This window comes from Vulpes lagopus, chromosome 16 (genome assembly GCF_018345385.1).
Source record: "Vulpes lagopus strain Blue_001 chromosome 16, ASM1834538v1, whole genome shotgun sequence".
Classification (NCBI taxonomy): domain Eukaryota; kingdom Metazoa; phylum Chordata; class Mammalia; order Carnivora; family Canidae; genus Vulpes; species Vulpes lagopus.
Window position 1 is genome coordinate 6,971,870 of NC_054839.1, and position 72,089 is coordinate 7,043,958.

Genomic DNA, 72,089 nt, shown 5'->3' on the forward strand with positions numbered 1-72,089 from the left:
AGGGGCCCAACAAGGAATATTTTTATTTGAGGAAGGAGTGATGGAAAAACCATCAGGGCTCCAACCACACACACTTTGACGGCCAACTATGTAGAAGAAAGAGAAAGGAACAGAAGAAGACGGAAGGTCAGTTGTCCAGGTGTTGGTGATGCACATCTCACCCTCTTAGCTCAAGAGTGTGTATCTCTGCCTCTTCCCCCATCTTAAAGGAGAATGTAGAGCATACCAGGCAATTCATAAATGTTTCTATTCTCAGGGCGAAGGGGATGGTGTTTGATTAGGAAAGGATTTCTGTTCCCACAACTGGATATGTTAGAATGTCATTTTCCATGAACTCCCTCCTTCAAATAGTAACTACCAAAATGGTGACTGCAAATTTTGTTTCTCTTGGCTTCAGGGGGAGCTCAGCATTTGGGTTGGGTGAAAACACCCACAGTCAGGCACACATGGAGAGAAGTCTTGGCTCTTGCAATTCTAGCCAAAGCATAATGGCGCCATGCTACCTTTAAAGGATTTGGTAGCTGTTCAGGCTACCCACGTAGGCTGAGGATGGCTTCTACTTAGGGATACCTCCTTTTTTTTAAATTTATTTATACAAAGGCTCTGTAATATCCATTATTTTTCTGCAGACTGTTTGTAAGCTGGTTAGGCTGATACACAGCTTTCATACAAAACTTACTGTTCTTAAGCACAGTAGTTGTATCAGCTAATTTAACCTTACCCACTATAAGTAGTTTCTTTAATTAACCCTTCTAAAGATCAGAAAACTGATGCATAAAATAACATCACAGTAAGTGACCTAGCCAGGATTGGAGATAGTTTTAACAACAACTACTAATTTATAGAGTTTTGATTACTCCAGCATATGCTTTAAGAAGTTTTAAGTCATTTGAGTTATTCATTTACATCTTATATAATAAGTAAATGTGCCATTATTTTAGTAAGATGATGCCATTAGCCTATTGCCCATTGTTGTGAGGAACACATTCTTAGTCATTTTGCTGGCAGTGATGATTTTTCTTTCACTAATCCTTTCATATTTTATCAGGTGTCCTTGTGATCCAATTTGGGATTCATCCATCAATTTGAATTTGGGGACAGATTTCCTCTTTGTAGGAAATTAGTACTTGATCTTGGATTAAATTACATTGTACTTGAAACAATTATATTAGACATTAGACGTAAAGATTGCTATATTTTAATTAGCAAGGCAGAGTTGGAGCACATTTTGCTTTACTGTTTTCTCCTCTGTTTCTGGAACTAATCTTTCCCACACTTTAAATTCTAGTAATTGAAACGCACTAATCTGGGTTGCATGTGAAACCCAGAGCAGTAACCAGCATGACTGAAGGGCTTAGACCAGATAGGTAAATTTCCAATCTCCACTTTAATTGTGGATGAATAGTGCTTCCAGGCATTAATTTCTTCATTTAGCATCTGTCTTTTCTTTCTTCCTATGGACAAAAGTTGCCCACCTTTTTTCCTTATGTATTTCCCAAACCTAATCCTGTAGATGCACTTATATCATTTGAAGAGCTGGGGGAAAAAAAAAAAAGGTAGTTTGTTGGGGAAAACAGGTTGACTTGGAATCAGCAGATTAGAGTGAGAGATAGTCTTCAGGCAAGGGGAAAGAAAAGAGCGCTGAGCAGTGGAGATCCTCATATGGCTTATTGCTCATGGCCAAGGAGGACCGTGACTAGGTAATCGGAGCAGACAGGACCTCACAAAAAGCTTTTGGTCCCAGAAAGAGACAAAACAGGACACCCATGAGTATAGTTCTTCCCTGCCCCCACCACACACGTACTTTTGCACTTTATAAGACTGAAATTAAGAACAGTATTTGACTAACCTCAAAATTACACTGATACCATAGAAAACAGAATAATAGAATATTCTTATACATCTATGATTTGGACTAAGATTCGCAGCCTCCACATGCTATTTTAATATACTAGGTCTTTAGAGGTGATGAATGAGAGCAATTTAGCTATCATTTACCAGCGTTTGGATTATCTGAAGCAAGCCTTTAATTTTAGAGTAGTTGCATAACCTACCACTGATTCTAATCTCCCTAAAAGGTCTTAGGCAGTTTAGCATTAAAATAAATGTAATTTAGCAGTTAGGAGCACCACAATATAATTCCATGATATATTCAAATATAAGTGTCAATGCATGGGAATTAATTGCTTCCCTTCTCATTAATGGTGTGTTGGCTATAGATTCTTGACTTTGATGACTTGAGTCCTGTTGAGAAAGTGTTTTCTTGTTCCCTCCCGAGGGCATCTCTGAGATGATAATAGTGCTAATATGAATCTGGGCAACAAGCTGGTAGAGAAATGCTTTTCCTCTGGGCTCTATTATAGCCAATTCAGGATCAGTATTAAAATTTTAAAAAGTAACTCCAAAATAAAGATGAGATTAAAAGTAAGAAATGGTAAAACTACCAAAATAAAAGGAAAAGAAAACAACAGTGTCATTTGATAATCACCTATTCAACCATAAAAATCCCAGGTCTCAAGGACCTGGAGAAAAGGGAAAGAGGGTCTGAATCCTACCCAAAGAAGAAACCATTGCTTGAAGCCACACAGGGGTCCTGGCAACCAAATCTGCCTTAGCTCATTCTGCAAATACATCCTGTGCATCTTTTAGGTGCTTTAATCAGGGCTAGATCTTGGAGATGTCAACATTAAACGGCATGATATCAAGCCAGAGGTCTTCAAAACAATGGTTAGCATAATACAGGTAATTGATAAACAAATAATGTCAGTATATTTAGCGATACCATGGGTTTGAGTAATTATACAACGTATTCAAATAGAGTGAGTATAGTCAGTGATTGTATATGTAGCAAAATGAGAGAAGAAAGCACGCCTAACTCATTGACTTAGACTGGGCTTAGAGTAGCTTGCTCAGTTTTGAGAAGAGAAATTTCAAAAATTAGTAATTCCCAGGGACACCTGGGTGGCTCAGTAATTGAGCATCTGTCTTCTGCTCAGGGCGTGATTCCAGGGGTCCTGGGATCAAGTCCTGCATCAGGATCCCTGCAGAGAGTCTGCTCTCTCTCTGCCTATGTCTCTGCCTCTGTGTATCTCTCATTAATAAATAAATAAAATCTTTTTAAAAAAAGTAATTCCTAGGTGAATATTCAAAGAAGAACTGAAAGGGAGAGAGAAAGCATAGTGAGTGTTGGGAACCACAGAGTAAGGACTTATGTAGGCACAGTGGGGTTTCCTAAGAGTGCCTGGTTCCCGTGCCCTGCTCTGCTGGTCTCCGTAGCTGCACAGGGATTCTCTTGGAAATTGGGAAGTACTGCTGCAGTAGCATCAACAATATCAAAGAGCAATAACCAGCCTCCCTCATACCTACTGAGAAAACAGGGAAGTTACAGCTGTAACAAGGACAAGGAATATGCCTAAGAAAGTTGGTTAGAAAGCAAGAACATTGTGGCATACTCTGTGCCCTTTCTCCTTCTAACAAGAGAGACTATTCTTTATAAAAGATGATTCCTAAGGCTCAGGTGCCCTGGGCGGGGACTCAGGCAGCCCCTAATGGGCTTCAGTGGAGGAAAGAGGGTGACCAGAAGTCCCTCTCCTTCCTTTGCTTTTCTGTTGGTTTTAGTATGACAGGCGTAATGTAAGCCGTCAAAATGTAAAAGAAACAGACCTTTAGACCTCACACTGCTATGTGGCTACATTTACAGGAAATGGCAATATCCCAAGCTTTAAAAGGTATTTTCTGTGCCTACCTAGGCATCCAGGGAAGAAGCACTTAACAACAAGCTGAAAATAGCAAAATTATTCTATTGGTAAATTCCCAAAGTAATCAACTACAAAACAACAACAAAAGCTTCCTTTTTGTCTTAATTTTTTTGTTGTTTTCTTTAAAAGTCAACTCAAATTAATGCATTACCTATTGTCTGATAGTTTTTGCCTCCAACAGCTACGGAATTAATTAGACTGTGTTGTCTAATCTCCCTTTGAGAGGTATGGCCCTGGGAACTATGATTCATGGAAAAAGTGAATATTCTTTATGTACATATTATAAAAATAATAATTTAAGGTTAAGGCTATTTGTTCACTGCTTAGACTGGTCTTGTTTTTTTTTTTCAAGTTTCCCCTTTAGCTTGATTTTATCATTTGAATTTGTAATCTGATTAGCACTTAGCACAAATTTTGGGAAAATAGAGTGAAACTATTCTTGCTAACACTCTACAGCTGTTCAAGAAAAAAAAATGATAGTCGTTACTATTTAAAGGAAATTCCTCTATGCAAGAGTTTCCAATTAGGTTAGAGGCCACCTTTTAGATGCTGGAGGAGATGCATGATTACATCTGCTTCCAAAACAGTGTGGAAATTCTCACAATCCCTTTATTTAAAAAACCTGGCAATCGGATAGGAAACAGCTATGAATTAAGAAAGCCAAGTAATACCCTCTAAGATCAGAATAGTTTGATCTCTAAGAGTAGAGAGATCCGGGGTAGGTGAGTAATTGAACTCATTAAAATGGGCGTCTCATAACACACTTTTCTGTCGTTCATTAGAAAATGCTCTCTGCTTTATTATTTTCCTCCATACGGGAAGGCTTATTTGCATGTGTATTCTAGAGGTTATTTACAAAGCTATAAATACAGTTTAGGCTTTCTTCTTAAGCATTGTGGTTTCTTAAAGTCTTGATTATAAACTTTAAGGTACCCCTCATAAAGATTAAATAAAATCTTACTGTATTTGGTCAAAATCTCTGCAAGCTATATGCTACAATACTTTGTGGGATACATGTTAAATAGCCCGAAAACAAGAAAGTTTAGGTCTTCAATTTCTTTCTCCTCTTTTTATTTCTCTTCCATTTTTCTCTTTCCTTTTATTGTCTTAATGAGAAAACACAGAAAAGAAAATCAGGATGGGATGAATAAGTTGCATTTTAAAATAGTGAGGTAGAGAAAAATGTCAAACCATTGGTCTGAAATAATAAGGCAAAAGGTATTATTAAAAGGCAAGAATGTGGGATCCCTGGGTGGCGCAGTGGTTTGGCGCTTGCCTTTGGCCCAGGGCGCGATCCTGGAGACCCAGGATCGAATCCCACATCAGGCTCCCGGTGCATGGAGCCTGCTTCTCCCTCTGCCTGTGTCTCTGCCTCTCTTTCTCTCTCTCTCTCTCTCTGTGACTATCATAAATAAATAAAAATTTAAAAAAAAAATTAAAAAAAATAAAAGGCAAGAATGTATATGTCTGTATATTTCATGTAAATCTGAGAATGGGAATATAGATGTATGCATTTTTACTTGGCTCACAGCATATGAATATATATGTATGCATATATATTTTTCTGCTTGATTTAGAGCATAAGAATATTAAGTTCTCTACTGCAGACCTCTAGAAATTCTAAGAATCACAGTAACCCACATTATAAATTGAATTCTTCAGTAAAGTAGAGTATCTAGTATGATTCAGAATGCATTTTTAACATAGATGTGCAGTTGGCATTGACACGGGAAGGAGAAAAGGTAACAGCAATGAGCAAAGCTTATTTTCTTCTTATACCTCATATTAACTTCTTTTAACTTTCCTTTTCTCCAGAAGCTACACTTCACAACCTTCTCTCAGGTAATTGTTCCCTTTACCGACTGTCACTTAAATGTTACTGATTCCAAGGATTGGTTTTCATTCCCATAATGTGGAGCCTAAGAACATGTGACTAGGTAAGCTGACTCTGGACAAGGCTCTGAAGCGAGAGAACCAGCTCTGTGCTCCTCTCACCCACCTGAAGGCCTGTGCTTTCTGGCCATGACCTCTGCCTCCAGTGGTACAGAGTGTGTTTTTGAGAAGATAACACATGTGACATCACAACAAACATTCTCTTTATGGGAATATTTCTTCCCGGTTTCTTCTTTTGCTCTCTTGATTTGGGGTCACTGCTACACAATGTGAATAATGACCCATAAGAACCCCGTTTATTTAAAAGGTATCCTGGGGCAGCCCTGGTAGCTCAGCAGTTTAGCGCTGTCTTCAGCCTAGGATGAGATCCTGGAGTCCTGGAATCGAGTCCCATGTCAGGTTCCCTGCATGGAGCCTGCTTCTCCCTCTGCCTGTGTCTCTGCCTCTGTCTCTGTCTCTGTGTCTCTCATGAAAGAATAAATAAAATCTTTAAACAAAACAAAAATAAAAAAAAATAAAAGGTATCCTGTGCTTAAGTACATGATCTGTGATAGGGAACTAAGCAATTCTCTCTAGAATCGATTTGTGCAGCCCTCTGAGAGAAATCAGCCCACACTCTAGCATGAGCTGCCATAGATACCTTTGTTTATACTGCCCACACCAGTCCATGTAAGTGCATTATTAATAGTTTATGTGATTCTTTGATGTTTGGTATTAATGTTTTCATACAATGAAAGATGATAAAGTAATGCTGTTTTTATTGTGCACTGGGATTGCTAATTGTTAAAATTACATCGTGTTTCCTTCCGTTTCAATTCCTTTATGACTTAATAATGTCATGGCCATCACTCAACAGGTCAGATTACTCTCCCACTGTGTTATCCTTCCCCTTGTCTTTTTCTCTCTTTCCTTATTTAAAGGAGGTACATTCCTGTTCCTTGATCATTTGTCCTTGAGTTTTTCATAGTTTTCTATGACACTTAATTCTTTCTTTTTTAAGTCTTTATTTCTTAAGAGCAATTTTTAGGTTTCCAACACAATTAAGAAAGTGCAGAGATTTCCCATGTGCATGGTCTCCTCCATTATCAACATTATTCACTGGGGTGGGAGGTACATCTTTTACTAAAGATGACCCTGCACTGCTGCTTCACAGCTATCCACAGCTGACAGCGTAGCGTCGGATGCACCCTTGCTGTTGTACTTTCTGTGGGTTTGGCTATCCCTCACTGGGATATCTTACAGAGTACTGTCACTGCCTAAAACTCTGTGTTCTGCCTGGCTATTCCCCCCTGCTCTCCTGAAACCCTTGATCTTTTTCTTCTCCTCAGACTTTTGCCTTTTCCAGAATGTCATACCATCAAATAATGCACAAAGCTAAGGAAGAGTCTTGCTTCTTCATTTTGAGGAATTAACGGGATTTTAAGTTGAAGTCCAAGATAAGTACGTACTATTCCACTTCTATGATTTCCTAAGAAGCTTATCAAAATATTGATTCAGTATAGATTTTGTGCCAAATATTTTAATATCTATTTAGTAGAGACAGGGACTTAGGCATTCTTAAACTTGCTTTTTTTTATTGCTGTTGTTAGTTTAAAAGACCTGCAACAGCTCAATAGCTTCTGTCTAATAAATTGAGGACCACTTTCAGGTGATGTTGAAGACTGTGTCCTTAACATATTGAAATTTTAAAATCCTGAAGAGTGGGAGTTAACCGGTCCTGGTCTTGTCTTCTTAGAGGATGGGGGCTGCTTCCAGGTGGGGAGAAGTGCTCTTGAGAAACATAGGGTGCATAGCTAATTTGGAAACCTCTGCATTTTCCTGATGCTATGGAATCCCTGGGGAAGTTCTTGACAGCTTCCCTTACCAGAGGGCTGATTGCTACGATATTTTCGGTATTTTCATTTTTTGAAAAATACTTAGTTCATTTTTAAACTGGCTTGGTAACATCTTGGTAACATCTAAAACTAGACGGTAAAGTTTTTTTCTTGAAGGTAAAGTTACTCCTATCATAACAAGAACCCATTTTTAGATAGATGCAGGTTGGAATGGTCCCACCTACTAAAGATTCTTTTCTCCATTATTTATTAGGGTAATAATTACCTCTGTTGTGAAGCTCAACTTCTGAGTTGATCCTACTTCAGATCTCCTAGTTTTGTTTTGTTTAAACAAGCAAGTATATATTTCAAAGAATTTGGAATTAAAAACTTGATTCTGTTTTTTCTCCTTGAGATTTTTCAAGCTTTCCAAATGTGAAATTTCCAGTTTTCGTTGATTTTTTTTTTATCTAAGGAAATACAGGATTTGAAACAGAAACAAAATATCATTTTCTGCAAAGTTACAATCTTGACATATTCTTTCTTTTACCTATCTTTCAGGAACATGATAAATGCTTCCAAAATGTGAGAGACAACATTTAAGAAAATGCCATTGCCTTAACCAAGGCTGATATTTTGAAATAATCCTTGACGTTATCTGTCCATTGTGCCTTCTCTTCCCTTCAGAACCTCCTCAGTCTCTACCCCTGTGATAATTCCCACACTGTTTCCCTTAGCAATGCCTGTCTCTGTTTTAAATATTTTTGGCAAGCCTTTAAATCTTTTCTTCTTTGGTTTTGGTTGTATAAGATAGAGAAGATCTTGATTTCCACACGTCTATAGTCACTAATGGTAACTGTTTGCTATCGACTTGCTTCACAATCTCAGAGACATCTCAAATGTACATAATCAAGAGTTAAAGAGGAGTAATAGAAAATTTTGTGTCAAAATGTTATGGCTAAGGGATCGAAAAATCACTCCAAGTATTTGTCATAAATGTAAAAGGAAGACAAGAATCACTCCAAACGTAAAGCAAAAGCTGTCTTCCAGACTTGGCCGTGATGGTGAGATCCATTTGGCGTTCCCTCTGACATGTGTGCATGTGAAGATCATATGCCAGGCAGATGGACGTCATCCTTGCTTGATGCTTAATGGACCGTGGCCCACATGTGATGTATTAGCGTATTCACCTGTACCAGTTTTACATGCACAAACATGTGTAGAGCTAAATTGTAAAGAAAGACCACTGCAGAGTTACAACTTTGCTAATAAATGACACATTTGCTAGCAGTTCAGATATTTGCATAGAGATGACAGGAGGAATGTTCTGAGGTGCACATAAAAACTAATTAACCTGGCAGCATAAAGTATGGCCATGTTGGCGGTCTTAAACATCTCAATATACATATTATCTTGTAATTTTAGTTTGAAAACAGATAAAATCTGATTCAAATATCATTTTTAAATACAATATTTGGAAAGCCTATGAAACACTCTTGTTACCACTACCTTAACTGTGGTCTTACCAGTAATTTAAAAATGCTAAAAAAAAAGAATGCTTAAGAAGGCCAACTGAGTTTTATTTATGTGAAAAAGGGAAACTACACAGAAAAAAAAATGCATACCTTGCAGGGAGCGGGGGGTGGGGGGGGGGGGAAGCACTATTAAGGGCATAGCTAGAATGAATATGCCAAATCAAATTATGTCTATTTTTTTCTTTTTACAAACCATCAAACCCAAAATGTTTTTTTCCCTTAATATCAGCAAGATTCTGCTACCATGAGACAGCTCCCAGATATTCATTGCTATTTTTAATAAATGAAGGAATATTGTGGACACAGTGTGTGTGCTCATTGTAAACCATTCTTGCTGGACTCATTCTGAACATATAGAAGAATGACACCGAGCAGACCGGGAGACATCTGAAGTGCATATCAGCCAGGCAGTGATTGCTGGTACTTGCCAAGTATTTAAATTCAATTTGGATATCTATCTCCATGTGTGCTTAGCACATACATAGTTTCTTTAGACCACAAACTTCTAGTTGCTGATAAGTAAAAACAGTCTCCTGTGTTTCCAGATAAGATGCAACATGTTTTCTTTAGCTATTTCAGCTTTATTATTAGATGTTAAAATATAAAATAGTCCAATAGCAATCTAAAACAAAGATCGAGAGATCGGTCTTTAATGCAGAGTATGACTATGTAATTGCACAATTATAACTGAAATTCTAAATCTGCTTATTTTCCATCAATGTACAGATAACGGGTTTCAAGTTTAATTCCCACAGGTGTTTTGCACCTTTTAAAATATTTTAATATTTTTTTAATACTAGGGGAGTCAACTACCCTAGTTTTTTATTCCTGTTCTCAGGCAACTTAATCTTCACAAGTGTCCAAAGAGGAATTTGGACCTCTTCCCAGTCCTGAAGTGAACGCAGGAGAAATGGAAGTATGGTAGTTAGGTAGGTAGAGCTAATAGCCACAAACTCTTCCCAAAGCTGATGTGGAAGAAAGAGAGGTATTTCAGAGGTAGCTGCTCCAATCTGTTTTGTGATTATTGAAATAACTAAGTGTTGAGTCATCCCTAAGAAAGAAGCAGAAAGGAGAATACAGCTGTATGACCACCAGTGGCACTTATACTCAAATGATCTTAAAAAAAAAAAATCAGCACCTAATAATAATGCCCAGAATGGGAAGTTTAATGACTATTTTATTTCCTTTTAGTTAGTTTCCTTCTTGCAAACAATTCAGATACGGTTCACTTTGGCCACATGCTCCTAGAAATATTAGAGCACATGTGGAAACCATGAACTTAAAAAATAGTGAGATAGTCCATATCTTACACATCTTATATTCAACTGTGTATGTTGGTGTTTGCTTTCCTGTCCTTTCTTTTTTTTCCTTTCTCTACTTTCTTTTATTATTATTTCTCAAAGCAAGAGATTTTCATTTAACAATGTGAATGACCAGTGTACCTGTTCCTTAAAACAGACATGTATGGAGGTAATATTCCTTCTAAAGCACCCTCTAGCTCTACTGGCATCTTCATTTTCATCAGTTGCTTAAAGTTGACATCCTATTTCTAAAGTGTTCCCCATCAGTTCATATCCACATATGCAGTTAACTTCACCAGTGATTATATATATAATATATAAATATATAATATATATAAGTATTATATATTTTATATATAGATTTCAGGGTAAAGCCCAGGTATATAAAAAATAAGATAAATGAGATATGGTCTTGGCCTATGATTTCTGTCTAAAAAATTAGACAGAATTTAAAAATTAACTGATTTTGGCCAGTGGTCAAAGAAAGAGGCAAATTTCTCTGGGTTACCACAACTTCATGGCAATGTGAACAAATACAGATTACTCCACATGTGATTTGATAAGCAGCCTATGATGTAATTTTTATTAATCAATAGCTGAGACACTTATTGAATGACAAACAACTGTTCAGATTTGCTCCAAAAACTCAATTAGTCAGAATGGCTGAATAGGGTTGTGGTTGTCTTAAAGAATTTGTATTAAGCCATTTGTCCACTTGCTTGGAGATCATTCAGTAATTCACCAGAAAAATAACAGAAAGAAACAGAAAAAAATACTGTGAAACAGTTTAATTGGTGATGCTGTGAAATCATTTCTTTGACTAGTTATTTCATAATGGTAGAAACATGAGCTAGATTCAAGGTAACACTGGGAACGTGGCCTGTTGGCTTTGCCTCTCTGACTCAGGTATTCTCTTTTATAACATAGATAGGACAGTCTTGCAGGGCCCCTGTGACTATTGGAAATGAGACAATGCAAGTCAGGACAGATACTAGGGAACTAAGAAGAGAGAGCCATCATTTTGCTGGTACTACAAATGTCAGACTTTTTATTAGTATTACCGTTAGTACTGAGAGTACTTCATCCCTTGCCATCATTTATGTGGGATTTGATATGAACAGTAGAGGAAGAAAGGGTTTGTGATTAGACCTCCCTGAGTCCAACTGCATCATTCTTTAGCTTTTAGAAGTTAGGAAGTTTTCTTCATCTTTCTTGAAATCTCGATTTTCTCATCTGTAAAACTAACCTTAATATATTTTAATTCACACACCAATGTTCAGAGGGTTTTGGCATTCTGTGTACAGAAGGAAGAAAGGCCATTCATATTTTGCACTCTTATGCAAGCAGACAATGCTAGAAAAAATAAAATATATGTGGGGTTGGGTAAGGTGACATTTGGAAATAATATTAGAGCATTATGAGAATCTTCTCTGTTCCCTGACTACTCCAGTCTATGAAAAACATGTTTAATGAAAATCAATCCATTCTTCTTTGAATGAGATAGTTAATTATCATTGACCTGTATTGATACTTTATCACCATGAACCAATTATTGAAGGGTGGCTCCAATGAAGCACTTATTTATATTATACTACTACATAAATCAAATAAGACATTGCTCACTAACACACATGTCTAAATTAATTAAGCCAAAAACTAATATCGCCAGAGTGATAGTCAAGTATGAATTTACAAACAACATAAATTCCAAGTTCCCTACAGTGATCTCCAGCATGTTCACTGTCCCTGATGTCCAAGGAATGCAGAGTTTTGAGTTTTCTCTGTTTCCAAATTCAGTTTAGATCCTACGTTAGAATTTGTTCCTGAATTACTTTTTCCCCACTACATTTTATTTCTCTGCCATTAGGGAAAATTTAATTAATTTTTTTTTTTTACTTCTTGGGGCTCCTGGGTCAGTTATGGGTTCGACTTTCAACTCTTGATTTCAGGTCAAGTCATGATATCAGAGTCTTGAAATTGAGCCCCTCGTGGGGCTTCTCCATCAGCAGGGACTTTGCTTTTCTTTCTCTTCTCCTTCTACTCCTACCTGAGTTGTTCATATTTTAGAAACAAGTGCATCACAATGAGAATTATGGGAATACTTAGGAATCACTTAAAAACAGTGGTTGCAAAATTTATTTTCTTTATTGCAAATTATGAAAGTTTTTTTGTTAAATGCTGCTGATTGAATTTCATAAATTATCAAAACCAAGTCATGAGAATTTCCCCTCCAAAGGCAACACTTGCCATGACATTGAATTTCTCCCTTCTTGTGCTCCCTTGTGAGTAATTCCAGCACTTGTTTTGGCTACCATTTATGGCATATATCAGAACTGCTAGGACTTGATAAATGATGTTGGTACCATAAGAACACAACTTGCTCCGCTCTATGACCGTTCAGTGAGTTCCTTAATGTTACTTTTAATGGAGTTAAAAAAATACATTGCTTTATTTTTTAAGACAATACTGCCCTCTTAACAAGTGATGTACTATTTTGTAAAACATCTTTTTAGTTGAGCTGACAAGTTATGTACAGCGAGTGTAGATTCCATTTGTGACTTAAATAACTGTAAAGACAAATCAACCCTGGGAAATTGGGTCTATAACAAAAAACCCACGTAAACCCCACAGTAGCAGTGTTTGCCACTACCAGCAAAAGAAGTAATGAAGTCTTGTTGGTATTAAGCTGGAGAAGTGCTTTAAAGTGAGCGGCTGCCTTCTTACGAGGTAGAATAATCCATAACTCAGCTCTCTAGGGGCAGCTTCTGTATTACAGCATATTTCTATATTCAGCAGTAATAAAAGATGTCATTTGGATGACCTGAGGTCTACAATTTCATGCTATGGAAAGAAAAAGTTATCCCCTTCCCTCCACGAGGATCTTCTTCATGGCTAATTAGGGAGCCCTGTCTTTCCATCACAGTTAGCTGCCTGGTCTGACCTCTCTGGAACATTGTCAGAACTTGAATGAACATGGAACTTTAGACTAAAAGAAAACTTTGAAATTGATTTATTTTATCCTCTTTTTTCTTTTCCAAAATCATCTTGGAAATGATTTGTGTAAATATTCATTTGTAGGTCCCTGTTCCTGGAGCCTATTATGATTTCACTTGGATGCTCTGTGTTTATTTAGTGAAAAGTAGGAAGCTAGATTTTCTGGTGTTTTCAATATGAATTCCATTATTCATGGATCTGTTTAGATTTTTTAAATTCATCTACGGTAAATCTTATATTTTTAAATGAACTAAGGTTGGAGTATTAATTTATTTTCCTTTTAGTTCAAAGTGCACTCTATTTTTTTCCCCTAATGTGTACCTTGAAATTCTGAATATATTTAAAGAATAGTTTTTTTTTTCCCCCTGTCCTGGTGATACACAGCTTATCAGATTAAATATATGGGAAGAAATATGTTTTTTAGAAAAATGAATATTTTTAGTATGGCCATCAAAAAAGTTTTATTTTTTTTAATTTTTTGAAATATTTTAAAAAGATTTTATGTATTTATTCATCAGAGACACAGAGAGAGAGGCAGAGATAGGAGTAGTCTTCCTGCGGGGATCCTGATATGGGACTTGATCCCAGACCCCGGGATCATGACCTGAGCTAAAGGCATATGTACAACCACTGAGCCACCCAGGGGTCCCTCAAAAAAGTTTTTAAAAACTGAATGAAGCACTCCTGGGTGGCTCAGTCAGCTAAGTGTCTACCATCAGCTCAAGTCATGATCTCAGGGTCCTAGGATTGAGCTCTAAGTCAGGCTCCTTGCTCAGCAGGGAATCTGCTTCTCCCCCTCCCGCTGCCCCTCCCCCAGCTTCTGCTCTCTGTCTCAAATAAATAAATAAAATATTTTTTTAAAAATTAGAAAAAAAATAAGCAAAAATAAATTTAAAAAAATTAAAAGGGATTAAAAAAAATTAAGGGATCCCTGGGTGGTGCAGTGGTTTAGCACCTGCCTTTGGCCCAGGTCGCGATCCTGGAGACCCGGGATCGAATCCCACATCGGGCTCCCGGTGCATGGAGCCTGCTTCTCCCTCTGCCTGTGTCTCTGCCTCTCTCTCTCTCTCTATCTCTGTGCGACTATCATAAATAAATTAAAATTTAAAAAAAATTAAAAAATAAAAGGATAAAAACTGAATGAGTGACAAACCAGTTGGAAATACTAATTTAATCAATCCAGTGGTTCAGGGAACATTGTGAAGGAATTTTCATCACAGTGAAACAATTGTGTTTACAATTTTCAAGAGCAGCTCTGAACTCTATGAACTGATGAAAACTCTACTTGAGCATAATTTATAAAGTTTCATCTTGTTCAACTTCTCATAACAGTTTACTGTGCACTGTGAAAGTCACTTTTTACTTTAATTCTGGGTCAACAAATGATAATCTTAACATTTTTGTTATTATTCATACTCTAATACTTGGTGAATCAGTTTCTCTTTGGACCTCCTTGGTACAGACACATTTACGGGATTCCCTTGAACAATGGCTGCCGAGACCAAAGACTGAGGAACTTGGGTGTGTATTTTTCCACCAAATCCATCCAATCACAGTTTTTCATCAATGGGAGCATTAGGAATATTTGTATTATCTGAGTTTTTCTTTAAAGGTGATATATTAAGACCTGCTGGGGTGCCTGGGTGGCTTAGTCAGTTAAGTGTCTGCCTTTGGCTCAGGTCATGATCTTATGATCTTGGGATTGAACCCCAAATTGGGCTTCCTGCTCCGCTGGGAGTCTGTTTCTCCCTCTGCCTCAGCCCCTCCCCACTACTGGTGCACTGAAGCCCTCTCTCTTGCCCTCTCTCAAGTAAATAAAATCTTAAAACATATATTAATTCCTTTATTTATTGGCAATATTCTTAAAATAATTATTCTACGACACTTGCACCATAGAATCCTGAGTTATTGCATTATACTTTATTCATCTAACATGAATTATGAGGTACACCCAGGTGGCTCAGTGGTTGAGCATATGCCTTCGGCCCAGGGTGTGATCCTGGGGTCTGGGATGGAGTCCCACATCGGGCTCCCTGTGAGGAACCTGCTTCTCCCTCTGCCTGTGTCTCTGCCTCTCTCTGTGTCTCTCGTGAATAAATAAATAAAATCTTTTAAAAAATAATATGAATTATGAGTTTAGTACATCTATTCATTCAATAATTCATTGTTCCACTAAATCTACAAATGCTCATTGAATATTTATTTACTCTCTGTCAGGCATTGGTCTAACTTATAGGGATGCAGCTATGAATTAGAAAAAGCTCCCTGCCCTCATACAGCTAACATACAAGTAGATGACAAATAAACACATCAATAAAATAGCAGCTTCTTGAGACAAGCTATAAAACAAAGTGCCAAAGGTGAATAAAGATTCACTGCCCTAGTTTGTAAGAGAAAACACAAGGTTTGATGTTATCCCATGACTAGCACATAGTACAGCAGATTGATAATTTTTGAGGAATAATCAAATGTGGTCATATTGTCTTGGAAATAAAGATTGTCGAGATGGGATTAAGGCAGGATTATCTGCTTTCCAGTCTGGTATGAGGAATGGAGTATGGACTGAGAAGTATTTCTTTCATTTATTCATAAAGTAAAATGTGGCAAAAAAAATAAAAAAGACCAGATTTGGGTATCTTTTACACTAAAGTTGCTTGCAATTTCAAAGAAGAATGCCAACAGAGAAAAGTGACATTCTCTAAACCCTGAATGGTTTTTCTCGCACCTAGTGAAAGGGAACTGGCTGTCAGACAGCAGGGTCACTGTCACACACAGATGGACAAAGTAGAGTTGGAGAGATCAGCCCTGAAAGGGAATAATACTGCTCAGCCAGCTTTCCTCCTACACTGCTCCCTTCCTTTGCATTTCCATCATAAAGGGGCAGTTGAAAGCTATTTGCATAGTTTCCAGTCCTTGAAAAGACATATTGTTTCCTTTTCTTCCCTTATTTTGATAAAATAATCTGCTATGCCAATGGGGACTGTGATTGGCAAGCTCAACTCATCTTGGTTTTGGTCTAGAGAGCAGGATAAAGTGCAATCCAATTTTGAGACCTATGTACAATTTTGCTTAATATTCCCACTGCGAGAAGTCAGGAGATTTAGGAAGGACTATAATTGCCCCATATTTAAGATATTATTGAGAATGCAATGGACTGATTTTAAACTGCACTTTGAGATCCAGCCTACTCATTTGGGGAAAAAAGTAATACCTTCTTTAAATTCATTTGCAAAGTTCCAATGATTTTTTTTTCTAGGTTTTATCTAAGTTAAAAAAAAAAAGTTAATAAGAAGGTTTGTGGTATAAGAGGTTATCGGTGGCGTTTCCCATTATTCCTTTTATATTTAAATGCACTTTCCAGGGTATTTATTAGTTTATAAAGAACTTGATAAAAGAGAATGAAAGAAATCTAATGTATTGTTGCAGGGGTAAGACTTGGCAAAACTTAATAGTACAGGCTAGGAATTAACTCTCCACCTGTTCTGACAGTTCATTTTTATTTCTGATCTATCCTGGAGTCATCTCCTATCATCTCACGAAATTCATTTTGCATTTTCAGAGTCAAATGATTCCAGAACAGCACAAACTGACAAAAGAGTAATAGGTGTTAAATGAGCACTACCTTTTCTTTTCCCAAGTCAGAAAAATGTCTATAAAAGACATTCTTGTTCTTGTTCTATCTTTTTTTACTAATAAGGTTTGCTTTTTTTTTTCTAAAACATTTATTGGCTGGTATATTTTGTCAGCATGTTTGATAGGAAGGCTCTCAGTTTTTGTTTGTTGAGTTGTTTGCTTAACAGGAACAGAATCATGACTATTCACACCCTCTATAATTCAAGCCCTGTTAGGTTCTTTGATTCTTGACAATTTTGTTTGTGTTGCTATTATTTCATTGATTATTATTATTATTATTATTGGCTTTTTGAATGATAAACATGTTAGTTGTTAAACACGTTATTGTTTCAGTTAATAACTTCCCTTACAAGATGTATTACAAAGGAGGTCTGGGCTGTTACAAGAGTTAACACAGTTGAGGCTCTCCATATCATGGGGCATTAACTCCTGATCTCTGATAGCTTTTCAAGCTGATAACAATTAAAAGCCTGCTGAAGGTAGGTGTATTTTGATTGTAACAAAGAGGATAAAATGTTGCCAGAATTATAGCCATATTCTACTGGGGGGAAAGGAAAGAAAAAGGAAAAAAAAGGAAGAAAAGACTGCCTCTGTGATGAACCCCAAGGGAAGTGAAATGAGATTTAAAAAACAAACAAACAAACAAACAAACAAAAAAACCACTAAGATATGTGTGTGACATGCTATATAGCAAGTCTTTAATTGTATTCTTTGCGACTTGATAGGATAAAAGTGTAGACACTTAATAGAAATTAAAAAGCCATTTTTCTTAAGTTTACTCTGTGCCAGGCCTGGTGGATAAAACCATACTGCCAAAGACCTTGGACTAGAGCCATTATTTGTATAGCTACTTCTTGTTCAGAAATCAGAAAGTCATTTAAGCCTGGGGTAGACAGCTGTGTGAAGTGTTATCAAGTAAGTGATGTCTGCAGATTAGTAAGGCAGAAAAGTATGCAGCTGGCAGAATGATCTAAAATGCAACAATTTTTGGAACTGTTTGGAAGCTGAAAGAATGGGTGAAGAGAAAGGGAAAAAAAAAGAAACAATTTGACACCCAAAATGAAAACATGATATATATATGAAATAATGTTATATTACATATATTATATGTATGTGTGCTTAAATATACATACATATATATGGAATATATGTTTCTTTTAGAGATTATACTACTTATACTTTGGGTTTCTACCATTTATTTTTAAATATATGTTTTGACATTAATTCTCTCAGGGAAAAATGATTTAAAACTAACTATACAAAGTCTTCTGGGCTAGATTTTGTATGGAGGTAAAGGTTATATATGGCAAATAAAGACCTTACCTCTAGCGTAAGCATTTCCAAATGACACTCAATGATATGATTGTATAAAAAGGCCAATAGGACAAATTTGAGTACACTCTACGCTTGAGGATCATGTTGTACACATGTGTGCTTTTTTGGAATCTGTCTTCATATAATAGGTTTTCTAGATTAGATAGAATGAACCAATGGGCTCATGTGTGCCCATATCCCAACACACCATTTTTATTTTTACTTAAATTAATTGCTTTGGGTTTAAAGTTGCCAATCCTGCTACTGGAGATTGTGAAACAATAGTCTACTTAATCAAAATATACCAGATAATGATATCGATAGGAATTCAAGAGTTTCAAGTCAATGGGAGGATGTGAGGAAACCCCTTTGTTAAAAACAGCAGTTTATTTGTATTAGCTGACACATCCTGTTCTAGCCGTGTAGCACAGCAGAACAGCACACCGCAAAGCTCAAGGGTATGAAAGCAACAATGATTAGTTTGCTTGGAATTCTGCAGTGTGGTCAGGGCTCCGTGTAGACAGCTCAGCATCAGCTGGGCTACCCCAAGGGCCAGAGTTATTGGACAGCTGGGACTAGAATCAGTGTACGGATCACTTGGCCTGACAGTAGGGGCTGGCTATCAGCTGGGATTTCAGCTGGGTCTGACTGCTGGAACAGATACAATGTTCTTATCATGTGACTACTTGGCTTCCTGACAGCACATTTGCCAGCTTCCCAAGTGAGTATCCCAAAGAGGAAAAGGGGGTGAGTAAGACCTCCCTATGACCTAGCGTTGGAAGTCACTAGTACCTCCTTTGCCCTACCTAAAAAGTTTCACCCAGGTTCAAGAAGTGACAGAGAATCCACCGCTTGATGGGAGGAATACCAATGAACATGTTAAACAAAGCATGTGAGGTGGGATATCTTGCGGAGGACATCTCTGAAAAATACAATTGGTCACAGGCTGTCCTAGGACCACATTTGGATGTGAAATGTGGAACTATCCATTTCCTTCTCACCTGCAAAATACTTTCCCCAAGGACCCACAGGCTCATGTCCTCCTGAAAACATTCCACTATCTAAGACCTCTCCAGGTGTGGAAGATGCTCCTCAGGTATAACTCCTATTCATACTGCAATAGAGGATGTCCTTCCAGTCTGATGGCCTGTGAACTAACAAGACAAATTACCTACCCAGGTCCCCCACCACCCGCCCAGTATTCAGTGATGACCCAGGCACAGAATAAGGACTTTCAACACTCCTATTCTGGAAGGGGAAGAAGAGGCAGTATACAGTGGCCTTTAGCCCATAGAAATCCCGAAATCCTATAAGACACATGTTGCTACTTCCATGATTTTTTTCTTTCTATATTTATTTATTTTTCAAGATAAATTAAAGCTCTACATTAAAGAGACAGTGTCTTTATATTTGTGGAAGATAGTTTTTTCTTAGAAATTCTCAGGCTGTGCTGGGGTTTATCATTTCCCATTACAGGTAAAAGGGGACCTCAGCAACTGTGGTAGATTGTATCTTCCAAAGCGGGCACCATAATGGGCCCCACTTCAAATTCCTTTCTGTGTAGTGTTGCCCTGTTATCTTTGAATGAGTGTATCCCATTCCTCTGGACTGGAGTGGCATCCAAGGTGCCCCGAATGAGACAGCTTGGCGAAAGTGATACAGAGTCCATCAGAGTAGAGCTGGGCCTAGCCCTTCTGCTGTGTTTTCTCAAGATGCTCATTTTGAAAGCCCAGTCATCATGCTGGGAGAAAACCAAGCAGCAGCTCAGAGAGAGACTACACATGAGTGTTCTGGCTGCCAGCCTGTTGTGGACTAAATGATTGTATTTTCCCAAATACACATGCTGAAGCCCTAATCAATATGATACTATTTGGAGGTGGGACTTTGGAAGCTAATTAGATTTCCTGGAGATCATGAACCGGGGAGGGGGGGGGGGCGGGGGGGGGCGGGGGGGGCATGGTGAGATTAGAGCCCTTGTAGGAAGAAGGAGAGGCACCAGAGTCTCCCCTCTCTATCATGAAGGAGCACAGTGACAAGGCAGCTGTCTGCAAGCCTGGAGGAGGATTCACACCGGAAGCCAGATCTGCTGGCACCTTGATCTTGAACTTCTCGGCATGCAGAACAGTGAGAAGTAAGTGCGTATTAAGTTAAACAGTCCATGGTATTTTTTTAATAGCAGGCTGTTCTAACTAATACACAGCCCTGTCTGAAGTCCAAGCCCAAAGTCAGCATCAGTTGTCAGGCACACACAAGCAACTTTGGGGACTTCGGTCCCTTGGGTCAGGCCAAATGGTTTAAAGTAAATTGAAACATACTTTGGAACCAAGAAGGAAGTTGGTGCTGTGAGAAGCCAAGCATGGGGCATTAGCTCTGGGACCAGGCAGTGGACTGAAACAGGATAGGGTATCAGGGACCCTGTTCATGACGGTGTGTTGGAGACAGCGAGAGCTGAAGCCTAGAGGGTCTCACGGAGGATTTCAGGACCCACTTGAAGGAAAATCAGAGAAATGGTACTAAGAGCTAGTGAAAAGAAAATCCTTGTTATGTAGTAGCAGAAAGTTTTGCAACACCATTACCAAAAGTAATGTGAAAAATAGAAATAAAAATTCTTAGTGTAGCTTAGGATCTAGAGAAGAGATTTTCAGGCAGGACAGTGATCTGAGAGCCACTTGGCTTCATTTCACGGCCTTTGATAAATGTTGGAGGAGAGAGGTAATCTGGAGAAAGAACTGGTAAATGTGAAGTTGCCAGGGCTTGCTGGGCTTGGAAAGAAAACCGATCCTCACTCCTAGACTCTCCAGATGGTGAATTATGCTGAAATTAAGAAATGACTTTTAGGCAGAGGATGAATCCACTATCAGCACGCAGAATGGAGAGAAGAAGCCAACGTTGTGACTATAAAACCTTGGTGAAGACCTCAGAGTGAGCTAAGTGGTGCCTCATACCTACACCCTTTCAAAATGGAATTATTTGTATGGTGATTAATACTATTTAGAGTATATGTATAGTATTAATTTTGGGGGAAGAATTCAATTTAAGCCTCTGAGCTTAAGTGTCCTTTTATTGGGATATAGTATTATTGTGTATAATAGTATCATGTATAGTAGAATGGACCAACTTCTGGTTTTTTTTTTTTATTTTTTTTTTTAATTTTTATTTATTTATGATAGTCACAGAGAGATAGAGAGAGAGGCAGAGACACAGGCAGAGGGAGAAGCAGGCTCCATGCACCGGGAGCCCGACGTGGGATTCGATCCCGGGTCTCCAGGATCGCGCCCTGGGCCAAAGGCAGGCGCCAAACCGCTATGCCACCCAGGGATCCCCAACTTCTGGTTTTAAGGTTCACAATATACAGTAGTTATTTAATCATTATTGTAATCAAATGTACGGGACCAGAAGGATAAATTTCATCATTTATTTTTCCAGTGGCCATAGAAGTCCCCTTCAAGTCTATTGCCATGCCACCCTGGAGGCACCTGATCTTGTCTGATCTCCAAAGCTGAGCCTGGTTAGTACTTGGATGGGAGAAGTCTGCTTCAAAATCTATGCATCTCGTTACCCCTCAACCCAGTACTAATTCTGATTTTAGGAATGTTTCCTCTGCACCAGGCACTGACTGTATGATCTGTGGTGTCCCCTTAAGTCTCATTATTGCATCAACTGTCACGTGAGGCAACAAAAATACCCGAAGTGGTTAAATTGGATTTCTGGTACCACATTACTGCTCTGTTGGAGAATCAGGGGTCTAATCTGGTTTCTACGACTTAAAAATAAGCAGGTTATCCTTCTATTCCACCTGGCCATCTTGCATGTAATAGAATGATAAAAAAAAAAAGAAGAAAAGAAAAGGAAAGGAAAGGAAAAAAAAAAAAGAAAAGAAAAGAAAAGAGAAAAGAAAAGAAAAGAAAAGGGTCTAAAATACTGAGACTATAGAGTTCTAATATCTCCCAATAAGTTCACCTACAACATGTTTTTATGTTAATTAAACAAAGAACTTTTGCTTTAATTTTTTTTTTTCAATTTGTAATTCTAACGGAAAGGGCCACTCTATAACATTTATTGAATAGTTTTTAGAGAACTGTGGCAATCAGGGTGTCCTGGATTGTTATACTTTCTTATTTCCACTAAAAAAATATGATCTGAAATTGAATTTCCGTACTAACTCCATCATAGGATACATATAAACAAAACGGATACTCCATATTTAGATGGTGAGTACTTTGTTTTCACATCCATGTATGCATACATGCACCATTGTAGTAAATACCTGAATCACAATCTGATAACATAGTGGCAACCCTATGTTTTCCTTAAACTGAAATTGTCTTTTGGGTTCATTGGTTTCCATGTGCAGCGCTCACAATATGAAGTAAATAAAAGTGCTTTCATTCATTTGTTCTTCATTCATTCTTCTTCCCCAAAAATGTATTAAACTAGGTCAGAGACTGTGTTAATCCTTGATTTGTAGCTAGGTAGTCAGAAGGAAAAAATAAACTTAAAATACAGGGTGGTGAGTGTTAGCATAGAGCTACATACAAGGTTCATTGGAATATCAGAACTGGGGAGAACCTGGAGGGTTCAGTGAGGAAGGAATTTTTAGTGCAAAGGTATGTAGGATGTAAGCCAAATTGAACAACTAATCAATGAGCATGGGAAGAACCGATCCCCATTCCCAGAGAGCAGGTAAAAAAAAGCCTATTTGAGACTGAGAGGCAATGAAATGAACAACTGGCACCCTTACAGATCCCGGGGGTGAGGAGTTAGGAAGTGATAGCGGGGATGGCTTGTCCCTGCTTCACACCTGGGGCTCAGCTGGAATACTGCACTGCTGGGAATTTGGAGTGTTGGAATCTCCCAGAAACTTGTTCACTCACATGTCTTTCATCAGAGCTAGGATGAACTGAAGACTGGGATTATTGAACAAAGCTCCCTCATGTTCCTCTTCAAGCAGCTTGGCTTCCTTACAGCATGGTGGCCTCGGTGTATCCAGATGTGCTCAGAACCCTGAGAACAAGTGGTCCAGGGAACTGGATGAAAGCTGTGTCGCTTTGTGTGACCTGGTCCCGTGCACCACACAACGCCCCTTTACTGTGTTGGATTGGCTGCAAGCAGTCCACAGGCCCTCCCGATTCAAGAGGAGAGAGCATGGAGGAGTGTTAAAGTCAGGTTGTACAACAGCAGGTGGGATGGGAGCTAATCCGAGGCCATCTTTGGAGCACACAGTCTCTCACAGTTCCTCACTCTTACATGAACAAAATCTGTCTGACTTTCTTAGAAATTGTATTTGTTTGTATTTTTGACTGGCTCTACCCTACCTTCTCAATTAAAATGATCTTTTGCATCCTTGTAGAGGAATGTCTGAATATTTAATCAAAGTATTTTGATAGAAAAATTTGTATCATTACCAAAGAAGGAAATATGTCCAAGAGTGGAGTGTGTTAGCATTGCATTTTTGACATTCACTGGCTTGTGAAATTGTAAAGTATTCTAGAAGGACGGAGTATTAGTGAAACGATGGAGGAAGTCATTTTAGTTTTCATTATATTCATGGCAAAAAGAGAAGGTTGGTAGTGAAATGCTCTCAGACTTTGCTAAAATAATCTATTTTTTTCCTATTTTCCATGCAAATCTACAGTCATTTGCATGTTTACAATCCTTGATCTTCCATACATAAAATTCTGTTTCCCAAGTATCCTTGTCATCACATTTGCTTATTTTGTGTAGGACAGTGTTTCAAAACTCTCTTTTTGACTCCCCATGTCCAACAATTAAATGCTGGTATACAATTCTACATAATTTTCATGAGCAGTTTCATCATCTTGCGTGGGTTTCTTATCATGAACGTTCCATACTGCTGTCACTGAAAATTTAGAATTCTGGAAGCTTGTGTATCCAGTTGCCACCTGGGCATCTCCAGGGAATTAGCTTGGAGGATACAGGAACTCACTAGGTCCAAAACTGAAACCATCTTTTCTTCCAAATCAGTTTTTCTTTTTAAACTTCCATCTCTGCATCCTGGTGCCATCATTCATATGGTGGCCCAAATCTCTTTCAGTCATATACTTAATTTCTTTCTTTCTTTTTATGTTTTTAGAGATTTTATTTATTTATTCATGAGAGACACAGAGAGAGAGGCAGAGACACAGGCAGAGGGAGAAGCAATTCCCTGCAGGGAACCCAAAGCAGGACTTGATCCCAGGACTCCAGGATCACGACCTGAGCTGAAGGTAGATGCTCAACCTCTGTGCCACCAACCAGAACTCCTATGACAGCTGCCAGCATTCCCGACTCCCCTAACCTCATACCTAGACTTCTTTACTAGGTTCCCTCCCACTTCTGGGCTGTGCCTGTCCAGCCCATCCTGGACACCACTGATCTCTTCTCACCAGTCACCAAGCTCATCAGTCTTAGCAACTACCAAATCATTTTCTAAAACTGCCACAGGAATACTCTAAAAGGTGAATGTGATTGTATCATAACTCTGCCTAGGTTTTTTTTTTTTTTTTGAAATGGCTTTTCATAGAGTTCAAACAACATTACTGTGATACAGACTGCCCTTGATTTTGTTGATTTTCCCAGTAGCAAATTTAGGACTACATTTTTCAGTCATACTTGATTTCTTTCTTTCTTTCTTTTTATGTTTTTAGAGATTTTATTTATTTATTCATGAGAGACACAGAGAGAAAGGCAGAGACATAGGCAGAGGGAGAAGCAATTCCTTGCAGGGAACCCAAAGCAGGACTTGATCCCAGGACTCCAGGATCACGACCTGAGCTGAAGGTAGATGCTCAACCTTTGTGCCACCCAGGTGCCCCATTTTCAATTTCTTAAGCCGTTTTACTGTGTGGCTTTTCACAGGATCTGTGCTGTAGCTGTAGGTACCAGTCTTTAGATTTTTCTAATGTCCTTGTTTCTGTCCTTCCTGTTGACTTCAGGCTTCCCTACAACCTCCTGGTCAGAGAGCATCTGTGTCTCACACTGCTGCACACACACTCCTGGTAAGATGGTAAAGTGTGCAGAGAGAATTGTTCTATGAACTCATTATTGAAACTCAGTCTGTTCCTGGGCTTGTGTTCCTGACATGTGACCTTCAGGGTGTTGGGTCTGACTTCCCCTCCTCTCCCTTAGGTGAGATAGGTAGACTGGAGGGCCTGCAGTGAGGTCACTGACCTTCTCCCCAACCCCACCCCCCAGGTTCAGGTAAAGTCTTTTTCCGCACTTGGCCTGTAGTTTTGGAAAACTCTGAACATATTTCATGAGGGCTTACTTCCCCCTCTCCCGGCAGAGTTAAAAGGGGATTTTTCTCTGGTCCACACCAGAAGAGACTTGGCAGGGTTCTTCAGGCAAACCCATGAAAGCATGCAATCCTCACCTAGTACCCAGTCCATAGAGCATCTTATTCTCATTCTAGCCACACTTGGCTTCCATAGTTCATCAGCACTGCCATGCAGGTTTTCCTTCCAGGTTATGTCTCTAGCACCTTCTACTCAGGTAAGCTGACCTCGCTTGTTAGATTGCAGGGTGGCAGTCGACCCCTGGGACTTCAGGTCTCTAACAGGTTCAAAGAAAGATATTTATTGTCACTGTGTTCAGCTTCTTATTCTGTGTATCAGAGTGATGACTCTGAAGCTCTACCTGTCAGACCATTGGATGTCAATACTTTTTTATAAGTTGGCAAAAATTTCCTGGGCCATGATTGTACCAACTTGTATATTGTGTACATAACTTAGGGATTTATTTATTTCTACCTACCTGATTTCTAAAATACTTTGAATTGTAACTGACCATAGGTTCCCATTTCCTTCAAACTGCCACAACTAAGCAGACACTGAGCATTTGTCACAGTTGTGCGGGTTTCACACATCACCTTTGGGCAATGCAAATACCAGCTCGCTGTCTAGAGGAGCAGACTGAAGCTGCAAGAAACAGATTATGTAAACTCAAAGATTAGGAAGAAGTAAAAGCTATATTTTCATTTAGATTTCATTAGAACTTTCCACAAAGTTCTGAATATTGAGGAAGCAATACTTAATCACTTGAAACAGTTATAAAAATGCAAGATAACATACATTTAAGTGCAAGATTCTGCAGTAATAGTATCTAGATGGTTTTTCCCTCCTTGGTGTTACACAGTTACTTCTCCATTGTTTTAGATTTTCTACCAACATTCCCCTCTCTGCATTTGGAGGTTCTTGGAATATTGCAGGCATTTGAAGTAGTTTCCCTCATTCACAAAGGACGACTCCAGCAAGGCTTGACAACAGTTTGATGGGACTGACAAAATGAATCACGATCAATTACTGCAGATTATTGTTTTATTTATAATACTTTGTTTTTCAAAACAGCCAAAGCTTATATGCCTTCTCTCTAGAAGCAGGACTGAAGGAGAACTTTGCTCTTGGTGGACTTAAAACACAACACATATCATGGTCTAGAGATGGTAGAGGTATCTAGAGATACCTCTAGAGAGGTAGTTATATCATGACAAGTTAGGAATATTTTTTACCTTTATGGATGAATCCCCTTAGATTCACAGAATAATAATAACAATAATGATAATGATGAGTTAATTCCTAAGTAACAATTATTTTTCTTCATGAATAAAAATTTCCTCTTTAAGTATTTAGGAGTATTTATTTATTTATTTTTTTTATAGTTCCATGGCATGTCTGTTTTTGACATTATGATATGTCCTAACATTCACTTGCTTTGGGTGAGTCAACCTGCCAGTTTCATTGGTTCTGGAGACCTGTCTTCTTTGGTTGTATTAATATCTGTCGATTCTTTAAATTTTATGGTTAAGAAATAGAAATCTATAAGGTAAGAGTATATAGAAGTGGATTTAGATTTCTCCATCTGTTAGATAATCACTGTCATTCATTATGGGCAAGTGGGCTTTAGGTAGTTATTTTAGATTATTCCAAGTTCATATGTGAGTAGCAGAATTTAGATTCTGTATCCTAAAGGGTATTATAAACATTAATTAACTCCTATAACAACCCTGGGAAATGTGGGCTCTTATGTCTACTTTGTAGATAAAGAACTTGCAACATGTAATCAAGCAACATTGAGCCAGATACTGAAGGGTTTCCCATAAACAATGAGGAAGTTTGGCCTTTAAAAAAAAAAAAAGATTCCTGTCTCACATTTAGATCTTTCATCCATTTTGAGTTTATCTGGTGTAAGAGAATGATCTAGTTTCATTTTTCTTCATGTGGCTGTCCAATTTTCCCAGCATCATTTTTTGAAGAGACTGTCCTTTTTCCAGTGGATAGTTTTTCCTGCTTTGTTGAATATTGGTTGTCCATAGAGTTGAGAGCCCACTTCTGGGTCCTTTATTCTGTTTCATTGATCTATGTGTCTGTTTTTTTACCAGTACCATGCTGTCTTGATGATCACAGCTTTGTAGTGCAACTTGAAATTGGTTATTGTGATGCCCCCAGCTCTGGTTTTCTTTTTCAATATTCCCCTGGCTATTCAGGGTCTTTTCCAGTTCCACACAAAATCCTAGGGAAGAATACAGGCAACACCCTTTTTGAACTTGGCCACAGCAACTTCTTGCAAGATACATCCATAAAGGCAAGGGAAACAAAAGCAAAAATGAACTATTGGGATTTAATCAAAATAAAAAGCTTCTGCACAGCAAAAGAGACAGTCAACAAAACTAAAAGACAACCTACATAATGGGAGAAGATATTTGCAAATGGCCTATCAGATAAAGGGCTAGTAATATCCAAGATCGTTAAAGAACTTATTAAACTCAACACCCAAGAAACAAACAATCCAATCATGAAATGGGCAAAAGACATGAACAGAAATTTCACCAAAGAAGATACATACATGGTCGACAAGCACATGAGAAAATGCTCCGCATCACTTGCCATCAGGGAAATACAAACCAAAAGCACAATGAGATACCACCTCACACCAGTGAGAATGGGGAAAATTAACAAGACAGGAAACAACAAATGTTGGAGAGTAAGAGGGAAACCCTCTTGCACTGTTGGTGGGAATGTGAACTGGTGCAGCCACTCTGGAAAACTGTGTGGAGGGTCCTCAAAGAGTTAAAAGTAGATCTGCCCTATGACCCAGCAATTGCACTGCTGGGGATTTACTCCAAAGATACAGATGCAGTGAAACGACAGGACACTTGCACCCCAATGTTTATAGCAGCAATGTCCACATATAGGAGCAATAGCCAAACTGTGGAAGGAGCCTCGGTGTCCATCGAAAGATGAATGGATAAAGAAGCTGTGGTCTATGAATACAGTGGAATATTACTCAGCCATTAGAAATGACAAATACCCACCATTTGCTTCGACGTGGACGGAACTGGAGGGTAATATGCTGAGTAAAGTAAGTCAATCGGAGAAGGACAAACATTATATGGTTTCATTCATACGGGGAATATAAAAAATAGTGAAGGGATTATAGGGAAAAGGAGAAAAAATGAGTGGGAAATATCAGTGAGGGTGACAGAACATGAGAGACTCCTAACTCTGGGAAATGAACAAGGGGTAGTGGAAGGGGAGGTGGGCGGAGAGATGGGGTGACTGGGTGATGGGCACTGATAGGGGCACTTGACAGGATGAGCACTGGGTGTTATGCTGTATGTTGGCAAATTGAACTCCAATAAACAATATACAAAAAAAAAAAAGAAAGAAAAGAAGGTCATGTTTGGCAATCATTATCATTTGTAGGTTTTTTTAGTCAGTAAATATTAATTCATTTTTTGTTATATGCCAGGGGTTAAGGCTGCCCACATTCTTCTTCATTTTACATGAAAGTTATTCTAAGTACATTTTTCTTACTTGCATTCACAGTTACTTGCCACCACAGATTGATCTCTGTTCATATTCTGTCCTTTCATTAGGAATTTAAGAATAGCTGGTGTTTAGTTTACCAATTTCCCACTACCTTTTCCTTTTATGTAACTTATTTCCACACCCTTTTGCATACTTCTGCAAGAGTTCTGAAGAAGAGATGTCTGTTCTCATCTTTCAAGTAATCCCATCCTTTTTGCTTCCTGAAGTATGATTCCCATACTTATATGTATTCTTTGTCTAGTACTTTTTGTGCCAATCTTCTCATGCATTCTTCCTTCTAACTCTTCCATTTAAAAATCCATTGATACGCTCCCTTTCAAATTACTATCCTATTTCGCCATGTCTTTTATAGTCAAACCCTTTAACATGTGTTTTTATACTCATTATGACCATTCCCTTAGCATGTGTTCCTTTTTGCAACGGCTTGCAAAATCTTTCCAATTTAGTACACTGTGAACTCAGATAGCTCAGTGCTATATAGACTTTAAGTTTGTATCCCTAAAAAGTCCATATGGTGGAATCCTTGCCTCCCAGGTGGTAAGATTAGGAGGTGGAGGATTTGGGGGTGATCCGGTCATGAAGGTGGAGACTTCAGGAATGGGATTAGTGCATTTATGAAAGAGATTCCCACACCTTCCCACCTCTGAGGGCACAAGAAATCAAAAGTCTGCAACCCATTGCAAGGCCCCCCTCCGACCAGGCTGTCCTAATTTGGGTCTTCCACCTCCAGAACTATGAGAGATACAGTTCTGTTTTTATTTATTTATTTATTTATTTATTTATTTATTTATTTATTTATTTATTTTTATAAACCACTCAGTCTGTGGTATTTTGTTATAGCAGCCTGAATGGACAGAAACATTGAATAACCAGATAGCCTAGACTTCTTCCCATATCTTATAGCTTTTTAATATTTTTAATCAATCTTTTAAACATTGTCTCTCCTTAAACCATTTAAAACTTTCCTTTATTTCACATTATCAGATAAATCCCTTTCTTCAAATTCCAGTCTTTCTAAGCTTTTGACTTCTCTTGGTCTTCTTGACATGATAGATATTTTCCTGAGATGATAGATGATAGATAGACTTTTTTCTCTCTGATTGCTTCTTTTCTGCTTTTCTCTCACATAACTAAATGCCTCCTGAGGAAAATAATCCAGCCCTCTGCTCTTATAAACTGACCTTATACTATCTGTTCAGCTACTTATTGCCTCCTAGAGTGGGGTATGTAACTCAACACTGGTTGTGGCAGGTAAGAAATGATGTGATGTTTACACTAAAGCATTAAAGAAATAGAGAAATAGAGAAATAACACTTCTTTATTTTTATTTAAATGAGTTCTGTTTGCATGTTGAGATCCCATTTAAACAGATTTATGAAGTGGGTCTGCCATTTGGTCCTGAGTGTTTGCCTAAGAAGATACTAGCTAAGGAATTCCTCATATTACCAGATCCCCCCAAACACTCCATGCTAGGCTCTGTTGACCTGTTCCTGCTCTCAGTTTGCTTGTAATCAGAAGATGCTTCTATACCTTATATAGGGTTTATTCCCCCCCCCCTTTTTTTTGATAAAAATAGGCCAACAGGCCATGATGCTCTCTGAGGAGGTCTAAGACACAGGTTACCTGGATTTCGTATGAACTCTTTTCTGTATGAACTCTTTTCCATTTTTGAGACTTTTTTCCACCATCCTCAGTCCCTCACCCAAAGCTCCACCGGGTATCAGAGGATGGGTTATCTATTTGAAGCATAGAGCCTCTATGTTTTCTTCATGTCCATCCATTTCTTCTCTGTCTAGCCCAGGGGATCTGTCAAGCCCTGTGCAAGGCTCAGATCCTGGCTCTCACTCACAGATAACATAGTTCACATACCAAAGCTTCTACAACAAAGGTTTAGCTTTCTGAAGACCAAAGGCAGGATACTCCCTAAATTCTATTTTCCTTATTATCATGTGTGAACCCAAGATAAAACATTCTAACTCCTAGAATGCTGATGGTAGTGATGGCAAAGTTCATTAGGGGAAAAACAATGAACTTCCAAGTACAAACTAAATAAATGAGAACCGGAAGCATTTGAGATTATTCTGCACATTCACATGATCACAGGGTTGGTAGAGCTGGAGCAGAACCCCATCTCTCTGCCCAGCCAGTCTGTAATCATCCAAAGAGAAATGATACAGTCTTATGATGACTACCCTAAACTAACTCCTTTTGGTCTCTTGAAGCAACATGCAGAGGTACCAGCGGGGTCAGAACAAGCCTTTTCATGCCCAGATCAGCATGTTGTGACAACTGGCAAGTGAAAAGACTTTTTTTTAAAAAATATTTTATTTATTTATTCATGAGAGACACACAGAGAGAGGCAGAGACATAGGCAGAGGCAGAAACAGGCTCCCTTCCCTGCAGGGAGCCCGATGCAGGACTGGATCCCAAGACCCCGGGATAACGACCTGAGCCAAAAGCAGACACTCAACCACTGAGCCACCCAGGTTCCCATGAAAGGACTTTAATACCTGTGCTTCCACACTGATCCAGAGCTGAGATGTTCTCTCCCCACAAGGACATGGCATAGTCCGAAGTGTTCCAGTATGGTTATTATGATCGCAGAATCCGGCATGGACCATGACTGTCAATCCAGCTGAGTTTTAATGTGAATTACTTCATGTTTCTGCTTTTGTTTTTACTAAAAGCTATTTATTATCCTTGAAATGGGAGGTTGTAAGAATTCACGAAGTAAAACACTTTATGCAGAGGCTAGCACACAGTAAATACTCAAAAAATGTTGCTTATTCACTTATGGTGATGTTGGGTCTTAATAGAGTATTTAGCACATATTGTGTTGAAAAGTCATTGAGGTGTCACCCATTCAATAATTTGAATGGCACAGCTAAGGCTCAATTAAATACTCTTTTTCAGCAAATTGAGTTCTGCACCTTTTTAAGATGTTTCTTGTGAGGGGGATAAAATTAATATTTATCTTATTTTTTATCAGCAATAGAAGGATTCACCTTAGTTTGGTAATCGACTCAGTTGCCCCTTACTTCAAACAAATGGCAATTTAGTGGCTTATAAGAGGATTTTTTCTTTCAACTGTGTGGGATGTCTGGGTAAGTGTTCTATCACTTGTGCCTGGACTCACATGTGTGGTTATTGTTTCCATGGGCTGGGGTTTCTCAGAGTTGAGCTCAGCTGGGACCCTGTGATAGCTGGACATCTCTTCCTCTGTGGAATCAAGGCCTTTCTTACCACATGGTTCTTGACCTTCAGGGACAACATCTTGGGCTTTTTACATGGCAGCTGGATTCTAAGAATGTGTGTTCCAGGGAGTCAACACTCAGCAAACCTCTGCTGGCATCATATTTGCTAATGGCTCATTGTCCCAAGAGACTCACATGAATTGCTAGAATCACTGTTGGGGTTCTGGTAAAGAGAAACTGGAACTAGAAGATAGGATTCATTAGCAGATATCAATATAACAGTATTCTCAGACAGTGGTGGTTTATATGGCATGAATTTAGTTAGGCTAGGCATGCATGGTTCCAAGTAAAAGTTGCTCAAAAAAGGAATGACATGAAGGAGGCAGTGAAGCAATCATCATTGCTTTCCAGAGGGTGTTGTAGTCAGATGCAGTGACAGGGAACACCGAATGCCTGATGGGTTTCAGAATCTTCTTGTTCTTCTCTGGTCTGGATATGGCTCTTCCTCCAGTCTATCGACCCTGTTGCATGATAGTGGTCTCAACTCCATGATCATATGTTTGGCTCTAGACCCAGAGTCTTTTTTTAAAGATTTTATTCATTTATTCTTGAGAGACACGGAAAGAGGCAGAGACCTAGGCAGAGGGGGAAGCAGACTCCCTGTGAGGAGCCCGATGCGTGACTTGATCCCCAGACTTGAGCCAAAGGCAGTTGCTCAACCACTGAGCAACCCACGTCCCCTGATACCCAGAGTCTTGACCAAACAGAAGCCTCAGTTTTCCAGATGTGATTCTTGGGTTTTCCTTCTTAGTCCCAGTTTGGGGCATTAGTGGATACTCTAACTACTACAGAGGAATCTTATTCTGATCTTACATATATTCCAGGTCCTGACTATTCCCTGTCTCCTAACTATTGTGTAGGATCTAATCTAAATGTGGAAGTTCAATATATGAAGAAAATTTTGTGCCATAAACTAGGAAAATATCAGCATAAGCTTGCTGTTATAGTTAAATACTTCATATTTACAATATTTCAATTCTTATTAGCATAATATATCAAGGCTTACTGTTATGATTTCTAAATATGGTGAAGTTATATGTCACATACTGCCTTTCATGTTTTAATATAAAAATGAACGTGGAATTTCTTTGTATTTATGCAAACAAAAATGGAATTCCTGTAAGTCTTTATACAGTTCTCTTGATTTTATTTTTATTCAGTTCTTTTTAGTTTCCTATGTACTACCCATGACTTCTTTAGTATAGTGACATTCTTCTTTGTTCTGCTAAATATTATTTACCCACAACAGCAACCAAAGTAATCCACAATTAACAAGCCATGTAGTGCTCTGAGGAAATGGATTTGAGGGTGCCTGTGTGGCTTAGTGGGTTGAGCATCCTAATCTTGGTTTCAGCTCTGGTCATGATCTCAGGGTCATGAGATCAAGGTCCACATTAAACTCTGTGCTCAGCGGAGAATCTGTGGGAGATTCTCTCCCTCTCCCTCTGCCCCTCTACCCGCTCACACCTCCTTCTCTCTTTCTCTTTCTATCTCTAAAATAAATAAATAAATCATTTTTTAAAAAAGGAAAAGAAATGGATTTGGGAAAATGTAGCAAAAGAAAAAGATCTATCTTGAATTGCAGTTAATCTTGATGTGAATTTCTCCCTGCCATACCTGCTTGTATTAGTTACTATACAAAATGATCAAAGTTATTTGTACACATCATAGTGTTGGATTAGTAAAACATATACATGTATTTGTAAATAAACAAAATGTGTGTACTTATTTGCTTCTTTATTATATAGTTATTTTTCCTTGTTAGAAAGATAACATATTCTCCATCACAAAATGGTCAAATATTGTAGAAATTACCAAAGTATAGGATATAAATTTAACCAGTGCAAATAATGACTTTTTAGTGAGTCTTCCAGATGCCATTTTCTGCATATATCTGTAAACATGCACACACACACACACACATGCACACACGTGCAATGGATTTGTACTATTTGGCAAGTTGTTTGTCTCATTTAACAGCTTATGAATTTCGTGTGTGTTTGTACATAATTTTGCTAAAATACTTTAGTAAAAAATGTTTTTAATCTGATTTTTGTTTTGATTTGGTTTTCAATTTTAGGTTTTTTTCTAATTGATAGCAATTAATAGTGACAGGGATCCATATAAAAATCTAACTCTTACGAATCCTCTTCTCATGATTCACACTTGTTTTGCCAGCAATAGAAACACTAAATTCATTTAGTGTGACAAAATGCCAATGATTTATTCTTAATATATATTTTGGGATATTTTGTTTTGCTTATTTTGGAATGGAATGCCTCTAAATATCTATTACTACTAAAGGAGTATAAAAGTGTATATAAAGATATATTGTTATGCTTTTCTGATAGTCAAAATAATTGTGCAGTAATCATGGTATACATGTGGCTTCCCAAAGCTACAAGCACTAACTGTAATATTATGCTATGGAGAAAACCCACCAAATTCAGAAAAACTCTACTTTGATTCTATAATAATTAGCTTATTACTTAACTTCTCTTAGTTTTTTATTTCATTGTTAAAAACGGAGAAATGACACGGAGCTTACCCCTGTTACTATTACTGTATCACAATAAGACAGCACCAAACAGAAAAAATCAGCATTGAATAAAGATTAAAACATGAACCTTGTTGTTATACTGCATAGATTCCAGTTCAGCCCTACTGCATAGAAGCTGGGTAACCATAAGCAAGGTACTGAGCCTTTCTGTGCCTTGGTTTTCTCACCTATGAAATGGGTATGATTCTGATGATCATAGTAGTCTTCATTTTAGGAATAGCATGAACTTGAATTGAGTTTACTAATTGGAAATTAGTTGATACAATTGACCAGAAAATTGAATGCAATAGTAAGTAGTAAAAATTTCTTGCAGGAAATATAAGCACAAAAATGCTTTTCACATTTTGAGAACAAACGTCAACTAAATATTATTCCCTGTTGGTTTTTCCCAAAAATTATACAGGAATTAAAAAAAGAAAAAAAAAAGGAAGGCAATTTCCATCTGATGGAAGGAAGCTATCCACATTCCTGGACCTTCCTTAGTGTTTGAAATTTGTCTTTAGAATAACAAAATAAAATGATAAAACATCCAGAAGCATTCACTGCAAACACTAGTACTGATATCCCTTAATGCTTCTCTTTAAAAAGCTTCTGTAGATTTTGTTTCCTCTTTTATATCAAATAAATGTTAATATAAATATGACTGCATGAGTTCCTACAATTTGAAGAGAGTTATAAATTAAGTGATATAAAAAGTACCTAATAATTCTTTCAAGAACTACTGGAATATACACAGGAAAGTAGTCATTTTTGTTGATCCTAATTCCAGGAAATGAAGAAATATGAAGCACATGAAAGTAAAATCCACTGCCATCATCATTCACTTCATAGTAAAGTTATCTAAATGAACCTTATTTTCTAATTATGAATTTCTTTTATGGCCAGGAAATTAGTTTCAAGATTTGCCCTGTAGCTCCACTGGATGCCACTACCACACTCTGCCTCAAATATAATAGGGGAAATTTCTATATTCATAAAATGAATGTTTTCTGTCCAGAATTGCTTTTGATTAGTATGAGGCTGCATTACTGACATGGCTTTTTCCTGGGAAAGAACCCCGAGTGCATTTTATCAAAATGTAGTAATTGTACTGGAAATAAGATAGTGGTGGCATTCGTTAGCTTGGACTCTAATGGCAGTAAAAGCGACGGGAAAGTAGGATTGGTGCCACCTTAGCATGAAATAATGACTGCCTGTGGTGTGCCGGCTTTCATGAACTTAATTTGTGTAAGGCCGATAATGCTAGGTGTGGACCAAGGGCTTTTCCTCTGAAGATCCACTTTCCATTTCTGAATGTGCCTGTCGGTGTTGCCAGTAGAATCAATGAAAATGGCCTTGGCCTCCAGCATGCACGGTCCAAATTGACAGCAGCATATTTAGAGGGCTGAGACCCAGTCGCTAACTCAAGGACAGGCAGCTAGAAAAGCAGAGGCAACTGCTGGCCCAGCTCTGCAGCAGGCTTGGGGAGAGGAAGGGGGTTTCAGGCCCCCTGGCCTTATGTGTGCACACCCAGAGTGCCTTCTACCGAGAGACTGTGATCCCTGTTATCTGCTCAGCCAGGCTTGTGAGGTTACTATTATTTGAATTCTGCATTATCCATGTAAGATTTCTTAGTCTGGACTGGTGAAAACAAAACCATCTTTGCCCAAGTCTCCAGAGTTGTCTTTGAGAAATCCACAGACAGCTGTGAATAATTTCACTTTATCACATATATAGTTAGAAAGTGTAATGCTGTTGGGGCACTTTGGTGATGCTGTCAGGTAAGCACTGGACTCTTGGTTTCTGCTGGGATGATGAGATCCAGCCCCGCTAGGGCTCCGTGTGCAGTGGGGAGTCTGTTGGAGATTCTCTCCCTCTCTGTCTGCCCTCTCCTCACCTCTCTAAAACAAAGAAATCTTTAAAAAATTATAAGAATAATGGTATTTTTACATATCAGAGAAGGGGTTGTTAGATGGGGAAAGAAAGCATAGTGGCATTAGGGAAGGTGGAAAGAACTGTTGTCAGGAATTTGATTGACTGAAATGCCTCCTCACCCCACTCCTAACTTACAGGCAAAGTGAGGTCAAGTGCAGCCAAAAGACACACCTGTAATACCCCACGGAGATTTATTGGTAGATGCCATGGAAGACCTAGTGCCTGTCTCAGATGGATCCCAATCTTACCAAGTATGATTTTCCATTTCAGATTGACTTATTGCTTGCTTATACATTTCAATATTTGACTTTTAATCAAGATCACAAGTAGGATCTTTTCACTGAAGAATCTTAACACTCTCACGTAGTAAATCAATATAAAGTTAAATCATATGCCATCATGTGATTTTAGAAAATTTCAGCTACCAAATGCCCCATATCTTTCTCAAGATTTCCTTTATTCATGATTGGGTTATGTCAAGTCTGAAGTTATTCTGCACTTAATTTCACAGAAGTCAGTGGATTTGTGAAAGTCTTCTTGATGGCATCAGTGTCTTGAAAAGGAAGCCTTCAGTGATACTTTTTGCTTAATCGGAAATTGCCATTTGATTATTATATTGTAGAAGACCCTTAAAGGGAGGTGAAGTAGTCTACTAACATGAATTATATGGTCATTCAGAATGTTTTTCTTTGGAAGGGAGAAAAAAAGTAAATGGAGAAAGGGGCATGGTCAGCACTGACACACACTGATAGGATACTCACACCCCCTGCTTTTAAATCCAAAATGCCAAATTCAGGACTAAATAAAACCAAATTATTTATGTTGTCTAAAATAGCTCCCACTCCCCTGGGAATGCTGAAATCTGACTTGAAGCCACCCAAATCTTTACCTGAGAGATCCTATGGTGAACAAAACAAACTTAACAGCTCTCAAAGGTGGTTTCAAATTAGAAAACCCTAACAGCAGAACCCAGCTCCTCCTATCCAGGGGTATCAGGCCTTCAGACGCTAAGCACCTGGAGATATCTTATACAAGCGAGCCTAGGCTCCTTTTTTAAGTGGCCACTTGTCTTTCTTGCTCTTTCTTGAGTTGAGTAACGGTTAAGTTTAGACATCATCTCCAATATTCCAAAACATAGCCATATTATTTAATTGTATAGCCTGGTGTATTTTCTTTTATAATTTCAGATCTCAATGAAAAAAACTGTCAGATCCTATCTAAAATGATAATAGTAACTACCATTTATTTAGTGCTGACTTTTAATTGTAGGCTTTGCATTCACTATCTTTAATCAAGACATGGGTTTTTTGAGGTAGATAGTTTCCCTCTGTTAGAGATTAGAACACAGTGGCCAGAGAATGTAAGTAACTTGACCAGGGATAGAAAAAGACAAAGAAGGAGGAGCCTGGGTGGCTCAGTCAGTTAAGCATTGGACACTTGGTTTGGGCTTGGGTCATGGTCTCAGGGTCGTGGGAATGAGCCCCGCTCAGCCCAGAGTCTGCTTGAGCTTCTCCCTCTCCTTTTGCCCCTTCCCCAGCTCAGGCTTCCTCTCTCTCTCTCTCTCTCTCTCTCTCTCTCTCTCTCTCTCTCCGTCTTTCTCAAATAAATAAATACATAAGTAAATAAAATCTTTTAAAAAAAGAAAAAGAAAAGGATAAAGAAGGGTGAAAACTAAACCCTCTAGAGCTTAGTGCCCCTAACAATGCACTGTACATCCTTTGTTAGTATTTGTCAATGACACAATGTTAGTAATGTAGCGTTTCTCAATGATTATTTGTACCTATATTAGGTATTAACTGAAGAACCCCAAATATCTTTAGATATATCTGTTAAGATGTTGGTATTTCTCCCCTCTTGTCAATAGTTTTCAATGCTCCTTCATACCTACTGGTGAATTAGTAATAATCACCAGATATAAGAACAATCAAAATGTATTATGCCCGTACTATGTGCAAGACTCATAACTAAGCTGCCTATGTATTAACTGGTTTAATTAACCTAAAATCTGATTGTGTAGGTCATTACTTTATGTCTACCATCATTTATCTTACCAAGGAGGAAAACTCAACAACATAGAGGTTAAGTCATTTGTTTAAAGCTATATTAGGGGGGCTTATATGGCTCAGTCAGTTAAGCATCTGACTTTTGGTTTTGGCTCACGTTGTGATCTCAGGATTGTGAGATCAAGCCCTGCATGCTTCAGGCTTAGCAGAGAGTCTGCTTGAGATTCTCTCTCTGTCTCCCTCTCCTTTGCCCCTCCCCACACATGATCTCACTCTCTTTCTCATAAATAAATAAAATCTTTAAGAAAATAAGTAAAGTTATATAGCTAGCTATTGACAGACTAGGGATTCAGACTTGTCATTCCAGTTTGGTCTAAAATCTTAGCTGCTATGCAAACCTGCATCTCTTTAAGCGATATCTTCCTTAATGTGGTTAACCTGACTAAAGAGAATTTCATAGCCTACTTTCACATACAGCTATACAACTTGAATTCTCAAAGATCAAATATTTATTAAAATCACTTAGTGCTAAGGTATAGTTAGAAAACTCATTCACTTATAGTTAATTTTATTTCATATTAAACTCAATAGGCAGTTAGGAAGGAATCATTTATTGGGAAATGGGAAGCTACCATTATTTTGCCATCATTATTTTTGTTCATATTTTTAAAAGTGGTAAGTGGCCATTTTTATAGCGAGGCTCACTCAGCAATTTGAAGTAAACATTACTGGGAGCAAAGCAGGAAGAAGATAGGACATTTAGAATTTTATTACAGCAATCCTGGAGAGAGATAATCAGATACTGAGAGTAAGTTGAAAGAAAAAAATGGAAAAAGAGAAATTGGGAACTCACTGGGATAAAGAGAAAGGGTCTACAGAGAGCTTGATCTTTACTGCCTGGTTGCACGAAGAGGTCCTTAATCCAGATAGGGAATACAGGAGGCTGAAGAAGTTTTGTATTTGGAAATAATGCAGTCTGATTGGGACCTTATGAGTTTTAAGTGCCATATATCCAGCATGCTGGTGAAATTGCATCTTCTGACTATAGAACCAGTCAGACATAAAGTTTTACTTACCTTCAAATTCCTAAAGAATGCAACTATGAGTGACAAGTAGTGAGAATCCAATAAATATTAGTCCAACTGGGATGCAGGGGAATGAGCTAATCTGTTTTTTTTTTTTTAAGATTTTATTTATTTATGAGAGACATAGAGAGGCAGAGACAGAGGCAGAGAGAGAAGCCGCCTCCATGCAGGGAGCCCAGTGTAGGACTCCATCCCAGGACTCTGGAATCAGGCCCCAAGCCAAAGGCAGGGATCAACTGTTAAGCCATACACGTGTCCCTTGGAGGAATGATCTAGAGCATGGGCATTTGAAAATGTGTCAGGAGGGGAGAAGAGGAAGATAAAGAGTGTCAGCCTCAACATGAGCAGCTTCACTTAGATAATAGATTAACTGGAAGAGACTCTGGAGAACCACCAACATTAAGGACCAAGCACTAAAAGAGTTTGGGAAAGAAAAGATTAGATATTATTCAGGAAATCGAGGGAAGGCTCTCATGTGCTATGATGGTGGAGGTAATCAGAAAATTCAAGTAAAGGACTGAATGTGTTCTATGGAGCATAGAGGACTTGCCAACTTCTCAGGAGTGAGGAGGACTTCAGATATGAGTTGCAGAATGAATTACAGTGTAGAAATGGAAGCAAATCAGGATGCCTGGGTGGCTCAGTGGTTGAACATTTGCCTTGGGCTCAGGGCATGATCCCAGGTCTGGGGATAGAGTTCCATATCAGGATCCCCACACGGAGCCTGTTTCTCCCTCTGTCTATGCCTCTGCTTCTCTCTCTGTGTCTCTCATGAATAAATAAATGAAATCTTAAAAAAGAAAGAAATGGAAGCAAATCACGTGTGTGGTACAGAAGACTAGTTGTGTTGAAGAAAAGCATTCACAACACTCCAAACTATTGGCAAAAATATGAAGGATATGATAAAGTGAAAGATCAGGATATAAAATTTGACACACAGGATAACAACGATGAAACAAACACATGTGTTATATTATACATGCAAATAATTATAAGGAAATATGCTGTAATGTGAACAGAGGAAGGTAGCCTCTGTACGATGAGATTATGGGTCATTTATTGACAATTTACAAAACACTTTCTTTAATTTATTGGTATTCTATGAGCTGGCACAAATTCCATAGTCACACGAAGAGAACAAGAAAAAGAAGCATTGGGCTCTGTCTCTTAACCACCAAATCCTAAGGACCTCTCACTCCTTAAATGATCCTGTTGTCACTCATTAAGGTTAATGTAAGAAAATGGAACCCTCGGAGACATCGCCCATTGACAGTGATTTCTGAATGGTAGCAACATGGACTTAGCCTGAAGCAATTTGGTATGAGACTACACTTTTGTTCAAAGTTCTAGTAAGCCCATGGGGTGAAGCATCTGACCCATGGTGTCAAAATGGCATCTTGGCCACAGTTCCTAATGAAAGGGCCATCTACACATGCGCTTAAAGTAGAAGAGCATAATGTGCCATGCATCATTTATTAAAGGTCACACGTTGAAACAGGCAATATTATAGCTGTTGGTATCATCTTTCATCTGTGACTAAAAAGACAAAAGCAGAATTATTAGACTGGAAGAGACCTTGCAAGATTATTTAGTCCTTTGCTTGATCTTAAGGAGAACCATAGAAGTATTGTATATACTAGTCAACCAGTCAACCAAGATTTATTGCATATTCACAGGTGCATAGCCTTGCATAGTATCTGGCTCTCAATACCATTTGAGTCCTCATGTTTCCCCAAGGGCTTGAGTCATTTTAAAGGGGAACTAACAGAAGTTCAGAAGAAATATTCTGTTTATTTAGTACAAAATACAGCATCCCTATTATTCCCCATTCATTGTGTGTAGTGGCAGGAGTAATGATGGATAAAGCACAGCCTGGTCTTTCAGAAGTTCATGACCACTAGCAACCCAATCCTATCCCCCCACTTCATATGTACACTTATCATCACCGTCAGGCAGCACTGGCCACAGCTGCTGCCCAGTCTCCATGAGGAGGCTCTTACACATCTGAAACGTATATGTTCTTTGGAAAGTTAGCAAGTTTTGTGGCCACTGATAATGTATGCAGGCATACATATTACATATGGTAACAGCTTACCGAGTTTGATATGAGATTAGATATGTTGTTTTCATTCCAAACTATGCAAATATGTCTTTGTGGGAAAGCAAAATGCAAAATGACTAATGCAGTTAATTCAAACTACAGCCTGCATCCAAAGGGAGGTCTCAAGTGTTATTATTCTCAAACCTGTTTCTCAAACCTCCAGATCTCATCTCAACCTCAAAACCTCACAAGCCAGGCGGTCTTAGCACTGGTACTCCTGTGGTTAGGATCTAGCCAGCTGCTGTGTTTAAAATGGTCTGTGTTCCAGGGTTTCTGGTCCGGAGATCATTTGGAATGCGCATCCTTCCTCCTTAAACGAAACAAAAGCTGAAGAAATCAGCCTGGAAAGTACATTTCTAGGTGATGTCTATATAGTATGGTTGACTGAGCATAGACTAAAGGTGATGATCACACCAGGGTTGAGTGCAAGTGGAATGTTTGAATAGTTTAGCTAGTAATCCCACCTGAATGCCAAACTTCAGAATATGAAGCATGACTTTGTGATATGTCCTGCAGGCAACACATTATGGATAAGTATATAGAAAGGTGACCACTGGTGGTTTCATTAATGAGCCAGAATATAGAATCACAGGTCAAAAAGCTGGTTTACATTACACATAGAGGTTTGATCCACTTGTGAAAAGAGGGAGTGTCAGTATTTACCAGGTATAAACCACTTTACGAGGGAGCCCTGACCCTCCACACCATCCTGTGTTAAGCTTCACACTCTGTTAGTCATTGTTTGTGTTCTGTGTAGATTTAATGAATTCTGGGCAAGTGGGTAAAGTCTTGCTCTGCACATATTACCTTTCTAAGGTGGTTTAAACAGACAGGAAGTGCACACTGTAGGGCTCTGGCCAGACACCCAGTTCAGGACCAACATATCTGTCTCCCACATGCTGTGGGCATTGGCTTCAGAAGGAGTACAGATGGACCTCTCCCTGGGAACTGCCTTCAGCCACAGGGAATGCCTTTCCCAAGGTTACACTGCCCAAGGGGGCAGCCCGTGGCCAGTGACTGAAGATTTATAAAAGTTCCACAGCTTCTCATAGGCTCAGCTGCAACCATATTGCATATGAACTTTGCCCTCTGTTCATTTCTGCCTTCTTCAGTTTCTTCTAGAAGGTTGTCCCACATAGACCTTCTGCATGCAACCCCTATAGTCTGTATCCATGGAAATAATTACTAAGCTGCAAAGTTTCCCCAGCTCATGACGAAATTGTAGCCAATTGCTTTCTAATCTTTTTCTTCTCACTTTTCTAACAGAATGCACGGTAAGGTGATTTTAATGCATTGAGCTCCTGTGAGCTCAAATTCAAGCCACTTCTTTCTTCAAATTCAGCTGTCCGTGCAATCCTATGTTGGTGTTCAGCTGTCACTGATATCGAAGCTATATTGTTATTTGGCAATAGATTTTAATCAGGACCTGTTAAATATTTGTTTGTCCATAATGTTATATTGAATAAATTGTACCTTATCATGTTGGCTTATAGCAAAATAGAACAATTAAGCAGCCCAGTGGCAGGCTGACATTTATCAGACTATTTTCACTGTGAGTTTAAATGACAACTATGGCATAATCCAATTTGTGTTTTTAGCAGCTTTGGGAAGCATCAAGGTACCTGCAGCGTCTGTGAATGGGCTGCCAGTGTGGTGCACTGATTCTAAAATATATTCTGCCCAAATATCAAATTTGTACATTTCTTCTCACATCAAATCAAGCTAAGATGGAATTCATTTTCCCTAGAATGGGCTATTGGAGTCTTTTCATGTATAGCCTGCCTCTGACATCACTTACAGTGAAAGGAGTTCACTAGATGGTACCGTTTAGAGAGCATTGCTGTGTTCGGGAACGTCTGTGTACTCTATGTTACAGAAGCCACTGCACGTCTTGTTGAAAGAAGGGCAATGTAGAGACGGGAAGGTGAAAACACAGAAAATCAGAGACCTGTCACATAGACCAGAAGTACACAAGGCTTCTCTACCTCATATATATCCTTCTGCAATCTTATTTTGGCAGAACCTCCCCTGACTATGCCTTCAAACACACTGTCCTTCAAAATTGATATGGACATGGTACATTAAAAGCATGCAGCAAAATATCTGCCCTGTCTCACTTTTCTTAAGTTAGAAGTTCTAGACAAAATTATTATTATCTATAAGTTATAGATAAAATTGAATTAGAACATTACTTTTACTATTCTAGTATTAATCGGGTAATTGGGTTGTTAAAAGTGGTTTTTAGATGCACTACTAATTTTCAGGGTGAAAATAGGCAAGTCATTCTACTTGATGCAAGGACTAATTTGTACCACTTTTAAAGTTGGTCTGTTATTCAAAATATAAATATCGTATCCTCTCTACCTATACAGAACTTATGGAAATAGATGCCAGGGTAAATGCAAGCTAAATTTAAAATTACTAGTTAGAGGGATGCCTGGGTGGCTCAGTGGTTGAGCATCTGCCTTTCACCCAGCACATGATCCCGGGATCCAGGATCGAGTCCTACATTAGGCTCCTTGCAGGAAGCCTGCTTCTTCCTCAGCCTGTGTCTCTGCCTCTCTCTCTCTCTCTCTCTCTCTCATGAATAAATAAATGAATTTTTTTTTTTAAAATGACTAGTTAGAAACCTGAGCTGTGATTGATAGAACAGCATGAGGTTTTCATAATAATGCCCTGTTTAGCCTTATAAACAACTACTCTAATTTAATGTAATAGAAATATATAGTCTTGGTTTAATAAAATTCCTTAGCTTGCAGCAGCAGGGTAGAGAGGGATACATGCTTATTGATTTTAAATAAAGTTATTGGAGTGCTAGGTTGTCTAAACATTTTTTTTTTTCTCTTGGCCCATTTAACACTTTACTTTTATAAGGAAGATTAAATTAAAAAAATGAAGGCTATACTAATTTCAAGGACATACAAGCTCTCCAAGAATAGACCAGGGACATGACAATTGTATGACCAGTGTCCTATTCAGACTTTTGCTGTAATTATCTAGCAATGGGAACTATCTTAAAATTATACATCCAAAGTTTTTTCATCTATTTAAGGACAGTATTGATGCCTTCTAGATATAACATTCTGTGATTCAGTATTCTGCCAAACTGGAAATTTTAAGCCAGTAAAATCTGTTGCTCTCACACTGACTGTTGTTCAGCTACATTACTCAACCTTTGAGTCAATATAAATTTCAAAAACATGTTAAAGTTCAGAGAATGCTGACTTATACTGCTCCTATTTCAATTGTTTACAAAATCATGAATGTAATGATCAGTTTAAGCATCTTGGTAAATTAAAAAATAAACTCCTTGATTTTCTTTGTTGATTCCTCAAGCACATTTTCATATGTTTATGCTGAAGCCAGCAGTGTTCTGGGCAGTGGAAGTAAAGTAGAGCTTCGTAAGTAATAAGAGATAGATAGGAAGGTAGGTAGCCATGCAGCGTCTAGATCTAAATGTCCACTGATGGCAAAATCCTTAATCTTACAATTCAAGGTAAAATCCAGCCTCAGATGCTCTATCAAATCTGACATCTTCTGACCCATTTCCTTCTCCAGAGATGAGGAAGGAAGATGGGAGCTGTTACTCATCATTTCAAGTCTTCCTCCTAGCTGCACTACCTTGGACAAGTTATATACCCTAATTGTGCCTTAATTTCTGTATCTATAGCAACATTACAATAACAGTACCTCTACCATAGTGTTGATAAATTATTTAATACATTTTAAGTACTCCAAACACTGGTTTGTACTCTGTAAGTCACAGGTAAGCCCCAGGCATTATTCCTGACATGTGTGATGGAATTCTCTGAAGGTCATGAGCCGCTATTTCTAGCCAATAACATCTGATGTCTGAGGTCTCACTTCGGTCTCCAGTCACTAGGTTTGCACTTAGTTCTTCCAGCCCTGACTGGGCCACTTCGCGGTGTGAACCCTAGGCAGGGTGTCTTAGAGGATGTGCTCATCCCCAAGCCCTTAAAGAAGGCACTAAGCCATTGGTATTCATTGTTCCAGCTCCCTGTGGAATCAGGCTGTCTATACCACTGGGCTTTCCAGAGAACAAAGGTGTAGGTTCTTTATCTTTGGAGATATCTCCAAAACTTAACTGAAGTTTTCATCTTTTTGTTACCCCTTCCCCAAGGTTCCCACCCCCTATCAGGGAAAGTCAGGGGAAAATGCTTCTTTTTCTTTGCTTTGCATCCATTACTGACACTCTTGCTCTTCCCATAATTTGGATTCCTTCTCTCACCAAATGATGATGACTGTCTTCATTCTTAGTGGGTTTGGGATGGGAAGCAGTGGGGAGAGGCTGGGAGGGCTACTGGTGAGATTAGATGAGTTTCTCATATATGTTCTTTCCAATCTCTTGTTTACAGATACATCTTACGGCCCATTTCATCATGTTTTCGGTGCTGATATTTGAAACATATATCTTCTGAATGTCAAAGATATTTTATCTCAAGTGCCTGACTCTAGCATTTGAAATGTTTGGCTCAAATAAAAAAGAAATTTATTCTGTAACTCTTTATTCTAGGCTATATATGTACTCCTCCCCAAGCAAAGAACAGATTGGTGTGTGGGGGCCGGGTTGGGTGGAATATGGGTAACAAGGAAAATGTGGTTTAAAAAAAAACTTTGTCATCATCTAAAATATTGCCCTACCATATCCATTTAGCTTATTTTAATTCTCGTTCAAATAAGAGAATTCTCATTATAATAAGAAATTATACCCACCTCTAAGTGTAGCCCCCCCCCCAAATTGAAATCAGGTACTCCAACAAATACATGCCCACAAATGTTCAGGAGCGCTATTCACAATAGCCAGCAGATAGAAACAACTTGAATGTCATCAGAAGAGGAACAGATACACAACTAGTGGTCCTTCCATACAATGGAGTATTATTCAGCCAGAAAAAGAGTGACATTCTGATATGTGCTACACCATGGATGAACTTTGATTCTACTAAGTGTGAGAAGCCAGAGATAAGAGGCCATATATTATAGGATTCCATTTATATGAAATACCCAGGACAGGTGAACCCAGAGACACAATACGGACAGAGGATGAAGGGTGACTGCTTAATAGATATGAGGTTTCCACTTGGATTGCTGAGAAAAATCTAAAACTGGAAGAAGTGATAGTTGCAAAGTATTGTGCAGGTACTTAATCCTGCTAAATTAATTAATTATGAACATGGTAAAAATGGTAAATATCATGCTTATTGGTAAACTGTATTCTATTCCAACATGATGCTAAACTATCTGCATTGTATCCCAGTGAAAATAATAATTACAAAAGTAAAATATACCACGAGAGAGAGAGAGAGAGAGAGGCAGAGACACAGGCAGAGGGAGGAGCAGGCTCCATACAGGGAGCCCGATGTGGGACTCGATTCTGGGTCTCTAGGATCACACCCTGGGCTGAAGGTGGTGCTAAACCGCTGAGCCACCCAGGCTGCCCCATTTTGTAAACAATTTTAAGCAAGCCTAAAGGGTGTGGTACGAAAAGCGAGGATATCTCTTTCTCCCCCATAATCTTACTTGACAGAGGAAAGTCCCCATACCTTTATAGGGAAAAGCTCCCATTTCCCTGTATATCCTGCTAGACATTCTATACTCACAACATGGTGATTCTCTCCAGGACTGTCTCTCTTTCAAAAATATTGCAACTCTCTGAAATCCAAGAAACATTACTTCACCTTTGGAGGGATTCCACATTGTGGTAGATTGTATTATTTGTTTCCAACTCTTCTCCTCTCCCTCTCCCTACTACCCGGTCTTATTGAAGGAATATGTTCACTTTTCCATAGATTTTGGTTGGCCCTCTAGCTTTAGCCAGTGGGATGTGAATGGATATTTGTCACATCTTTGCAGAACCTTTTAGAGACAAGGCAAGTATCCCCTACCTCACTCTACTTCTTGAGGGTTTTCTTTCTTTTCCTTTTTTTTCTCAAAGATTTTATTTATTTATTCATGAGAGACATAGAGAGGCAGAGACATAGGCAGAGGTTCGAGAAGCAGGCTGCCTGTGGGGACCTCAACACAGGACTCAATCCCAGGACCCCAGGTTCACCACCTGACCCAAAGGCAGACACTCAACCCCCCAGCCACCCATGTGCCCCTCCTTGAGGGGTTTCTTTTCACCTTATGTCTCAGAACAAAAAGGGAATTGAGCTGAGCCGAGTCCAGTAAAGTCTGGCAGATCCTAACAGAACTGCACTTTCCCTAGAGTCCCCGTGTGACTCTGACCAAGAAAAACAGGATTGTTTTAAGACCTTAAGTTTTGGGGATTATTTGTTGCTACAGCAAAAGCTGCAGCTACACACATGCCCTGGTGTAAGGAAAAACTGATGTATCCACAAGGTGAACTTCAGATAAGACCCACCTTTGCACAGTTCCAGGCCATAGGGTTAGACTTGTGAACCAGGGCTGAAAGTGATGCCAGAAGGAGAGGCATTCATATGACAGTGCCACAAGGCAAAAATGAGAAGTGAAATGTTTTGTATTTGATGAGACAATAAATGCGATGGACAAAAGAAAATGTAACAAGAAGGGGAGATAGAATGCATAGAGATGAGGAAGATGAAATTCAAAATAGGCTGTTTGAGAAAACCCTAGCTGGGAAGGTGACATCTGAGTCAATATAGTTAGAAGGCAAGGCATGAAGGTGTGAGTCTTGGTGGGTGAATGATGCGTGAAGCAGAGTAAACACAAAGTTGCGTGCCCCGAGGTGGGACCATGACTGGGGTGCTTGATAAAAATGAAAGAGAACTCTGGAGTTCAGAACAGAATAAAGGATAACAATGCATCAGAATCACCTGGGGGGCCCCTGGAAATTCTGATTCCATGTCTGACATGCAGCCCGAGAATATTCACTTCTAGCAAGTATCCAGGGGATGGGATGCCATTCCTTCAAGGAACACATCTTGAGAACTCTGATTCTAGGGCTCTGCAAGTCAAGAGAAGGCCTTTGGTGTTTACTCTGAGGGTGATGGAGTCACTGGCAGGTTTTCAGCAGAGAAGAGATGTTCTCTGACTACCAGGATGACTATGGCTGTGCTGAGAATGAGCAGGGAGGTGGCAGGTGTGGAAGCGTGGAGACTACAGATTATTGAAACATACATTGTTAGACTGGCCTTAGACAATATATATATATATATATATATATATATATTAGACAATATATATTATATAGACTATATATATTATATATATTATATATATATTATATATATATTATATATATTATTATATATATTATATATTATATATATATTATATATTATATATATATATTATATATATATTATAAATTATATATATATTATATATATATTATATATATATATTATATAGACTATATATATATATATATATATATAATATATATATATGTATCTGGTTTAATACGACGGAAAGAGGTTGCTTATGCAGGTTGCAATATGTTGAGAGCTGGCCCAGCCAATAGCTTCTATTTTCTCTGGCAAGATCATCTTACTCCAGTGAATGGAAAAGTAAGGAGGGGTGTTGGTTCTTTTTATGAGGAGAAGAAAATGATTATTGCAGAGAGCAAGAGAACTAATTGACTGTAGAAATGTTTTATTGTTCCAGAGCACCCTTGCATAAACATAGGAGACTCTGACTAGGCCTTTGGAGTTCAAGAGGCTAAATGATACATCAGTTTTATCCTTGCTGAACTAAAACTAGAACCACTCCTGGCACCTCAGTATGCCAACTTCCAAATCCAGCGCAGCTTCCTTGATTTAAAAGAGTATCCTGGAGGTTGAGTATCTGAATGACCTCATCAGTATTTTATACAGAATACCAGTATCTTCTTATTCCTGCCAAATATTTTAAATAAACGTTCAGCAAAAGATTAAGTAAAATAGAACCCAAAAGTTTCTAAAACCTGTGTAAGATGACGATGACTACAGTGGTGATGATGATGGTGATGATGGCTAAGAGTGCGGTTGTACTTTGTGACAGGAACTGTTCTAAACTTTTTTTTTTTTTTCCTGTTGGAACTCATATCATCCTCTTCAAAGTGCAACGAGATTGCTTTAGTTTCCCACTCTACAGATAGGGAACACGCAGCACAGTCATTTCCCAGGTCACAGGGACAGGTAAGCACCTGTGAGACTTGAACTCAGGGCTGGCCAGAGGGTCGGAGCTTTCTATCACCTGTGCCTGGGCTGCAGTGAGATGCAGTGCTGAACTGAGGCCTTTTTTCCTTCTTTCCACCTTTTCTAACGTGGAATATTGCGAGTGACCTGATCATCGCCCAGTGATTATAGTGGGAAGCTGTTCTGATGTTTGGGCAGAAACTGGCACTGAGTGTCCTCCAAACTCAAGGCCAAAGGAGCAGGTGAGACCAGCCGGAGGAGGGCGAACAGTTGTGATCAGTGAGGGAGGGAAAGTGAGAACAGCAAATATACTTGCTGCTGCTGCTTCTGGCACATTTTTCAAAGGAGACTGTGCACACTCAGATGAGTCCTTGCATCTCCAGACACCCGCCCTCCCCAAACTTGCTGGGGACAGCCACTTTGCTCTTTCTTTTCCTTGACGTGAGAAATTCAGACAAAGAAGAATAACACGATGAAGGTATTTTCTCCCATTAACAACTTGTAGCCGACATATAAAAATGTTGCCTGTCATCTTCAGTTTTCTAGTCGTGGTATTTATTCCTAATTTTTTCTCCTCTAAAAAAAATGTGAAGTTTAATTTTTGTTGGATCTGATGTCCTTAATATTAATTCCTCACATTTTTCGGCTTCTGGGAAGGTAAGGAGATGCAGGGGTTCCTCTCATTAAAAAGGCCCCTCTACCACTTTCCTCTCATTGCACAGGTCACCAAAGCTAAAGAGATACTCTACTGAATTTAAATCAAATGTTGCCACATTTATCACATTTTTCACTGGCACAAAGAAAGAATTTTTGCTGACCAGGAATCTATTTGCAAAGTGTGGAGGTAACTCAGAGCAGGATTCTCATTTACATGACAATCGTCTTTTCCACCCTCCCTTCAACTGTGTGATGTTTATTGGTTCATTATTTGTAAAATAGTAAAACCGCATCTGAGAAGAAAAAAAAAAAAAAGAAAGTGCGTTGTGTCTTTAATTTAAAAAACCGCCTCAGGGCCCTATGGGGTATATTAAATCTGTCTCTCTGCCGTATATCTTGATGTACATTTTACTTGAAACCAGGTGTTTTGTATATTGAACTTTTTAACACTGCAGGGAGGTAAGTATTCACAGCTGGAGTTTTATGCTTCACACATTTTCATGTTTGAGAACAAGAAGCAACCCCTAGGAAAAACTCCTCCCGCATGAAGAGAGGCCGAACAAAGCGCTTCTGTATCTGGTGGCAGGACATGGATATGATGAAGTCACAGATACGGGACCTGAATGCAAAGTAGATGCCAGTGACACTGAGACAAAAAGTTTCAGGGGATCCAAGTGCACAGGTTCTCAGATCAATCACAAGCGATGAGGTTGTCAGGGCGCAGAAGGGCTGAAAGCAGCATCAAAGCCCCGAAAGAGAGGGGAGAAGCTTTTGTGCGCGGGCTGGGCTTTTGTCTCCGCGACCAACGCTGGGCGCCAGCTCACATGCCCTGAAAGGCCGAGTTAATCTATTTCTAGGGAACATTGTTCGCCGCGTGTAGTTAGCCCAAAATCATTAAAGAAAATAACTAGGTTGGCAAGGCCGAAAGCGCATTGATTTTCCTGTGGGGCACGTGGGTCGGAGCTGAATTTTGCGCCCTGACCTCGCCACGCAGAGGGCGCCCGGGGACCCGCCTTGGTGGCCTCGGGAGTGAGCCCTGGGTGCGTAGGTCCAGACGCGAGATGCTGTATTCAAATGAAGAGCATCGCGTTCCTGATTCATTCTCCTCTAGATCCAGGTGGCCTCCCAAGCCTCCTTAAGCATCCAACGACAGAAAAGCGCTTTACCATGGTCTGGGAGCCTTCCCGGAGAAGTTTGGCCTGGCCTTGGGGTGGCATTTGCGTTCTTTCTGGAAGGTGGGAAGAGACCGGGGCAGGGGGGGGGTGGGGGGGGGCTTGCTGAGGAGGCTGGAGGGGGAGACAGGGGCTGAACGTCTGGCTGCATCGCTTCTGGGTCCGTGGTTCCGGCGGCTCCCGGCGCCAGGCAAGAGTCCCCTCCGGCCCAGGCGGTGACGGGCGCGCGCAATCTCCCCAGGTTAGGCGGGACGAGCCCTGGGTGTCAGCTAAATGTTGGCAAATTGAACTCCAATTAAACAAATAGAAATAAATAAAAAGCCGATCGCTTTATGATTGTCATCCTCCAAGGGCAGGCACCTGTAGTGGGCACATCTGAAACTCTGCTGTCTTTGTCTCAAGCTAAACGGTGCCCCTGTGTGCAGCCTTGCAGGTGCCCCAGGATCTCAGAAACCCACTGTCTTGTTACAAATTCAGCACCTTGATGCACGCAGTGACCGAGCATTTGGTTCTGTGCAGTTCCAACAGGAGGCACCAGACGTTTTCATGACAAGAAAAGGATGATTAAAAAAAAAAAAATAATAGAGGCACACCTGAGTGGCTCAGTGGTTGAGCGTCTGCCTTTGGCTCAGATCCTGATCCCAGGGTCCTGGGATGGAGTCTTGCATCAGGCTCCCCCCAGGGAGCCTACTTCTCCCTCTGCCTGTGTCTCTGTCTTTCTCTGTGTCTCTCATGAATAAATAAATAAAATTCAAAAAAAATTAGAAAAGGACACAAAGCTCTAAAAGACAAAGATGCCTTCCACTTGCTTTTAGACTACTCTGCCTCTTGAAAGGCAGAAGTGGAAGCATGGATAGCTGCATGAGTCCTTTGGAAGAAGGAACTGCTTGCAATGATTTTTGTGTGTTTGTTTGTTTTTAGAAACATTAAGTGAGAGTCATAAGGATATTTAGTGAAAGTTGTGAAATGTTATCCATCCAGCGGGACTTTTCAAGCAATAGATTTTCCTGTGCCCTGAGTTGCTTCTGTACTCCCTCCCATGCTCTAATTTTATTTTATTTTTTTCAGAATACAATCAAGTAAAATTAAGCTTTTGTCAGGGATATTTTTCAAAGAATTCTTGCAGATATTCCAAGGGAATTCTACTTTTCAGTGGATGGTCTTAGTGACAGAGAAGGTGAGGAAACAAGCCTGCTATAATGTTCAGGACAATTAGTCAGACACCACATCCCTGCCAAGTGTCAGGAGCAGTAGCAGATATGAGGGGCCCCCTTTATCTACAGCAATCTTTGTCAGTGCTCAGAGAACCAGAAGAGCCAGACCAACCAGCACCCAGGGGAGACACCCTGCTCTCAGCCTACAAGGCCTTAAAATTATACACTCTGGGAAGCATTGATCCCCTCCCTGGTGTGGCCGGGAATGGGATGCAAGAGCAGGGTGACATAGCAGAACCTTGTCTTGGGGTTCATCCTGTTAGCTCCGTGTTCATGCTAGGGATAACTCCAAACCCCTCCATTGGCATGATTCCGTGCGGGCGTCTGCCTTGTAGGAGTGACTGTGTGACATGGCAAGTGACTGAAAAAACTGGCCAGGGCAGCATTTCAGGTTCAGAAAATGCTAGCTTCCTCCGGGTTCTAAGAGACAGAAGTGAAGTTAGGGACTGAGGTCTGTGATTGACTAAGACTGATGGCTGTCATTTGCATGGGGCCGAAGCTATTTCTGGGGAGGTTTGGAGGAGGATGAGGCTGGGAGGCCAGCCTTCAGGGAATCAGTCTTGGATGATTACCTTTACTGCTTTCTCTGTAAACTAGTGCTAGAGTGCCAAGAGGTGTGAGGAATGTTCTGTAGCAATGTCCATACCTATACCTATCTTTTTTTTTTAAGATTTATTTATTTATTTATGATAGACATAGAGAGAGAGAGAGAGAGGCAGAGACACAGGAGGAGGGAGAAGCAGGCTCCATGCCGGGAGCCCGATGTGGGACTCGATCTCGGGACTCCAGGATTGCGCCCTGGGCCAAAGGCAGGCGCCAAACTGCTGAGCCACCCAGGGATCCCCCCATACCTATCTTTATGTATGTCTCCATCCTTACATACACTTTTTTAAAAAAAGAGTTTATTTATTTATTCATGAGAGACACAGAGAGAGAGGCAGAGACACAGGCAGAGGGAGAAGCATGACCCATGTAGGGAACCCGATGCGGGACTCGATCCTGGGACTCCAGGATCACGGCCTGAGCCAAATCACTCAGTGGTCCAACCACTAAGCCACCCAGGCGTCCCTCTACCTACACTTATATCTATAATGTATGTGTGCATGAATGTGTGTGTGTGTGTGTGTGTGCATGTTTGTATGGACGTGGATATCTCTATATACACATTATATACATTCGCTCCCTGTGTTCTGCTCCACTGTTCTCTGCTTCAGGCTTTCCTTATCACCAGAAGCTACTTAGAACTCCCAAACTCTCCATGCTGACCACCTAGCAGACTTTGGATGTGATCATTTTGACCTGGGAGAAGCTTTTGAGATGGGACATTATTTAGAGAGGCAAAGTGGGTATTGTGATTTGCCTCAAAACTTATATCCACATTACTTGAGTTTCTCTTCCTGGAGGAAGATACAGGCTCATTTGGTGACTAAATATGTCATAAAAATGGGTATTTGGAAATATTGGACAAACTTAAAAAAATCATAAAGAGCTTCAGTTATCTTCATTATTTGGGACATATTTGGCTGATATTCAGAATTTCAATAATGGGATTAGAGATTTTAAAAAGATTAATTAACCCTTACCCTGATAAACTGGGGTTCAAAGTAAATATAGACTATTAATAATAATCATATCTTTGTTTTGTTCTAAACATTTAGATCACAAAATTGCATTCTCTTATAATCCTTTCTAAAGTTAAAATACCGACATAATCCAATTTGTGTATTTCCATAACACTCTTAGCTCTGCTTTATTTACAAGTAAGTAAGAAATAAGAAACTTGGATGACTATAATATATGATGTCTGGACACTTTTTGAATAAAGAACAAAGACCACAGATATCAAAACACATAATAAGAAACTACATTGCCACTTTACGAGAATTCAGTACCTATTTCAGTATGACATATGATATTTTATTCACAACACATACCTGGATCAGCGCTACAATATAGGCAGAATTAGATGAGACAAGAGAACATCTCTATAGTTTCTGACCCAGAGACCTCTGTCTGTGATTTTGGAGCAAAGACATGGATGAAGTGTCCAGAAGCATTTATCATTGCTACAATGTCCTCTCTTCATAATTTCCAACACAGTGTGCCCTGCCAATCCCTTGCAATCCAGTGACATTTTCTTCCTGAACTGATGTGTGTGGAGCTGAAACCTTTTCTCCACATTTCTCACATGTATGAATGACTATATTATCTGTTTCCAAAAGCTAAATTTATGAAGGTTATCTGCAAATGAAATTCACATTTTGACATTTTATTGATCTAATTATTACATAATTTTCAGGTGTATACCTATATCGCATATATGACATTGTATACATGTGTACAAGTATATACACAAACTTATGAGGTACATATTGAGAATAGCATCCTATTGTTCAATAAACAGGTGGACATCTAGGTAGTATCTATCCGTCTCACTGATCATAATCATATTTTTGTCATTTCAGTCATCTCTGCTAAGCTTAACTGACTTTTCCATGCCCACGTACTATCTGAAAATGAAGCTTAAGAATTCACAGAAATGTCTGAATCTTAGTATCACTGAGATCCTTGAGATTTAAGATTTTTGAATATGGCATATATCACCTCTGATGAAATTGTTATGACTGCATGTCAATAATGTTCAAGAAGACAGAATTTTAATCCATACCAAATGGCATCCCTTGGGGAAGAAAGCATACCGGAGACTCAGATGTACACATGTTTACAGTGACAATTACCTGGCTTGGGAATCTCAGAGCAAGGCTACTTGCTTACAGTGGATGTAATGAGCTTCTTTACCGGAGCTCAACCCTTTTAGACCCAAACAAATGCAGTCTGTATTAAGAGAGCTCTTCAACTTGCACCAAAAGTAGGTTCTCTGGCCTTGACCGGCCTGAGTGGTTCAAGTTCATGACAAAATTTATTATTTTGTCCCCTGCTTTTATTAAGCGGGGCAAGGGTGGGGGGCCACATTGCAGGGGGGACAGGGTGATTCCAAACAGCACATGTTATGCAACGAGTTTCTTTTATACTTGCAGGAGGCCAGCATTTTATTTTTAGCATTGTACACACACATCCTTAATGACTAGGAAAAACGCAACATATGACACATTATTTGATAAAGGCATTTGCCTCCTGAAAACAATCAATATTGTCATCAAATAAATGAACTTCAATCAGTAAGATGACGAATACTGCCTGAAATGGTATCTAAGAGAAGAAATGCCACTGAAATGAAAGATTTTGAGATAAATAGAAACATGTTGTTGCTTCTTCATTTGAAAAGTCTTGTTTTAAATGTAAATATAAAATCAAAGCTTCGGGGATCCCTGGGTGGCGCAGCGGTTTGGCGCCTGCCTTTGGCCCAGGGCGCATTCCTGGAGACCCAGGATCGAATCCCACGTCGGGCTCCCAGTGCATGGAGCCTGCTTCTCCCTCTGCCTGTGTCTCTGTCTCTGTCTCTCTCTCTGTGACTATCATAAATAAATAAAAAAAAATTAAAAAAATAAAATAAAATCGAAGCTTCATTGTAAGTGCATATGTTTATGGAAAGAAACATTGCATATGTTGAGGGGCCGTGATAAAATAAAGATAGATAGGCCTTGTAAATCAGATCATTGAAAGAGCAGAGTTTATTTTAGAGACCAATCATAAATGCTCAACTTGTTGTGGTGTTTAGTTGGTTTTTAAATCACCAAACAATTGTATCTTGTTGGGACACCTGGGTGGCTCAGCAGTTGAATGTCTGCCTTTGGTTCAGGGTGTGATCCCAGGGTCCGGGGATCGAGTACCACATCGGGCTCCCCGCATGGAGCCTGCTTCTCTCTCTGCCTGTGTCTGTGCCTCTCTCTCTGTGTGTCTCATGAATAAATAAATAAAATCTTAAAACACACACACACACACACACACACATTTGTCTCATGTGGACGAGAGCTGTATGATGGAAGCCAAGAAGGCAAAACTGATGCATTTTTAAATTGGACTAAGGTAACCAATCTAGATTCTCTTAAGTGCCATGTGTGGTGGATGGGGCCAGCCGGTTGGATGGAACCCATGTGGGTTCTGGTGTCTCTCCCCCTTGGTGTATCCTCACCTAGTAGGCAGCTTCAATCAGATGCCAGAGGAGCCCTGGGGCTTTCTCTCTGGCATTCTCCCAAACCCACTGCCTCACATGGGTCCAAGTGATCCCACTGGCAGCCATAGTATTTCCTTCATAAGATCAAGTCACAGCAGCAGTGGCACATTGCCAATTAGGGATGACTGTCATGCATGTTGACAGAGGGCAAGTTCAGAGCATTGGGTAGGCAACAATCTGCCATGACCCTTTGGTATGGCTAAGTGCTGATTCTTATTGCTGGGTCCAATCATGAAACCATCTCAGGTTTATAGTACTCAAGGCCAGTGAGGGTGGCAGTGGCCTTTGTCACCCTGTAGGCCCCAACAGGAGACCCATACTCTGTGCTGGCTCCACCCTACATGTCAGGCATGCCTGGATGATGGCATCCATGTCCTCTAAGGGATTTTAAGATAATTATCTGCAATATCAATGGGACTTCCCAAAAGTCTTCCCTTACTTCAGTCAATAGGGTGATGTAATATTGACTTGGATGGTCTTATACCAGGCCTGATGAAAGATTGTCATTTGCTGCATAAATGAGACTGTCCTCCTTTCACCTACAAGCTCCTCAATTATCCTTCCTGCTGGTGGTGATGTGTGACAGGCAGAGGTGCAATCATCATTGAAAGAGCCATCAGGTTGTAGTTGCATTTATGGAGAACATAGCATAACATATAGATTTGTTGAATCACTGTACTACTATACATCTGTAACTAATGTAACATTGTGCATTAACTAGACTTCAATTAATAAAAAACAGTTTTTAAAAAAAGCATTGAAAGAGACAATATAGGAATATAGTGGTTAAGGTCCAAGGAGTTCCAGAAAGACATAGTTGGAAGATTTGCTTTCCTATGTTTCTACCATAGAATTTGATATTTTAACATGTAAATGTAACACTACCAGAAAAGGAATTATTGATCATGTTTGCTAAGTATTCTGGGTTGGGGCTTGGATTGTGGTCATCATCAAAGCTGAATGAGTCACTGAATCACTGTATTGTACACCTGGAACTCATATAACACTGTACGTTAACTAACTCGAGTTAAAATAAAAACCTCAAAATTTTTTTGTATCTAATTCTCCTTTTCATACTCTCTCCATTCATCTAGGTGGCTGTTTTTATTTATCTTTCCATTGTCTCTTTTTGAGAAAGTAAACGTTTATATGTTTACATATTTTCACTTTTTCATCAAAGTTGTTTCACTTGATGTTTTCTACTTGATGTTGTCTCTTACAAATATATCGTAGAGATAATTTCATATCAGTATTACAGATTTTTTTTCATTCCTTTTTTAGATCTACATATTCTATGATATAGATGAGCCATGGTTTATTAAACCAATTCTTCATTGCTGGACATTAGGTTATATATGGTCTTTTGCTATTATAAATGATTGCACAACTACTAGCTTTCTTCAGATAACATGTCTTCTTTTTGTCAGTGTATCTTTGAATCCAAAGCAGAACTCACTGCTGGATCAGAAGGTGTGTGTGTGTGTGTGTGTGTGTGTGTGTGTGTGAATGTGTGTGTAGTATTACTGGACATTTATAGAGTTGTGCCATTTTAGTTTATTCCTTTTGTACAGTTGGAGCATCTGGGTGGCAGAGTTGGTTAAGTGCCTGACTTTTGGTTTTGGGTAAGGTGGTGATTGATCTCATGGTCATAAGATCGAGTCCTGTGTCAGTCTCTGTGCTCAGTGTGGAGTCTGCATGAGACTCTGTCTCCCTCTGTCCTTCCTCCTGACTCTCTTCTCTCTCAATTAAATCTTAAAGGAAAAAAAAAGAGTTGTGCCATGTTGAATTCCCATTAACAGGATATGAAAGTACATGTTTCATGACACATTGGTAATAGATTAAATTGTTGTATTTTTAAATATTTGACAATATTTATGGTAAATGGTACCTCAGTCTAATTTTAATTTGTGGTTTTCTATATATCAGTGAAGTTGAGTATATTTTCCTATGACTAGGGGTCATTTGCATTTTATTTACAACCTATGCTCATTTTTTTCTGTTGGCTTGCCAGTGCTTTTCTTCTCGATGTTTAGAAGTTCTTTATAAGCTTGTGGAGAAGTTGCAAAACATTTTTTGTTACTATTGCATTTTAACTTGTCTGTGTTGATTTTCTGTTTTTTTCTCTCTCTTTTTTTTTTTTTTGGCCATGCAAAGTTTTAATTTGTACTCTATGTAATCCAGTTTTTAATTTTGAGTTGTAGCAAAAAAAATGGACTTTTGAGTCATAATCCAGGAAGCTTTCCTTACTCTTAACTTTTATGTGGGGAATTCATCCTTTTCCCCCCTAGAATTTGTGGAGTTCTATGTTTTACATTTGAATAACTGATACATTTGTAATTTTATATTCATATTTAAAATTTTGTATTCAAAGCTATTTTTTGCACTCTTGATCTTTGAGAGAGGCATGTCTGTCTAGCCCAGGCTGCCATCTTTCTACTCTACCTTTGTAAATTTGATGACTCTAAGTACCTCATATAAGTGGAATCATACACCATTTGTCCTTTTGTGTATAGAAACAACTAATTCTTACAAAGTTGCCCCCCTTGAAGGGGGGCAGCCTTGCCCATGAAAGCTGTCAGAACCACTGGATATCTATGTGACCATATGCACTTCAGTAAATTCAAGCCATACCTCTTACTACATGAAAACATTAACTCAAAATTGATAATGTAAAACCTAAAAGTATACAATTTTGGAGGAAAACATAGAAGAAAATATTTGTGACCTTGAGCTAGGCAAAGATTTCTTGCATATTCGTTATAATACTGAAGGCACAGTCCATAAAAGAGCAAGTTCATAAATTGTATCTCATCAAAATGAAACTTGCACTCTTGAGAAGACACTGTCAAAAGCATGAAGAGCATTGTCTATCCATCCACAGAGAGAATATTTACAAAGGATGTCTATGATAAAGAATTTGTGTCTAGAATATAGAAATAACTCTTAGAACTCATTGAAAACCACCCAGGTACTCAGTATACTAATATCACACAAAGGATTTAAGTAGATACTCCACCAAAGGAGACATATAGGTAGAAGATAAGCACAGGAAAATATTTTCAATATCACTGGTAGATAGGGAAATGCAAACTAAAGCCATACTGAGACACCACCCTACAGCTATTGTTATGGCTAAAATTAAGAAGATCAAACATCAAAAAAAAAAAAAAAGAAGAAGAAGATCAAACATCCTAAGTGCTGACAAGGCTGTGTAGCAGGTAGAGCCCACACTTCGGTGGCTACATGACACACACCAGCGTGAAACTAACACACATCTACCCAGGTAGAAGATGTGCACATGCATGCTCATAGCAGACTTGTTTGTGATGGCCTCAAACTGGAAACAACCCAAATGTCCATCAGCAGGAGAAAGAATAAACACACCATTTTATTTCCACACAAAAGAAAACCGCTGAGTAATAAAAGGGCTCGAAACGATGATACATGTAACAGAGCAGGTGAATCTCAGAATAGTTATGCTGAGTGAAAGAACCTAAACAAACAAAGAAAGAGCACACACTGTGCGGGTCTGTTTACATAAAATCCCAGACAATGCAAACTAATCTATAGGGTCAGAAAAGAGATCAGAGGTACCTCTTGAGTAGGGAAGGGGCAAGAGGAGCTTTTCACAGATAATGACTTTACACAAGGTCACCATCCCGACTGTGGTGATGGTCTCTGCTGTGTATTCATGTCCAACTGATGATCCCTCAAGCATGTTCATTGTGTTGTGTATGAGCTACATCTCAGTAAAGCCATTTTAAAATATTTTGAATTGCAGCTATTAGGTGAAATTTTGTCCTGAATTTTCCAGAGCCACCTTAATGGGTGTGAAAAGATAATCTCATTGTGGTTTTTATTTTGTATTTCCCTAAAAATTAGTGATGTTCCATATCGTTTTGTAATATTTTAAAAAATCATGTGTCTATACACAGGGACTCCAAAGAACATATTTGCCTTGAGATCTATATGGACCCAAAGGGTGGCTCTGAGGGATTCTAACCCTGGTCTTCCTGCCTCTTAGCTGTGTAGTGTTGGATATGTTTCCAATCCTATCTGGGTTTAGCATTATTAGATTGTCTATTTCCATGGTTGATCAGCATTCTGAAGTAGCAATACTGTACAATGATTGTTTTCTTGAAACGTTGAGCTATGTTTTTTACTGTAAATACCTGGTAAATACAGTATTATTCATTATTCAAGACCTGGTATTGACCCATATTTGTTTTATGTATCCCTATTTGGAATCTTATAATATTTCCATATCTATCTATCTGATTCCTACAGTATGGTAATTCAGTATTAATTTTAAGAAAGATTTCAAATTATCCAGGTTACCACATTACTTTTCTATGTAAAGAAAAATAAAAATCAGAAAAAGTAAATGTTTTAGGGGATATTCCTTTTGTACATCTATAACTGAAATGAAAATCAACTGGAACTTTAAACCATTGACACTGATATTGATAATTTACCCATTGCTGGGTCCCTTTTTTTTTCAGTTTTACTTTTTCATGTGTGTTCTTTTTAGGACTACCTTTCAAATGCTTATCAAGCATAACTACTTTTTTTTTGAAAAACATTTTTTTAACTTTTATTTATTTACGATAGTCAGAGAGAGAGAGAGAGAGAGAGAGGCAGAGACATAGGCAGAGGGAGAAGCAGGCCCCATGCACCGGGAGCCCTACGTGGGATTCGATCCCGGGTCTCCAGGACCGTGCCCTGGGCCAAAGGCAGGCACTAAACCGCTGCGCCACCCAGAGATCCCAAACATAACTACTTTTAAGACTTTCCTCTGGAGTCTGCAATGCACTCCCTTTTTTCAGACATCTTTCTTAAATTTTTGGTTTGGCTTTCTCCTCCCCTTTTTTAAAAAACTTCTTATTATAGACTCTATGCTTTTATCATTGCTATTCTGGAAAAAAATGAGTATCTATTCAGATCCTTTGTTTGCTAACCTTCAGTATGCATATTTCCTTGGACAAACCTGATAATCTAAGTCCTTCTTGGCACTTAATGAGCTTAGGCCACAGCTCAGTATCCATAGCTCCTGGGTTGACTCCCAGTGTCTCCAGGCATCTCCTAGAGCTGCATGAGATGGATGCTTCTAAGCTATCTGACATTTGAAAGAAAGAAAACTAAAGGCCTAATGTTTACCATCAGGGGTTTCTCTCTCCCTAAATTTGTTTCTATATATACTGGCAGGAATGTCCCCTCCCTCGGTAAAATATAAGATAGTCTTTATCCACGGTCATTACTTGGATACTTGCATTTTATTACTAAATAGGGCACTGGTAGTGTGGGTGGGTAGTAGAAAGATGTCACTATGTAGCTGCCCCACTTTCTACTTTTGTGAGTTTCTGGATCTTGGAGGATAGAACACAAGATTTTCAACTGTAAGCTCACTAGCAGTTAAATATCATTGGTGATCTACAAATTGTGTTTTTTTAAATGTCATTCTATTATTTTTCAGTCAATTGACGTTCATAGCATGTTCCCAGAAACTTTCTAGGCTGGTCAACATCTCATCCCGACATGTATCAGATTTGACAAGCTAATTGCAGATTTGAAGAAATTGCTGAGTATCTGCAGAACCACTATCTATAATTTAAGGTGCAAAATCTTCATGAACTGGTTATTTTTATTCCCACTCACTAGCACTACACACAACAGCCATTGGAACTTAGTGTGCCATGGTGGAGACCCCTTCTGTGGTTTCTTATGAATCCTGGGATCTGAGTTTGGTCTCATGGCTGCTGTGATATTTTGACTATCATATAATTTCCCCTTAAATGCTACCTCAACAGCTATCTGCCACTCTGTAGACAACCATCATTTATGTCTTTTCTATATTGTATTATCACATTTTCCTCTTGGCTGCAGGGAATATTTGCTTTGTTACTTACCTATTTTTTGGCCATTTACATATGAACTGCCATTCATTTGTAAAAGAGACTATTTTGAAAGTTGCTAGTCCACCTACTCTTCATGCCTGATAAATAATAATAATGTAGAGGGCATTATTTTTAAATCTAAACACCTAAATTCTAAATCTGATTTGGTTCATGAGGAAATGATATTTTATGCATATTAAATATAAAGCAAATAAAAATACTTTAAAGAATAACCTTCTCAGCTTTTTTTTCTTTAAATTGTATTCTGAATTATGCCTTTAAGGAATTCAAGTAAATAACTTCTGCTTCGTTTTATCTTACATTAGAAAATCAAGTGCAGGGGCACCTGGGTGGATCAGCCAGTTAAGTATCTAACTCTTGATTTCCACTCAGGTCATGATCTTAGGGTGGTGGGATCAAAGCCATGATTCAGGCTCTGCCCTCAGCCCAGAGTCTACTTGTCTCTCTCCTTTCCCATCTTCCCCTCCTCCTGTACACATGGGTGTGCATGCTCTATCAAGTAAATCAGTAAATAAATTTTTTTCTTTTTTTTAAGATTTATTTATTTATTCATGAGAGACATAGACTGAGAGAGAGAGAGAGAGAGAGAGAGAGAGGCAGAGACATAGGCAGAGGGAGAAGCAGGCTCCTCACAGGGACCCTGATGTGGCACTCGATCCTAGATCCCAAGATCAGGATCTGAGCCGAAGTCAGGTGCCCAATCGCGGAGCCACCCAGGCACCCCAGTAAATAAAATCTTAAAAAAATAGTTATGTAGGAAATCAAGTGTAAAACATTAAGTTCAATTTATCTGTATTTCTGAAATTAATATAAAATTAGATTTTATTTTGTGCTCAAATCAAATAAAGTCAAACGAAATCAGATAGCTCTTCTCTATGCCAATGATATCTAGCATTCACTAGGATGACATCACACTTACGGGATATATTTGACTTCACAAAAATTTTTTTCTATGCTATTTCTTTTTATTCAATTTTCTATATAAAGCACCTACAGTAAATAAGATGATCTCCACAAAATTTATAAAAATGATTATATTCAATGGCTATGATAATCAAAGGATTATACTATAGCTAATAATAAAATTGTATATATATATATTTTTTAGCTTTTACAATGAGCCAAAATTCCTAGACATGCCAGACTATACAGACTGTCAAATGTGAAATTCTGCAAGGCTTTCTGTGTGGTCAAAGACCCAACCCACCTATGAGTAAATCCACAGGACTTGAACTGGATTTATGATTATCCTGGTGGTATAGAATGATAGGTCAAACAATTTGTCAATGTTGTCCTGTAACTTGAGTTGGAAACACATCAAAACAAGAGAGTCAGATGCCAACCTCCAAGGCATTTGGCCCTCCACTTGCTCACTGTGTGAGCAAACAGCAGTGGTTGGTTGACAAGGCACTCTAACTACTGAGTACCCAAGCCATGATCACGGGTTTACCTCTGGCACAGACTGGTAAATTCATGTTGATTCACAGATTGAGACTATTCCCTAACCCTAATAAGCTACAAGCCAAACACCATTGGTCATTAAGATGTCAGGGCAAGTTGGTATGGTCTGATGAGGGGAAATCCATTTCATTAAGCCGGAAATAAGCATCTATCTTTCTGATGAGGGCTCAGTAATTTTATCTGTACATTAAGGAGGTCATTACACCGGAATCATACCCAAAAGATCTGTTTTATTAATAGAGAGAAGAGTATTTGGTTAAATCAGTTACAACTACTCTAGCACCCAACTATGTCCAGTCAACATAACAAAAGAGTTTGTGGCTTTAATGAACCACATAAACCCACAAATACCAGCTGGTTGAAAGTGACTTCCAGAAATAACTCTTTAGAAAGCTTGAACAATAATAACATAAATTTTGTGATTCATTGTAAGGGACTGCAATAACTTGACAATAAGTTGTGTCTTCTATCTAAGAGAGCTTCTGGAAATAAAACGTAAGTTATAAAGAAATATGATACTGCATCTTCTGCTGTTTTGAGCATAATTTAATATCATTAAATTATTTCATGAGAAAATAAATATGATGAGAATTCATATATAATGCATAGCATTTACAGTTCTCTTCATTGAGGACCTTTTCTTTACTAATTAATTAGTTAGAATTCATTGACATTCTATATAACAGATGTGTTTATCATCATTCACCAATCTATAATTAGATTGTATATTGGAGAAAGTGAGGTTTTCTAATCTTTTATTAGAATATTTTGGCCCTTTAATTTTTTTTTTACTTTAAGTCTTTTTCAGAAGGATTACTTATTATTAGAAGGGAGGCTAGATGCAGTTGATGATAAGTGTAAAGTAGTTGATTAGCAAGGACCGGGTAACAACCGGCAAGGTCTGAGTGATGTCATGGTGATCCTTCCCTACCTCATTTTCACCTTCCAGAGCTTGTTCTTGATTGTGGACTGCTATTCAAAATGTATTTTGAGAGGAATGTCAGAACGCAGTGAAAATTGTCTACCCCATGTCAGGCAAAGCATTTGCTACAGAGAACTTTTAATTTATTTCTTCAAACTTTTGACCGAAAAGAGTCAAATAGAATGAGAAAAAAATAAGTAAGGCATTATGCCAACTCAGTATGACCATATCTTGTCATTTGCAGTCAAATCCTAGAAATATTTTTAAAACTCAGTTTAAAAATGAGACACAACAGTTACATGACACATATACCTCCTTGTATAATATTTCAAAAAAAAACTATAATTGTAGAAAATAAACTAATCAAACTTGGCTGTCATTCAGTTCAAAAGAAAACATGATCTACTATCTACTACATGTACTTTGTACCACCCAAAGTACTGTATGGCTTTGCCTCTGCAGTGCCATGTTCTAGCAAACAAGAACATGTTATTTAGCATCAAGAAAAACAATGCTACTGAATCAGTATGCATCAGTTATATCCCAACTCTAGTGATACTATAATAAGAAAAAATGGTATGCTATTAAATGAAATAAATTGATCCAAATATATTCATTTCTCCATCCCCATGCAAATGACCATAGCACAAACCACCAGACTGTCACATGAACTGTCTTTTAATAGATTTCCCTCAAATTGAGTCTTGTCTCCTCTCTGACTCACTCAACCAAAATTTATTCTTCTCCCAGCAACCTTGGTGATCTTTTCAAATTGTAGGTTTGAATATGGTAAAAATACTTCTGTAACTGCTTATTGCTCTCATGATAAAAGCTTAAAAAGGCAGAATTATCGAGATCAGATGATCTCATACTTCAGATCTTTCTAGAATTTTCTGATGTACAAGCTTTCATACCAATTAACAAAATAAACTGCAAAATATAGTTACTTTGTAGTTGCTTTTCTCAAATTTAAGCTTAGAGAATAGGTTCTGTGGCAGATTGGATTTTCAAAACTGGTTACAGCAATACTCCCCATCCCAAAGACCTTCTTGCAAGATCACTTAGAAACTATCCGGAATGGTGGTCTACTTCTTATAATCCTGGTTGCACCTGTCACTTATTTTGCATGAAAACTTGTGGCAGAAGAAAGTTATGTTACCTTCATGGCTGGCTGTGGGGATGTGCAGCTTCCCCTCTCAGGCACTTGGAATATTCTTTCTTTGGGTGGCAGTTAAGATGCTGTGGGAAAGTTTAAGTGGCCATCTTGAAGACAGGTAAGGCCACCTCACCTGTTGACAGCCCCAGTTGAACTCCTAGCAGACAGCCTCAGCAGTGGCCAGCCATACTGTCAGGCCATTCTGAAACCTCCAGCTCTTGCCAGACACCAGCTCACTCCAGCTGAGTAAGTGGCCCCAGTGAAGACCACTTGGAGCTGCAGAACTGCACCACTGTGCCTTACCTGAGTTCCTCAACTCAGAATCAGGAGCCAACAGAATGGCTGGCATTTCTTCCTCTAGTTTTATCGAGATATAGCTGACATACAAAATTGTGTAAGTTTAAGGTCTACAACATGTTGATTCAGTACACATACATTTCAATATGATTACTGTCATTTAAGACAGTAAATTTGGAGGTAATTTCTTATGTAGCAAAAGATAAATAAAAACAATTTCCTAATTGGGAATTTATCATACCTTGTGAGGAACCAAAAGCTGAGGGACAAGTTTATCAGGACAAATTTGTAGAGGAAGAATTGTGAAAACAAAATGATGAAAACGTGAAACTGCTAGAGAAAAAATGGTACTTACTTTTTAAAAAAAATATTTTATTTATTTATTCATGAGAGACAGACTTTTAAAAACAAATCAACCATTATGGCCTGGTCACACATTTATGATAATGTTTCAGGAAGAAATAATTTTGTATATATTGGATTTTATGATGGCTAATGTAAGTATATGACATATTACACACACATACATAAAGATTCTCCCAATGGTAGCTATGAACTATCAACCACTTTCAGTGGCTGAAAATAAAGGATTTTGAGATTTGCCTGAACTGTGATATTTTTGTACAAAGTTGTTTGTAGGAAACACATTACTGAAAACCTTTTCCAACAAATATATTTTGCTGTCACCAAAAATCTAGAGGTATTATTGTATGTACTTCTATACCAGATGAGTGGACATGTGGAGAAAAATAATTTTGTTTATTTGGTAGTTGTTTCCATTTTTATTCAATTTTGAAGCAAGCTGGATTAAGAATACATTAAATTATGTTTCTGCTCTGTTTTCATTTTTGTTTAAAAAACATATGAATTTTGATTAAACTATTATTTTCTGAATGGGAAACTAACAAAGAGCATCCTGTCATTGTCACTGGCAATGCAACAAATGGTAAATGTCAGGAGTAATTCAGGGATCAAGCTAAAATGACTTATACTTGCTCAGTGAAAAGACCACCAAGAGTCAATATAATGGGTGCCTGTGACTGAGGGGAGATGGATTGGCCAGTGCCTGGTAATATAAGCAAGAGGGTGGAAAAGAAGGAGGGGACTTATTGGACTATTATCCCTCTTTCCTTTTTCCAGTTTCTCTGCTTGTAGTCCCCTTCACTCATGCAAAATAGAAAATGCTTAAAAAGAAAAAGTTATCTTTGCAAAATTAGACACCACATTTCTAGGCCCTAGAGACTAAAAGATGGTTTGAGATTTAAATGATGATTTTCAATTCTAGAAATTTCTATTCTAACATCTGCCTTTGAGCTTAATCTCGATGTGAAGTGCAAATTCATTGGCTGTCTTGTGTGCTGTGATACCCTCCTTATTTGATAAACACAGGTCATGCTATTGTGAGGATTAAATAGAATACACACACACACACACACACACAGGCAACCTCTGGCATGTTATCTGACACTAAAGTGCAGAAATGGCAATTTCGTTGGTACATTAGTGAGATCTGCTGAGATGATTGTGTGGGTGCCTACTACCTTGTGAATCCACATCTTTGCTTCTAGCTCCTTACCATTTCTACTCTCTTTTTCTCATTCATATATTGTGTTGGAATGGCCTGTGGTTCTGAGCTCAGAAGATGTGATTAAACAAAAACTGATACCAAACAGCAATCCACACTTTCACCCAGGCAAGGCACCCTTAGGATCTCTGCTCTAAGAGGTTCTACAGGGCATTTTCAAGTAAATTGCAGAGAGTGAGAGAGAGAGAGAGAGAGAGAGAGATTGAAGGAGATGAGGGAATCATGCTGCAGATCTAATTTGTTTAAATTATGATGAGGAAGGTTGATTTTTTTTTCAGGAATATAAGTTAAGGAAAATCATTTAAAGAAAAGTTAAAAATTTAAATTAAATTGTTTATTTTTGGGAATTGCACTGTCTAGTCTTAACCTTTATTGAAAGGACCAAGTTAGCAATATAACATTTTTAAAATATTGATGTTAACTAATATCATTCTAGGTGCTGCTGGGAGAATATTAAAGATGGAGTTACGAGTTATATAACACATCAGTGATCTTGGAAGGTTACAGTGCCCTTGGAACTTGCTGAGATTAATACTGATTGGTAATTGAAGAGAAATCCTATACAGTCAGATTAATAGTTCACATTACATCTGTCATATGAGTATAAACATAGGTATTACGGTTCAGAAATTCATCTGATATAACTCTCATGCCATTTATCTCAGGAAAATTCCAGTTACAGGCAATGACAGTTTTCTTTACTGAATGCCATTGAAATTAGTACCTATTAATATTAGTTAATACTTTAGATATCTAAAACACTATTAGTGGAAATAAATATAAAGGTATTGAATTAACGGAACAAACTGGTGTTAAAGATACACTAAATTGTCCATTTGCCAGTAGTGCTTATGAGGAAAAAATATTTTAACACATAGAAACATTGTCAGTGGCATACACTATTTTATATTCTATCTGTGAAATTTAAGAAAGTGCAAAAATTCTAACATGAGAACACATAAAATATACCATGCTTGAAACAAAGAAAGATGTAAAGAGTCTACCAGACTTAGTTTCTATAGTCATGCCATGACAAAACCTTGAAGAAGTCTACAGTATTCTTATATATCAACTGAATCACAAGTATTATTAAACAGAATAAAAAGCTATCTCATCTTTATTGTTTCAACTCTGTAGATCTGCAAATTTACCTTCACTCTCCTTATATCATTGACCCCTATAAATCATCAATGTTTTATGTGTTTACAATTTTTATTATAAAACATCTTTTGCTTTTATCTTTTCCTAAGGTAATGTATTTCACATTTTAAAACAAATCAGTCACTCTGGGATTTGTTGATCAGCTTTAGTTTGTGAGTATTATTCAGTGATCCAATAATTACATACTGTTGCTGATATATACAGGTTATTATCCTCCTAGCAAAGAGGATCCTGGAGACTTCCTGGAGGAGGTGGCCATTACATCCCTCTTGTAAGATTGGTAGTAGTTTGCCAGGTAGACATGCTTGACATCACCCTAACCAGAAGAGACAGTGTGTACAAAGGTCAGAGGCATGGAACAAAGCAATTTCAGAGGTCAACAAATAATTTCATTAGGCCAAGATATGGTCAACTCACAAAGATTGTGTAAGTCTGTATGCCTATCCCTTTTATACTTCTTTGGGAGTATGATCATGGTTCGCCTCATTTTATTTCCCTTTTTATTTTCTAACCGAAGCTAGTTAGGCTTTCTGTCTATGATACTTATAAACCTTCTTGATCTTTTTAATTGCCTTATCAGTATGTATAGTTGATTCATGATCAAAATAATAAACCCATGTTAGAATGTGGTCATTTAAAAAATCATCTTTTATGTTCTTACTATATATTGTGTTCCTGTGTGGTTTTATTATGCAGGATATCATGTCAGAACAATGTGACTATCATCATCTTTCATCAATGGCTTCATTCCTCATACAGTCTAATTTTCTAACTTCTCTTAGGAGTTTTAACAAAAGAACAATTGCTCAGCATTTGAGTGGAGATGAAAGACATAGTCTCATGTTTTCTTCAAGTGCTATATCTAAGAACAATCTCTTTAACCTAAAGAAACAGGATCTACCTCAGGTGTTCATCATTCCCTTGAACTCTTTAACTATTCAACGAAAAAAGATATTTCTACTCATAATATTTCTTTCAATTAGGAAGGATATTTTAAGTAGGAAACTATGAGTCCTTCCATGCTTGTTAATAGTAGTAAGTTAAATTTTATATAGAGATGAGTATTTTTCTGAATAAACCAAGGCAGGTTTGAAACTTTGGCTTTCGTAATGAATACTTTTGATCTGAGTCTAATGAACGATTGTTAAATTGAAAAAGAAAATACATGAGTGACCAATCAGAGTACCCTTTACTAGAGTGTGAGGGAGAGTTACCATAGTATATGAATGAGCTCATGGTGTGACACATAAGGTATCTGTGGCATAAGGTAAATGAAGACCTAGTTTTGCTCAAAATAAATGCTGCATCCTAGGTGTGATTACAAAACCAAAAATGACACAAAACAAAAAAGACAAGTACTGTGGCAGCAGAGCCAGTTCCCAAAGGCAAGGATATTGAAAGAGAAAATACAATGAGTGAATCACAAAAAGAATCAATGTGAGGAAGTAATGTATCCAACCAGGACTGCTGTCTCCAGCCACTGGTGACAGTTCTGATGCCGGGATGCTGGCACCACCCGATAACAAGTGCCAATCAATATATGTATCCATGTGAGTGAGGAGGTATTAAGTAGTTTCTTACACTGAAAATTCACATGTTGAGGCACCTGGGTGGCAATTAAGCATCTGCCTTGGGCTCCGGCCCTGATCCCAGGTTCCTGGGTTTAAGTTCTGCATCAGGCTCCATGCTCAGTGGAGCATCTGCTTCTCCCTCTTCCTCAACCTCTGCCCTCCTGCCCTTCATCCCCACTTGTGAGCTTGTGCGCACATGCTTTCTCTAGTTCTCTCAAATAAATAAATAAAATCTTTAAAAAATTTTGAATGTTGTTTCAATTTAAGTTGCCTTCGCTACTTCCATCTTTAAGGCTTCAATTACAAAGGATAGATTTTGTTTTCATGTTCCAATTGCTTTTGTGTTTTGTTTTGTTTTCCCTACACCAAATTTGGAGCATCTTAATAAATGAAAATCAGAGATATCTAGAATGTTCAATTTCAGTCTATAGAGTGTGTAGAAGTAAATTTTACACAGATATTAAAATAGTCATTTCATAGCAAATGTGGAATCTCCAGGTCAGTTCACCTCTGATCCTCTGGTACTCCTCTGTGGGACTCTATACTGATAAAGAGTTTTTGGACGATGTGTTGACTTGTGCTGGTACTAAAAAATTCTTTCAGGGACATCTTTTATTATTCCCCTGGTGAAAATTGTCTCTACCATGCTGAATCATCTGAGTATTTATTCTTCCTTTTCCTTGCTTTTGATTTTGTCTCTGATACTAATAAACATCTGAAGGTGGAGCGTATTGC